The sequence below is a fragment of the Arvicanthis niloticus genome, chromosome 20 (genome assembly GCF_011762505.2).
Source record: "Arvicanthis niloticus isolate mArvNil1 chromosome 20, mArvNil1.pat.X, whole genome shotgun sequence".
Taxonomy (NCBI): Eukaryota; Metazoa; Chordata; class Mammalia; order Rodentia; family Muridae; genus Arvicanthis; species Arvicanthis niloticus.
The window spans coordinates 12,775,926-12,848,014 of record NC_047677.1 but is presented as its reverse complement, the minus strand read 5'-3'; the positions used below and the strand labels follow the sequence as shown (position 1 = coordinate 12,848,014).

The 72,089-nt window shown below is 43.3% G+C and overlaps 1 protein-coding gene and 1 non-coding gene across 2 annotated transcripts; one reads left to right on the top strand and one right to left on the bottom strand.

Moving 5' to 3' along the window:
- Positions 1-7,232: 7,232 nt before the first annotated feature.
- LOC117725026 (small nucleolar RNA SNORA17) lies at positions 7,233-7,361 on the bottom strand. The gene has a single exon (XR_004608892.1). It is a non-coding gene; the product is annotated as a small nucleolar RNA SNORA17 (small nucleolar RNA).
- Positions 7,362-25,236: 17,875 nt separating this feature from the next.
- On the top strand, positions 25,237-52,241 carry Popdc3 (popeye domain cAMP effector 3). The gene is made up of 5 exons (XM_034524552.2): positions 25,237-25,419; positions 47,022-47,106; positions 48,412-49,133; positions 50,256-50,364; positions 51,498-52,241. Exons 3-5 carry the CDS (start codon positions 48,649-48,651, stop codon positions 51,777-51,779), a joined length of 876 nt encoding a protein of 291 aa, XP_034380443.1. The 5' UTR covers positions 25,237-25,419; positions 47,022-47,106; positions 48,412-48,648; the 3' UTR covers positions 51,780-52,241.
- The last annotated feature ends 19,848 nt before the right edge of the window (positions 52,242-72,089 follow it).

Sequence of the window (72,089 nt, the reverse complement as noted above, 5' to 3'; positions counted from 1 at the left end):
GACAACGAGGATGGTGTTGGTGAGTTCGGTTGGCCCTCTTGTCACTGGGAGGCTCAGGCCACCACCTGCCCATCCTGCCCCACCAGACACAGTTCAAAGTACCTGAAATGACTCTTACAATGCTCTTGTCTATGGAAATGACAGGAGATACCATAGTCTCAAGGAAAAACAAAAGAAAACCAAACCAAAAGCCGACGGACAGCCTTCAAAAGCATGACATGGGGGAAAAAGCTCAGCAAGTCTTTCTTACTTTCTTTTAATCTACCAGGGACAGGGCTGCTTACCATGCACATTAATATAACCCAAAATGCAAAGGCCTATGAGGGCATATCAATGATAGTATTATGTAACTACACATATAGTTATATATATATATATGTGGTACATATATGTAACTAATATAATACATATATGTAACTAAGGCAATATAACTTCATTGTCAGACTGCTTATACAAGACATTAATAGTTCTTATCTTAACTCTAATGTAAAAGACATTTTATGGTTACTTTAGCAGTGATCATGTCTTCAGGGGATATATAAATATAGATTCATGATTTTTGTTTGTTTGCTTTTGTTTTTTGAGAGTGTCTTACCTCGTCACAGCTGGCTTCAAACTTGCTCTGTGGCTGAGGATAACCTTGAACCCCTGACCCTCTTTGTTCCATGTCCTGAGTTCTGGGATGACAAGCATGCATTACCATACTGAGATCTCAGAAAAGAATCACATTTTTAAAAACGAGTTTCTCTGGCCATCCTATCTTAAGAGCATGAAAGTTTTGTCCATTGATTTTTATTTGCTTTGCAAATAAATCTCCGTCTCTAACCTACCGCAGCAAATACCGCTAGGTTTATCTGTAGATTAGCAGATAAATGAAATCAGGTTGTCCGTGCCCCGAGCCACTCCAGAGCCACGTGATTTCATAAGAAGGCGGGCTTGAAGGAATGAGTTCGGGAGGTCACTGCTCTCCTTCGGGGTGAAGGAAAGATATGAAATACTCTGAGACACCCAAGGCGAACAGAAATGACAGTGTCTCTCAAATCCACGTAGTATGTGATATAAGTCTGGAGGGATGCCACGAGGAAAGCTACTGTTTTACTTTTGATTTTGAAAGGAACTAGAGAATAGAAGAAGGCTGTGCATCACGTGAGAGAGGAAGGAGCAGATGTGAACAGGCAACCTCATGGGCAGCCCGTCGAGGAGACCTAGATGATTAATACATTACAAACAGGTCGGGACAGCATGATTTATCTCCATCTCAGAATGGAAACCCATGAAGCAGAAAATGAAGTTAAAATGAAAAATGTGGGAATCTTGACAAACAGCAGAATAATGGATAATCTACCTTCAAAGTAAGGACATAAATTAAGAGAAAGAACCAAAATTCTTCTTATAAAGAACTCAAGAATCTTCTAAAAAAAAAAAAAAATCTCCATAAGCAAGTAAGTGGAGTTTGAACACCTTCTCAAAAAATGGAGTCTTTCTTAACACCACGGGCCTACAAGGAAATAATCAATCTCCCCACTGCTCAGCAAGATGACACTTTATTATAGACACAGCCAAGGCAGGAAATGGAAGCCACTAAGACTTTCTTTATGGGAGACAAGGGAAGTTTCAGCTTTCCAAGAAAATAGCTACACTTGGCTAGTGAATCGTGGCAGAAATTAAATAAAAGTAAACTATAACCAAATTTGCAATGTATCAGTATTCTGATATCAATATCAACGATCATAATAAAAGATTGCTTACCCAGAGCCAATGTGGTAATGTATGCATCTGCTAAGATCTGTGACTATTTGATGTCACAAGAAGCAAACGCAGTTAGCAAAAGCTACTTTGCAAATACAAAGCAACCAAACTTTGATCTTTCCCGAGACCAGGAAGGTGTGTCACAATTTTCATGATTCTGGACCACGGCAGCTTCTAACCATCCTGGTGAACATTGATCATCTGCAGCTCTAAGTGATGATGTCCTATAGATTAGGTTCTCAACTAACAATTTGGTCATGGGGAACTACCGCTGTTGTAAGGCAATAAATACCTTTATTCCTTTTCCACAGGAAGAAAGGGCTCAGAGTGGCCAGCTATGAGAACTGCTGACAAGAGAAAGATTAGCATGTGACCAAACTTCTGATGGCCTTACTGAAAGAAAACAATGTTTCATGTGCTACAGTGTAACAGGAAGTACTGTTTTCTATAGTGGGATGAGGATAGATATCTCCAACTTCCTATTCCAATTTCCCAAGTCAAAGTCCCACACTTCTGGGAAAAAAAAAAAACTAAAGAGTTAAATTTCACTATGTTAATTCTATTTGCTAACTCAAACCTTTCCGTAAACTCCAAGAGCAGTGTTGTATCCATGTTTTATTTCCTTATGGGAAATGAGTATCTTTTAGATATAATTTTGTAATGTAAAACTTCACTGACAGTATACAGTTAAAAAAAAGTCTGCAACAGAATGAATTTTCACAGGTAAATGTATATATATATATATATATATATATATATATATATATATATAAAATTTCCTTTCCTGCAGACAGGTTCTTGCTCTCTATTGTCCCCAAATTTCTAGGCTCAAATTTTTGGTGGGGGACAGAGATGAAGGGTTGTGGAGGGTGTCTCTGTAAATACCATGGTCAGCAGAGTTTTAAGACAAGAAGGAGCCGGGCAGTGGTGGCACACGCCTTTAATCCCAGCACTTGGGAGGCAGAGGCAGGCGGATTTCTGAGTTCGAGGCCAGCCTGGTTTACAGAGTGAGTTCCAGGACAACAGGGCTATACAGAGAAACCCTGTCTTGAAAAACAAAAAAAACAAAAACAAACAAACAAACAAAAAGACAAGAAGGAAATCTGGTTCAACACCACTCAGTAGCCAGTGTTGGTTCAAACTTTTAGTCGGACACTGGGCAGTTTATTGTAGTCATATTTAAACACAGCACGATTTTGGAAAAAAGATTCCCGATGATAATTTAGTCAACCCCATGTGAACAACAAAGCTTTAGATATGCTTATGTTGAAACTCTTTACAGAGTACATATGGCCTCTTCCATAATGATGGGTTCTTTTTGACTCAGAAGCAACACTCAAGATAAGGGACTAGGGAGAATGACTGAGACAGACATAGAAGTCTGGAGGAGACAAGAGTGGCCTGGCCCTACAGATAGCACTAGATTCTTGGACTTCCAATTCACAGCTGCCCATTGTTGGGTTAGTTGGACTGCAGACTGTAAGTCATTCTAATACATTCCCTTAATATGTAGAGACATTCCATCAGTTCTGTGACTCTACGGAACCCTAACTAATACACCTAATCTTGTTACATTTCCTTTGTCTAAGAACCTGTTACAGGCTGGGGTTGTAACTCAGAGGTATAGTATGTGCCTACCATGCCCAAGACCCTGCTGGCTTCAATCCCTCGGTATTGCAAACTAACAGACACTTGTCATAAGCCAGCTTTAGTGGCATACTATGGGAATAAAGGCTGCAAACAAGTTCTTGGGGCTGATGTGCAGGTGTGGAATGAGTTAGTTAAGAGGGCTGCTACCTGATGTTCAAGGAAGTAAGAATTAGCAGAAACATGGCTGTTACAGAACTCAATATGTAACTTGCTCTGACAAGAAGCCACTTTGTATGACAAGCTATAAAATGTCCTTGGCACCATGACTACATGCTCTTGCCCAGGATAAATTGTGTCCCCTCTGCTAGTGGTCCTGAATATCTTCCTTTGTCTTCATGTTTCTCTTCACGAGTTGTAGAGGGCACGAGGTCCTTGTGTTCACAGAGAAGCCCCAGGGAAGCTGGGACTATCAAGCGTGCAGTGATGTTAAACAGCAGAAGAGATGCTTAGTAATTTTCCACCTGGGAAGCTGGGAGTGGATGTAGTGAAAAAAAAAAACCCAAAGGGGGATTCTCACTCAAGTCTCAGGATGGCGCCCACCCAAAAACTCACGAGAGACCGGCTTGCTGCAAACACACGAGGCAGTTTAATATCAGAGCTCTGGGCCAGCCCATATCTCCATATCTCACATAGGAGATAGAGGGACTGACACGGAGGCTCAAAGCATCAGGACTTTTATAGGTAAGGGGTGGGGGAAGTGGGAAATTTTTACGTGGGTACACATGATTGGTTGTTTTACATTTTTGAACATCAGCAGGCTGTATAGGCCGAGCGGGCCCAAAAGGAGGAAGGGTGGAAGAACACCAGATGGCCCATTACTCATTTGGACACATCTCTGTTCTTCTAAGGGTGTCCTTGTATACTTTTTATCTTTCATGGCCAGCCAGTTCTTTGGGTGATTTAATAGGCCTTTGTCTTGTAACTCCACATCTTCTGTAACTAATTAACTGGGCCCAAACCTGCTGACAGGCATTTTTAACTATTTAGGTTAGGAAAAGGAATCACAGGGCCCTTTCTTTTTTATTAGTTTGGGCCTATTTAAAAATTTTCTCTCAGTGGTTAATATCCTGATGATCTGTGCTTTCTGTAGGGCCAGCCACACCCGAATCCCCCAGACTATTAAGCTTATCCCAGACTTTTCCTTCCTTCTACACCGTTATCTTGAGCACTGTTTCTCGGTTGGTAGAGTCCCTTCTTACAGGCAACGCCATGCATACTTTACAACAGTAAACCTCTGTGTAACCTCTGGATAATCTCTGTCATGATTCTGAACCATGGTAGCTTCTAATTATCCTAGTGAACATGGATCATCTGCGGCTCCAAGTGATGATGTCCTATAGGACCCCACAGCTTGTCCTTGGCCAGAGTTACTCTGTAGCTACTTCCTAGCACCAGGTAATCAAAGATTAGTCTGATTGTTTCAGATGTACTTTCAGACCATTCATGATTGTATACAGTCTTGCTTCAGAGCTCCCACCCGTCAGCTTACAATAGATGTCAGCATCAATTGGATGCTTGACAGGTTGGACACTCCCTCACTTGGTCCCATTTTCCTATAAAACCTTCTCCCATTGAAACTTCAGGGCTGCTTCACCAAACCATCCTGTGGGTCAGTGGTGGGTAAACCCGAACTTGAGTATATAATAAATAGACCCTAGTGTGACTACATTGGTGTTGGCTCCTCGGTGGTCTTTGGGGGTTCATGAACACTTCCAGGCACAACATCCCCTGGCTTATGCTACACTATCAATACTGGAACCTGGGGTCCTTTCAGATGTCCTGCTGTTGCCTTGTGTCATGGAGATCCTGTTGTTTTGGATCTGTAAGACAGGCCCCTTCACATACTCCAGCAGTTCATTGACATGTAAAGCCCTGGATCTGGGCTGGAGAGATATCTGAGCTGGTCAGCCTGTCAGCTCTCTCTCACATACACCACTGGGCAAGCTCTCCTCTCCTGCTCTGGCTGGCCTGATCAATGCTGCCACCAGCAAGGGGCAGAGTCAGCTCTGCTTTCATGCTCTCAGGGTTGGATCATTCACATCCATGCCAGCTCTATTGTACTGCCTAGGTGAGGCACAGGGCCTGATCTATTGAGTGCTAACACTTGTGTGAGCCAGGGCCACTTCTCTCATGACCTCAGAGCCAACTCCTCCATCTGCCATAGGTTGAGGGACAAGGAAGGGAAAGAGGGTTTCTTGCCTTGTCAGTGCCACTGCACAGCAAACAAAATTCAGGGTCAGCTTTCCCATGCCCATACCTTTGGGGCTAGCTCACCTGCAATCCCCACATCTGGGGTCAGCTCTTCTGTGATGCCCAGGTGAGGTGCAGTGACTGTGCAGCAGGTGAGGGACAGGGCCAGCCCTCCTGCTTTCGTGACCCTGGCAGGGCAAAAGGGAGGGGAGGGGAATCTCTCACTTGCAAACACCACCACACAGGAGACAAGAGGCAGAGCCAGCTCTCCTATGCTCGTGCTCTTGGAGCTGGCTTATCCACAATCCCTACACCCAAGGCCAGCTCTACTATGCAGCCCAGGCAAGGTACAAGGCCTACTGTCATGAGTGTTAGAGTAGATGAGGGGCAGGGATAGCTCTCCTGCTTGACGTAGGTGGCAAGGGGTCACCACACAGCAGCAAGTGGCAGGGCCAGCTCTCCCATGTTCACACCCTCAGGGCTGGCTCACCTATGCCCCTGCCACCAGGGTCAGCTCTATTGTGCTGCTCAGGCAAGGTGCAGGGCCTGCTCTCCTGAGTGTTGCACCAGGTAAGGGGTAAGGCCAGCTCTATTGATCTCATAACTCCAAGGCCAGGTCTTCTGCCTAGTGCAGGTGGTGAGAAGGGAGGAGGGTATCTCTCCTTAGTTCATGCCATTGCACAGGAGACACGTGGCAGGGCTAATTCTCCCTTTGAGGATGGCTCACCCAACACCCCCACCACCAGGGCCAGCTCTACTGTGCTTCCTGGGCAATGTATGGGCCTCTCTCCTGAGTTCTGCAGCTGACTAGGGGCGAAGTGAGATCTCCTGCTTTCATGCCACAGGGCCAGCTCTTCCATGATGCCCAGGTGAGGGGTGGGGCCAGTTCTGTACAACACTCAGACATCAACATGTCCCTGGAGAGCAGCGCAGACCAGGGACATCCACCTGGCCTTTGAAGCTAACAGAACTCTGCTGCTGCAGGTCCGTGGCCTCCTGTGGTAGCATAGGGGAGGACCCAAATGGTGCCAGGTGGCATCACCTGCTACTCACATCAGGCTGTTCCTCACTACCCTCATGTCTCCAGTTCTGCCCCTCTTTGTTGTGCCTGTTTCTCTTTCTCTTCCATTTTTCCACCACTTACTTGCTTCTCTCGGTGGCACCCAGGGACTGTGAGTGTCTGAAGTCATCTCAGGAGTGCTATGCTCAACCTGTGCATTATGGCACTGGGCAGGGAGCATCTCAGGCATAGTCTTCTCCCCAGGCCTGTGCAGGGTTGGACTGGTGGTCACTGTACTCTAGCTTACTATCTGGGCTCCATGGCACCATGAACACATTGGGTGGTCATCTTGGGCTCTCTCCTCTCCCAAGCCTAACCACAAGGCCCCATGCAGGGGTCTTCTGTGTCAAACTCACTCCCACCGGGGCCCTAGGTCCCAGGCAGGTTTCTTGTCATCTCTGGCTTGCTCCTGCTGGACCTCACGGGCCCCAGGCAGAGTTTGACTCTTCTCCAGCTTGCTCCCAGCCCTGGGAACCCATGCAGGTCTATACAGAAGCAAATTGGTGGTTGTCTCAGGCTAGCTCCCTGTCCAGGCCCACTGATGCAGGACTGGTGGTTGTCTCAGGCTTGCTTTTTTTCAGGAAATGTTAGGCTACTAATCACTCAAATATTTACAGATTAGAACCCTGAGTGTAGACATTGACTCTCTGTTCTCTGTCACTTACTGACACACATGTGACACAACCACACCTGCAATGCCCTTAGGGTTAGGGTTGTTTTCAATTTTTGACAGGAAAAATGTAGCTCTATTTACTCTTTTGGTGATCATGTGGGAGTTATTTTATACTTATTCAGGTTTATTAGAAGTATTTTTGAGAACTCTGGAACTTAAAAGAATCTCTTTGGGAGAGTAGGTCCCTCATGTGGTCTATACTTTAACAATATATTCTTTTTTATTGGATATTTTATTTATTTACATTTCAGATGCCATCCCCTCTCCCCATTTCCCCTCCCTAGAAACCCCCTATCCCATCCCACCTCCTCTGTTTTGCTTTTATACATTTTAATTACATGCAAGTATTAAGGTCAGTTCTAGTCTGAGGAACTAGCAATACAATAGCTGCAAATAGTCAAGGAACAAGCAAGACAATAAACAAAATTCTGTGAACAGTCCCGTGATCACTGTTTCTAAGGGCTTATCAGAATGACCAAAATATCTGAGCCAACTTCTCTGTCCTAGCCCAAAGTCATTTTCATGTCTGAAGCCTACTTCCTTGTTCTAGCCTAAAATTTAGATTCCTGCCTGAAATTACTTCTTTGTTCTAGCCTAAGATTTATATTCCTACCTAAAATTACTTCTTTGTTCTAGCCTAATGTCAGATTCCTGCCTGAAGCCCACTTCCTTGTCCTTGGCCCATGTCAGATTCTTGCCAAGCAGCCCCGAAGGCTCTCTGCCTCTCCCCCTTTTTTATTTCACAAACAAGACTGAGCCTGTCATAGGTCATTCTGACAAGAATTCCTTCCTTACCTGTCATGGAATATGCATTATCAAAAGTAGTGTTCTTCTGTCTTAGGTTGGTAAGTCTCTGTGCAGAATCTAACCCTTCCTTGGCTTGCCAGCCTGTTAATTTAATAACTCTGTCTAGGGGTCCATTTTCAGGTTCAAGCCATGTACTTTGGCTACCAACATGTTGATGTTGTTAAAGACAAGCCTTAACTTGATGGGCAGGAATAAAAGTATTCCCAGGACAAAAAGGGCTAGCATGATCAAGCTATATATGCCATTCTTGAAGCTTGACCAAAATGTAAATACTGACCTCAGGCCATGGGTAATTTTGTCAGCAGTATTTACCACATCAACACTCAGCAGAGAAGCATTCTTTAAATTCATAAGCTCACTATGTAGCGCTAAACCATCTAGAGAGGTGTTAGAGTTATGTCAAATACATTGCAAGTGTCTTTAAACTTTTACCTAATTATAATGACTACCATTGTAAATTTTAGAACTAACATGAATCCAATGGTATTTTCCATGGCACTCAAGATGGACAATATATTCTTTACATGTTTTAAGTACACATTAGTATTATATCTAATGTATAAATCTAGAAATAGAACTATCAATAGATATTGATCAACAATTCAATGTTTTTGAACATTGTAGCACTAACAATTCATTCAATTTCTTTGAGACTTAATTAAATGCTTCAGTTCTTTCTGAATCAATTTTATTATCATATACACATTGTCAAGAGATCATAATTTATGGTTAAGAACTGACCACAATTGATGGAGCTGGGTGATGGATAGAGGGATTTGGTTTATGATTTGCTTTGTTGCTATGAGTATTTGCAATTCTTCCTAACAATTTTAAAACTACTAGAGTAAAAAACCATGACTTGCATATATAAATATATTTTTATCTACCCAATTATTTCTTAAGAAAATTAAAAAGTGAATGCATTACCACTGACATAAGTGAGTACAAGTTAAATCATATTTGCGTTTGAAGGGAAATGAATGTGCTCCAGTTTTATCTTTGAAAACACTTCCAATGCTCTTTTGAAGAAAAATACTTTACTAATTGCTCAAGCATATAACATTTTAAAAGTATAAAAAGTACCAGACTCGCCTTCTTTAAAATATCAAAGCTTTAAATTTCTTTTTAAAATCTTAGCCTGTTCCCAGAATAAATAGTAGCACTAACAATAATCTCACCCTCAGTCCCCATGAAACACACCACCAGAGTGCATGGTACTCCCATCAGATGTGGGTGCTTGGATTTACCTTGTGCTCAGGATGCTAGCCAAATGCTGGCACATGCACTGTGCTCAGGAAATAGAATAGCTACACACTGCATTACAGAGATTACTAGCTTCCTCACTAACTTATGGTGAGGGTTAAAGAGACAAAAGTCCAACCTGTAAATTGAATATCTACTTGGTTGACCCTCTGCCCCAGGCAGTAAGTCTATCTTGAGCGTAAGGAAGACACTGGAGTCAGAAAGGCACAGAAAAGCTATGTTTTGCTGCTACTCGTGGCATGGCTCTCTCTGTAGGGACACGTTGTTCAGGATATTCTGATTTAAATTTGGGCACTCAAGGGAAGGATGGTGGGACTTCATGATGGGGTGCACTGTGTTATAAGAACACAAAAGAATGGGGATTTTTTCTGGATTATTCTCTGTGACTTTCCTCAATCTAATGTATCTTCTTAAGTAGCTCACACCCTAATTAGAGATACTATGAATCCCAACCTCCTGACTCTCTCTGCTTTTGACAATATGAGAGGGCTTTTAGAAGTCACTTACTATTTGTGTGATTCCCCCCCCCCTTCCTGCCCTAGTGTTGTGGTTTGCAAGTGAAATGTCCTCCAGAGGTCCATGTGTTTGAATATATAGTTCCCAGTTGGTGGCGCTGTGTGGGAAGGTTCTGATGCAACCCTTAGGAGGGGGAGCCTTGTTGGAGGGTGGACCTCAAGGCTCTATAGGCTGACCCGACTCCTCGTTTCCTGACCATTGATGCATTGATGAGCCTGGTTCATGCTCAGGCTCTTCTTCTTTCCTGCCAGGATGAGTCATATCTGTTTGGAACTGTAAACAAGAGGAAACCCTTTCTTCTCTAAGTTGCTTGGATCAGGTATCTTGCTACAGCAGCATGTAACAAAGACAGAGAATGTGAGATAAAACATGAATATGTGAAATAATTAATAATAATACTAAATAATAAACAGCTTCCCTCCCTGTCACTGCCAATATGTGTATATATATATATATATATATATATATATATTAATTATATAATAATATAAATAATAATAAATATAAGTAATACAATTTGTAGAGGCACGGAAATATTTAAATTAAACTTAGGATTGGTATTTAATGTCAGTTTATCATTTAAGTTGCGTTTTCTGTGCAAGTCAAGAGAGTTTTTAGAATAAACCTCAATGGAACACAATAACTACCAATACATAGTGGCTTTCTAAATGCCGCTTAGGCAGTGTATGTATATACATTGCTCTAAGGTATGCTTGGTGAATTTTTATGATCTCTCCTTTGTCTGGTAGGTATCTGCCCTCCTATATGGTAGAAAATGAATGAATTTTGGAGTTTCATACCCAGAGCCAGCTGAGAACAATTTTATGCACGACTCTATTTAAGGTCCCACATCCACTTCTCTCCCTGTCACCACAGTGACTCCACTTCTCACTCTTACTGTGTGACTCTGATCAAGTTTCCCCATCCTGCCAGAACACAAGGGTAGATATCAGTCAACCCTAGTGCAGAGGCAATAATCAATTCACCCCCTACAGCTCGAAACCGGATTCTAACTGCTGGAGAGAGCCTTTCTCCCCGTTACTGCCAAAATCAATTTACTGTTTGAGTCAAGGATCCCAAGTCCTCGGGAGAGTCCTGCAGCAGACACACATCATATCACTTTCCTCGCCATCAAGATGTTTTGTAGGGAGTGTGTGTTGTGTTGCTGTACATATGTGTTTAGGTAATTTAGAAAAGCATACTGTCCTGGAAAGATGGGCCAGTAAGTACCCGGGAGAGATGTCTCATATTTCTGTTTCCTGTTCTGCTGAGCATCTACTCCAATCATGTGCTTGTTAGTGGCCAACTGAGTTCAGAAACCAAGCATGCAAAGAAGAGGCTGGTGGAGCCCTTTCCAGACCCAGGAAGAGCTGGGGGTGCCTGTTTCATCAAAGGAAGCCTGGCTCCTGCCAAAGCCTGGTTTGCTCATTCTCCTGATGAATTAGTTGTATTAGCATGCCGGAAACAAAATAGCAATCTGGGAATGATTTCTATAAAACTTGATATGCCATCCAAATATGGTTAACCCAGCCAAGGACTTCTGCCCTTGCTGCTGTGAAATAACTCGGAGCCACAGGCTGAGTTAATCAGAGCTAATCTTCTGTTCCCTTTGCTGTGCACTGTCCGACGATTTCCCTTCCTTTCTGGATGTCAGTGTTTGAGAGAGTCATAAATAAGCCTCTTGCTTTTCCAATAGGAAGGTTTGTTTTTGGTTTTTTTTTTTTTTTTTTTTTTTTTTTAAACTGAGACTCAGAATAAGGAATCTGCCAGGACAGAAGTTCATCTGGGTATGCACAGTACTCAGGAGAACTATTCACACTTGGTAATGAAATACAGACTAGATACTGGCTTTGCAGGTGCCAAGTGGCAAGCCAGGAATGACAGACACAAGCTTGTCTTCAAACCTTGCGAATGATGGAGAAGTGTGGACATGCACAGGGCCATCAGAATGAGTCTGGCTCAGCACTGTTCCTGTTGCTTTAGGTTATGCTGGGGTCAAGAACCAATCTCTAGAGACTGTTTATACCTCATTGTCCCAGGGAATGTCCCTGTAACACAAAGTAACTGCTGGATAAATGATGGCGTTGCTACCAGCTACTTAACTCTCCAATGGAGATAATGATGAAGACCACGCACCCAACTGGAAGAAGTGAGAATTTGTCTCACTTCAATTAGTGTTCATTTCAAGTGTTAGTACACTGGTCAGTTCTCTTCATAATTCACACTGCCTTATTCATGCATAGTTAGACTGGAATTTTTAAAATACCATTTATGGACCGGTGAAGTAGTGCAGGGAATAAAGGTGCTTGCCACTAAGCCTGACAACCCACATGGTGGAAGAGAACTAACTCTTACAACTTGTCTTCTGGTATAGAAATATATGCTATGGCACACACACACACACATACACAGAGACACTCACAGACACACACACATACACATATACACAGGCACACAGATATATGCATGCATACATACATACATATATATATAATATATATTCATACATACATACATGCATACATACATAAATACATACATACACACAAAGGCAGTAAGTATTTTTATAAATTCTTGAAAAAATAATGCCACATATTGCATTTGGGACAGCTGGTCTACAGGAAGATTTCTGAATGTACAAGGATACAGTGAGTCAGAAGGTGGCAAACAACTCAGTGTTTGGATACAGAGTACGTTTCTATTTTAGACTTCCTAGGCTTTCAAACCCCGCTTTCTTTACCAGACATGGTTTAAGATGTAAGGAACAGGCAAAGTACCTGATCTCTCCTCACAGAGTCTCCGTTATTAGTTAATATTAGAAGGTGACTTTAGAAGACAGAGTGGAGGCGGGAGAGGGAGGAAAGAATCATGGTGTGTGTGTGTATGATTAAAGACCACTGCTCATATATGGAAATATTAGGATGATATCACTTAGATATCAAAGTATGTGCTTTCAGCCAACTATATTATACAGCTTCCCAGGTTAGAGGTAAAGACAGGGCTGCTCTAGAAACTTCCAATCAGCAGTACCAAAAAGAAGTGATCTAGCACAGCGGTTACAGATGTAGCCTGCGCGCACATCCTGCTGACAGGAGTGGTATAAAACCTCAGGAATCAATGCCTCCACACCTGGGCTTCTTTCTGTGGGAAATGGACAGGGAAGCAATCACTGCTTACAACTTCACAGGAAGACAAAATGTCCTTATAGCAGAGACCTGCTGACCGTGCTGCCCAGGCTGTTAGAAGCAGTGGCCACGGTTCTTGCTCTGATGGGTGGGAAGCAGCCTAAGGTTTTGTTTGTTTGTGTGTTTTGTTTTATCATCAGGTCTCTTGTTTGTAATGCCTTTATTTTGTAAATTTGGCCCTAATAAATCTAAGTGTGCACCTTTTATCTTTTGTTTTGTTTTTTCTTAAACCTTCTACTTCACAGGGATTTCTAGAGATTGAAAAAGATATTTCTAAATCAAGAGTATAGGGCTGGAGAGATGGCTCAGTGGTTAAGAGCACTGACCGCTCTTCCAGAGGTCCTGAGTTCAATTCCCAGCAACTACATTGTGGCTCACAACCATCTGTAATGGGGTCTGATGCCCTCTTCTGGCGTGTCTGAAGAGAGCAACGATGTACTCATAAACATTAAATAAATAAATAAATAAATAAATAAATAAATAAATCATTAAAAAAGAAATTAAAATAGTCTAAAACATATAGAATTTAAATTATTTATCTTTGGGGGGTAATGTTTCTAAAATTTCTAAGCTTTTTTTTTCCATTAATTAATTTATTCATTTTACATCCCAATTGGTGATCCCCAACTCCACCCAAGACCCCTCTCTCATCCCTCTCTCCCCTTCATCTCTGAGAAGGATGAAGTCCCCCCTGGGTAGCAACCCACCTTGGTACTTTAAGTCACTTCAGGACTAGCCACACCCTCTCCCAGTGAGGCCAGCCAAGACAGCCCCATTAGGGACAGGATCCACATGCAGGCAACAGTGTCAGGGTAAGCCCTGGATCTAGTTGTTGGGGGACCCACACGTAGACCAAGCTGCATATGTGTGGGCAGAGGGTGGGGGAGTAGGTCCAGCCTCTGTATACTCTTTGGTTGGTGGTTTAGTCTCTAGGAGCTTCTGTGGGTGCAGGTAAGTTGACTGTTGGTCTTCCTGTGGTGTTCCTATCCTTTTCAGAATCCCTCAATCCTTCCCCCAACTCTTCCCCAAGACTTCCAGAGCTCCATCTAATGTTTGGCTGTGGGGCTCTATATCTGTTTTGGTCAGCTGCTAGGTGGAGCCTCTCAGGGGACAGTTAAGCTAGGTTCCTGTCCGCAAGCATAACAGAGTATCATTAATAGCGTCAGGGATTGGTTCTTGCCCATGGGGTGGAGCTCAGGTTGGGTCAGTTGTTGGCTAGCCATTCCCTCAGTCTCTATGCCATCTTTGTCCCTGCACTTCTGGTAGGCAGGACAAATTTAGGATCAAAGGTTTTATGGGTGGGTTGGTGTCCTTATCCGTCCACTGGCACTTCTGCCTGGCTACAGGACATGGCCACTTTAGACTCCATGTCTCCCAATGCTAGAACCCTAAGCCTTTTTTTTTAAAAAATGAGTTCTAGAAAAGGTTTCATAAACTGCTGGGGTTTCAAAACTTAAGCTACGGGCCGGGCGTGGTGGTGCACGCCTTTAATCCCAGCACTTGGGAGGCAGAGGCAGGCGGATTTCTGAGTTCGAGGCCAGCCTGGTCTACAGAGTGAGTTCCAGGACAGCCAAGGCTACACAGAGAAACCCTGTCTCGAAAAACCAAAAAAAAAAAAAAAAAAAAAAAAAAAAAAAAAAAAAACTTAAGCTACACTCCCTGGAGAAATTGCTTCAGATCACAAAGTTAACTCAGCATCTATGAGAAAGATTAAAGATAGTTAAATCACCTCATAAAATTCTCTACAGTCCAGAAGAGTTGTTTTATATAAAATCTGCTAAAACCATTTTCTCTCCAGCTTGAACATCCTATCTCTTTTACTATAAAGCCACAGGTTTGCATTGGAGAACCTTTGTAAAAATAAATAAATAAATAAATAAATAAATACAGTATAGAAAAACAAAAGATTAAAACCCGGCCTTTCACGTACTCCCAATGGCGGCCTTGTAACAGCTATGGCTCCTCTTTTGTTTCTCACCCATGAGTGCTGGGATCAGAGCAAAGAGCACAGTTTGCCAGGGGTCACCGGCAGGGGAACTCTGCGAGAGAGGGCTGACCTTGGTTTTCTTAAATGCCAAAGCCCTCCTTTTCCCTCCACGTGCTTTCTCCAGCTCCTCCTAGATTCAGTAAATGACATAGCATAGAGAAACCCAGACCGCCTTCTGCTCAAGACTCCTTAGTGTCTATCAGAAGAAAGTGAATTTAGAGTACCTTACCTTCAAATAAATATGAAGACATTGGAGACTGTCCAGAGAAGACCAAGACACCAGCTGAAGAAGCCCCAAGGGATTTGGCTTAAGAGTGGGAAGATTTAGAGAGGGAGAGGAAGGGCATTCTTGCTTCTGCTGAGTTTTAAAGCCATGAATTAGTGATGTTGAAAAGCCTGAAAGAATCTGTCATCCTTAAGATGGGGCTGGGCGGTGCCCCTGGTCCTTTCTATCTTACAATTCTAGAAATCCACCCTTCCATCACCAATGTAGCAAAGAGAGACCTGAATTCTCAGAATGCCTCAGTAAGGGAAACAGACGTGACTGCCTGACTCTAAGATAAGGAAAAGAAACCCAGAGAGATGATTCCCCAGGAAGTGACTGTCGGTGGGCAAGCAGCTCTAGAGCACCCGCCTGCAGTTCAGTTTCCCATGACATCACTCAGAGAGGACACTGCCTACTGGATGTAAAACACTCGTCTATCCCCGGGCCAGAGGAGATGCACGGTGGGTACTTAGTGACTCCTGATTGGTGAGTTGGTGTGATCAGAGGGAGAGGGTGTCCAGTATGCTGGCCTGGGATTACCTACCTGTGGCAGTCTGAGTCCATCTCTTCTCTATACAAAAGCTTCTGGGAGTACCTGGTCCACAGTAAAGGCAAGGTTCTCCTCCTTGAACTTTTGTTATTGTTAGAGTTCTTTGGGTTTTAATTGCTTTTAAAATAGCACATGTACAATTTATAAAAAGGGAAAATGTAAAGACAAACAACATCATGTCTACTAACTATATATATATATATATATTTCTTTTTAAAAGTTTTTTAAAGACTTTGTATGACTTTTGGAGGGTGTCGGGGGGAGTGGGTGCCACCAACCAGGCAGCATACAGCGGCTGATACAAGGCCCCTGACACATATACAGCAGAGGGCTGCCTGGTCTGGCCTCAGTGAGAGAAGACATACCTAACCCTTGAGAAACTTGAAGCCCCAGGGAGTGAGGAGGCCTGATGGGGTGAGGGGGTGAGGACATTGTCTTGGAGACAGGAAGGAGGAGTGGAATGAAGAACTATCTGTGGGTGAACGAGGAGGGGTATAGTGACTGGACTGTAAAAAAAAAAGTAATAATAAAAAAGAATGACAATAAGCATTTTCTCTTCTTTTTAATTTTCTGTAAATGTCTGACAACATGATATTATTTAGTAAAAGTTTGATAGCATTCAGAAACAAAAAAAAATCTAAAAACCATTAAAATGTGTTTAAGTATGCGCATGTGAACCATTTTTCCGCCACAGTTTAAATATGCAACGTGGTAAGTGAACTTGTAAATAAATTTCTTTATGCTTACGCTGCATTCATAGCATACTTCATATTGACAGTTGAAACTTTCTCCATTTTAATTTACTTTACAATCAATTTTGTATTTGCTCTGGTCATCCTAATAGACCAATCTTCAGCTGCCATTCGTTGGCTCCACAATGATATTACCTAACACTAGCTATTTATAGCAATCCATTTTATCATTTTGAGAAAGAACTGTTGTTCAGTTGCATACTGAATTTCCTAAATTTATTTAGCTCATATTTTATATAAAAGGAATAAGTGATTGGGGTGTGTGGCTGGAGAAATGGCTCAGTGGTTAAGAGCACTGACTGTTATTCTGGGAGACACTGGTTCAATTTCCAGAACCCACATGGCAGCTCACAACCTTCTGTAACTCCAGTTCCAGGGTATCTGACACCCTTATAATGATATATGTGCAAGCAAAACAACAGTGCACATTAAAAAATGAAAAGGAATCATTAAAATTGTTTTAGAAGAATGATTGTATAGTTTTGATGTAAAAATGTAGGTATTTGTGCTTTAGAGAGCCAATGTTCTCTCCTAACTTAAATCTGTTTTTCTTCTTGTATTAGGTAGCAGAAGGACATTGTCTTAGTCAGGGTTTCTACTCATGCACAAAACATCATGACCAAGAAGCAAGTTGGGGAGGAAAGGGTTTATTCCGCTTACACTTCCACATGCTGTTCATCACCAAAGGAAGTCAGGACTGGAACTCAAGCAGGTCAGGAGGCAGGAGCTGACACAGAGGCCATGGAGGGATGTTATTTACTGGCTGGCTTCCCCTGGCTTGCTCAGCTTGCTTTCTTATAGAACCTAAGACTATAAGCCCAGGGACGGCACCACCCACAATAGACTCTCCCACCCTTGATCATTAATTGAGAAAATGCCTTACAGCTGGATCTCATGGAGGCATTTCCTCAAGGGAGGCTCTTTTCTCTGTGATAACTCCAGCTTGTGTCAAGTTGACACACAGAACCAGCCAGTACAAACATAACGTGGGATAAAGACTGAATGAACATCTGCTGGGCCCCACTCCAAAGTCCGGGTTCTTCTTTCGGCAAATATCTTGAGATGGATGTTGAAAAGCAATAAAATCCCAAACCAAACAGAGGCACATAAAATCCCCTAACATCCTGAATACTTTAATCCGCTGTACATTTTAAATGCCTCCGTGATCCCCAGCCCACTCCCAGCACTATGCTTATAGTGAAAGGAGAAGGCCAAGGACTTCCAGAGGGAGAGGAGTGAGTCTTCATTGTGTGTGACTGGGAGTTCTCAGGCCTCTTGAAGGACAGGATCAGATAGGACAGTCTCACAAAGCAGTGGGAGGGGCTGGAGAGATGCTCCACCATCAAGGGCACTGGCTGCTCTTCCAGAGGACCCCAGTTCATTTCCAACATCCACAGGTGGCTCACAACCATCTTCAACTCCAGTTCCAGGGAATCTGATGCCTTCTCGGAGCTCTGCCTGCACAAGGAACAAATGCAGTGCACAGATATACATTCAGGCATAACATCCAAAACCATAAAAATTAGAGGGCTTTTAAAGGCAGTGGAAAACCAGAGAGAGAGAGAGAGAGAGACAGAGACAGAGACAGAGACAGAGACAGAGACAGAGACAGAGACCAACCAATGAATAGCCTAGAAACACAACACAAGGGCTGGAGAAATGGCTCAGTGGTTAAGAGCACTGGCTGCTCTTCCCAGTTGCTGCTGGAGACAGGCAGGTTGGTGCCTGTCCTGTCCTGCAGTCCTGAGACTTCTTCATGGTGATGTAACACTTGGTTGTGGACTTCGTATTTACACTGGAAAATGTTCAACTTCTAAAACGAAATTTAAAAAAATGAAGAAAAGGACGAAGGGTAGCTGGGGAGTGACCAAAAGCAAACCCCAGGAGTGACTCTGCCCAAGAACACTGAAAACCACAGAATAATGCAGAAGGAAATTACAAATGACCCTGTGTTTGTGTACTGGGAGACTTCCTGTCATGGAGGTGCTAACCCTGGGTGGGTGGGTGGGTCTGAGCTGTGTAAGACAGCACAGCACTAGCCTGGGAGTGGACATGAAGCAATGCTCCTACACAGTGCCTGCCGTGGCTTCCTCTGACGTTAGACTGTAACCTCTATGTAAAGTAACCACCGCCCGAAAGATGACGATACAACAGAATCATAATCCGCATGGAAATCCCAACAGCCATTCGGCAGAGGTGAAAACCAAGAGACACGGCGGCAAGACTCACAGTCACTGATTAAAAATGTTACAAGAAATAAAACAAAACCCAAAGCACCAGTTACCAAACCAGTGTGGTGCAGACAAAGATCTGCGTATGCATTCATGTGTGTAATAAGACTGGAGTCCTAATTGGTCAATGGATTTCAATAACAGCGACTGACCAACCACTCAATGGGAAACACAGACTATTCCAACACAACACGGGGCCAACTGGATGTCTACCTTAAAGAAAGAAAGTAGCTCGTTCCCTCACAAAACCTAAGGAAAGAATGGAGACATTGCTCACTAGTGAAGCACTTTCTGGTATGTGCATGGCTCTGAGTTCAGTCCTTAGCACCCCCACCCCTGCAAACTAAATCATTATAGATCAAAGCCCCAAACCCCTCAAAACAGCAACAAAAAAATATAGATCAAAACCTAAGCAAAAGGGTTGAAACTACCAACTCTTAAAATTCTTAAAAGAAAACATATGGATAAATCTTCATTACATGAGACGTGACAATAAATTCTTGGATACAACTCAAAAGAATAAAATAAAAAGGCATGAAAGAAAATTAGATAAATTAGATTTCAGTAAAATTTAAAACTTTCATGTATCTAACATCACTATCAAGAAAACGAAACACGACACAGAATGGAGAAAATAGTTAAAAGATAAAAGTAATCTGGTATCCAAACTATGTAAAGGTATCTCACAAGCCAACAATAACAAGCAACCCAACTTAAAAAAAAAAATTGAACAGACATTTCTGCAGAAGAAACACACAAAGCCCAATTAGCATATGAAAAGATATAACATAATGATTAATTACAGAGATGCAAATCAGACTATCACATGTTCATAGCCCCTAGAACAGCTTTCATGCTTTAAAAACAGACTATAATAGTAAAACAGACTAAACAGTCAGGGATGTGGACAGAGTAGAATCCTGGGGTACTACAGGCTGACAGATAGTGAGCTGCATAGAAAAGAAGCCGTGCGTCCGGAACAGTCAAACATAGCTCTCCAGTGGATGCAGCCATCCCTTTCCTATGTATCAACCCAACAGAATTGGAGGCTGGTATTCAAACATAAGTAGATGTGTTCAAATGTCCACTAACTATGTGGATTAACAGATTTTGAGCCATCAATAAAAGAATGTTACTCAGCTATAATAAGTGAGTGACGTTCTAGAGGTTCGTGTCAGTGATCCCCGGTGTCACACACTGTGTGAGCATGTCTAGGAAGTGTTCAGAGTAGGTAAATTATAGACATAAAAAGACTAGTGGTTGCCAGGATCTGGGAGACAGGGAAAAGGAGGAATGAAGGCTTTAGGATCCATTTCCTTCTGTGGGGACTGAAAGTCTTACAACTACACAGTGATAATGTTTGCACTGGTGATTGTACTAGCTAACTGTCAGTCCGTTGTACACTGTAAGATGACTGTTTTGTTATAGGCATTTGCCTCAACTATACATATTCGTTTTAAAAAGTTTGAAAAAGTGAGAATTACAAACAGGAGAGGATGAAAAAGCAAAAGAGCGGGAGAAAAGGTGGTGGGAGAGAAAGAGGTAAGGAGGGAGGCAACAAGGGGGAAGAAGAAAATGATAAAAGGAACACAGCTACAGCACAAGGCTTTAACTGGGATCTCAAGGGCAAGTGGGCTTTATAAAGAAACGGTACAAAAGGTGTGCTCTCCCGTGCAGCTGGCTCCGGGATAAGCTGTCTACTTTGGGGAACAGTTTGTCAACAGCTGATAAAATTCACGTAGACATAACTCAAAGCTGCAGTCTGGATGAACACCACCGGGAATCATCATATACGTGCCCACTGAGTCATGGGCACAGCACTGGACTGTTATGTTTAAATGATGGGAAGAAATGAGTGAAGAAGAAGACAGCCATGTTATGGTGCCTTACTGTCTTTTCCTGTTTCTGTGACAAAATACGGTGACAAAAGCGGAAAGGGTTCGGCGGCTCACATCTCAAAGGTACAGCTCATCATGACAGGGCAATCGAAGCAGCTGGTCACACCATATCCTCAACCAGAAAGCAGAGGGCAGTGGACACACACCTGCTCTTCAGCTCTCCAGACAATCCAGGACCCCAGCCAGGGAAAGAACACCCACAGTAGGTAAGTCTTCCCACATCAATGAAATCAAGACGAACCTGCACACCTGCACATGCATGCTCAGAGGTATATATATATATATGTATATGTATATGTGTGTGTGTGTGTGTGTGTGTGTGTGTGTGTGTGTGTATCTCACTAGAGTATGGTGATATAGTATCATAGTAAAATTATGTTATAATAGAAAGAAATGAAAGATATAAACAGAAATAGAAGTAGGAAGAATTATTGCAGGCTTAAAAAATGAAAGAGATCAAGAAAGAAAGGGAGGGTGTTTTAGTTAGAACTTCTATTGTTACGATGAGACACCATGATCAAAAAACAAGTTGGGGAGAAAAGGGTTTATTTACCTTATAGTTCCAAATCACTGTTCATCATTGAAGAAAGTCAGGACAGGAACTCACACAGGGCGGGAACCTAGAGGCAGGACCTGATGCAAAGGCTATGGAGGAGGGTGGCTTTCTGACCATGGCTTGCTTAGCCTGCTTTCTTATAAGACCTAGGACCACAGCTCAGGGATGGCCCCACCCACAGTGGGCTGGGCTGTCTCCCATCAATCACTAAGAAAATACCCTACATGTTGGAGATTGGCTCTAATGCTTTACTTCAATCAGGAATCTGTGTCCAAACGCTAAGGATCTTGTCCCCAGTTGGTTTTTGATCAATCGATACAGATACCAGCCGCCAATGGTTGGGCAAAGGGAGACAGAGCAGGACCCTTAGAGATGCATGGGCTAGGACACAGGGAGAAGGAGACGCAGAATTGTCAGGACTCGGGGAAGAAGGACGGGATGCAGAAGCGGCAGGAGATAAAGCCAATCAGTCATGTGAGATTTCTGGTAAGTAGCCAGTGGCCACTTCCCCGACTGGTCCTAGAGTAGCAGGGGAAGGTTTAGGAGTGCCCAGCCTTTGAGGTAGCCACAGCATTTAAAAATAAACTAATGTGTGTGTGTGTGCCTTTCATCCCAGAATCCAAAAATAGCTCCTGGGCAGGTGCATGTGTCCAATCCGCCAGGAGTCAGAGCAGTGTAGCTAAAAACTCACCCCCACACACCCACCTGGATCTTATGGAGGCATTTCCTCACGTAGGGATCCCTCTTTTCAGATAACTCAGTTTGTGTGTCAAGTTGGCATAAGGCCAGCTGGCGTAGACAGAGAGAGGATGAGTCCGGCTGGATCTCATCTGGAAGCCAGGGCATTTAGTGAGCTAATGCATACGCCTCAAGTGTTGAGGCCAGAGAAGGAACACGCTGATGAGAACAGGAAGTCAAGCCTCAAATTAAAGCGTCACCAAGACTTGTGGACTGGGGTATGATGTCGTGTTTTACCTGGCACGTATTCTTTACCATAAATATTTCTCCCACCACAGGGCAACCAGTCAGCATGGCTGTCTTCCTGCTTAGCACCAGTTCAGGGCAAAGCCCACGGGACAAGACAGGAAGAAGGCTGCTCTTCTTATGCAGCTAGAAGACTCAGGAGGTCCTACACCTTTGAGGCTCCATTCCACCAGGTATTTAATCTCAAGGAGACCCTGCTGTAGTCAAGGTAACCAAGTGCATGTGGGGAAGAGAGACAAGGTTGCTACTAAGTAGCAATGCTTACACAACACTGACAGTAGAAGGAATTGTAGCCCAGGGATGAGTCGGGAGCCTGGCATGGACTTCTTTGGTCCTAGGTCTTCTTTGGGTTTTACAAAGCTGCAATTGAGACATTGCACAGTTGATGTTCTCAGCCGGATACTTGGTGGGGGAAAAATCGACTTCCAAGATCACTTAACCTTACCAATAGAATCCATGTCACTGCTTTATGGACAAGAGTCTGTTGGCTGGAGGTTGCTTCTGGACTCTTAGAGGCCTCCATGCCTGCTCACTACAGGACGTCATAGCCATTTACGTCACCAAGCCAGAAGGGATAGTCTCTACAGAAAGTCTGATAGGAAAGGGAGCCTTTTATGACAGATCGTGGTCACAGCAGTGGCATCCATAAATCAGGTCTGCCACAGTTACTGTTTAGAAGCAAGCCGCAGGTGTTAGTGTGGGGTACATCCGTGGGCAGCCAGAAGCTCTTCACGACCAGCTCCGGGACCCAGAGACGAGACACATCATCTGTAGGTGATAGCACCACTCCTCCGTCCATCGCCATGGCACCCGCTGCACATCCCTTTGCGCATGTGCCAACATTCGTCATGGCCCGGATAAGCTCCTCCTCTTCTTCCCTTTCACCCCTCCAAGGCTGCCTTTACCAATAAAACCTCCCAAGTGAGATGGGCAGCTTGGTGCGGGCCGCTTGGTGCGGTCTGTCTGCAAGTGTGCTGCTTATTCTAACAGCAGGTCCCACCTGCACTCCCGAAGAAGGGCTCCCAAAAGACATCAGACACTATGGAACACAATGGCCACCCGAGAATCTGTCACACACCATGACTTTATTGCTTCTAAATTTTCAAAATTAAAATTACAAATATAAGCGTTAGCAGTTTCAAACACAGGATGCTCATACAGTCAAACACAAACCCAGAATGCATCTGACATACAATTTCATGTCTCTCTTACTTCTCTATCCAGCTTCCTCTTCTCTAAATGAATTTGAACACTGGAGCAAATTTCAAAGTGAAGAGTGGGAGCAAAGGCCAGGAAGCCTAGTGGTTTCCTGCCGTGTTTCCAGCAGTCCATGTTACAGGAGCTGGAATGCTTGGCCTTTGTTCTTCTTACAGTTGTTATCTCCAGACTTGGTTTTGTGGTCATTCTGAGGCTTGAAATGGATTCTGATTACTCAATGAATAAATGTTTGTCGTTGGGGGCCAAAAAGATGGCCCAGCTTGTAAAACACTCCTCACCAAGCTTGATGACCCTGGTTCAATCCCTAGAACCCATGAGAAGGTGGAATAAGAGGATCGCTTACACAAAGTTGTCCTCTGTCCTCCAGCCGCTTTCTCCACAGCACACACATACACAATGATAATACTTTTTAAAAAAACGAAATAAACAACAACAACAAAACAGAAAACAGAAAAATGAACTGAGTGGGGTGGTGTACGCCTTGAATCCCAGCACTGAGGAGACAGAGGCAGCTGGATCCCTTTGAGTTTGAGGCCAGCCTGAACTACACAGTGAGTTCCAGGACAGCTTTGGCTATGTAGAGACCCAGTTCAAAATAAGCAAATGAGCAAACAAACAAACAAACAAATTAACTAACTAATAAGACAAACAAATTAACTAATAAAACAAATAAACAAAAAGCACAACAAAAAAAGTCCTTCTTGGAATCATCTCTACCAGAATGGTTATAGAAAATGAAAATTAGCAAAAAGGATGTCACTGAAATCTTGTGTGTCTCATTTTTTTTTTCTACCAACCTATCAGGTCCAAAAGAAAAGTATAGTTAACTGCGGTACCCATTAGCATATCAAAGCACTGTCTCAGCTTTGCAAGTTCCTGCCAGCATTCTGGCTAGCCTCAGCCCTTCTCATCCTGAGTTCTACCCCAGAGCTCTTTATTCCTGGCTTTCCTTCGCCAAGCTGCTTGTTCCTATAGAACCCCGGCATCTTGGTCATGCCTTCTCTTGGCTTTTGGCTCTTGGTGGTCTTTTCTATCTTGGCCCTCTCTGTTTTCTCGGCTTCTCTTCCTCACCCTCACCCCATGCGCCACCTTCCCATGGCCTGGTTCGGCCTGGTTCACTCTGCTGATCGAATTCAGTGTGTTATTTTCTCTCCCTGCTCTAGACTCTTCCAGATGCCTCTGGCTGTACTCCCCCTAGTATCTACCGTAAAAACCTCCTCAAACACACCTTGGAAAAGGTCATGTCCTCATTTATTCACAGTCACCACGTAGTTTGGTCTCCCGAACAAAATAAAAACTTCGTAGAGGCAAAAATGCATGTGGCACTTGCTTTAAATTACTCTTTTTGTCATATTATTTGCCTATTTAATTGTGATTTATTTTTCTTTTATGATTTTCTTTTTCTTTATCTTCCCTCCCCCCTTAACCTATTTACCCATGAATAAACATTGCCCCTTTTCTGTCCAGTACACCTATATATCCCACATCCCTCTGGTGATTTATCTTGTCTGTGGCCGGGTGAGAAGGCAAGACAGTTGCTTTCCGTGCTTTTCCATCACTCTCCACCAAGGGCAACTCAGGGTCTGGGCGTCTTAACCAACTTAGAGCCTTGTGAGTTCCGCACCCTGCTGGCGCCCGCTGGCTGCCCGCCTGCCTCGGAGCGCGCGCCCGAGCCCGTCCCCGCCGCTGGGAGCGGCTCCGATCGGCGGCGCCCTGGCTCCCGGCGGGCGCGGGAGGACGCGTTCGGGATCCCGGCGCGTGCAGGCGGGCAGCGGGGCGAGCGCGGTTCCCGCCGCGGGTTTCGGGCCACCAGAGCCGCCCGTCCTTGCGCACTCGGTCGGAAAGTTCTGCTGGCTCCAGCGGGAGCGGCGTGAGGGCCGGGAAGGTAAGCGGAGAGCCGCGCGCGGGAGTGGCAGCCCTGCAACTTCGCAGGGTTTCGGGGACCGGGACCGGGGGAAGAGGCTCAGATCCTCTGTGCGCGTCCCCTCTGCGCGCGCCCTGGAACCTGGTGCGCGCCGCCTGACTCGCAGCTCCCTCTGGGGATCGCGGGAGAGCGAGCGGTCCTCCCCCAACAACGAAGCTGCCAGACCAGCGCTCCAGAACCTTCGCAGCACCTTAGATACCTGGTGCCCCAAGGAAATATTCCGAGGGGAAAAGGCAATCCTGGGGCCCTAGGAGGTGTGGGTTTCACCAAGGGCGAGTCGTGCCCCGCAGCACTTTCCTTTCCCAAGACTAAGAAAGGACCCCAAGTGGGATCCGTGCAGTTAGGGTCTGGGGCAGCTGCTGTGGTCGGACAGCAGCCTGCTCTCTGTACTTGGGGATCCCCTTGCCAGAGAAAGAACGAAATTTATAAACCCCAGATGTCATAATCAAGATCGGTTTCAGCGGTTTAGTTTTGAGAGTCTGTACTGTAGAAAAAGATCAAAGACACCGTATCAAAATACAGTACAGGGATCCAAGGGGGGGGGGGGGGAGTTTTAACCAGGTAACAACTGGGAAAAGTTAAAAAAAAATATCTGTTAGTAAGTACTAAAAGAATAACATTTAATAAATTAATGGAAAGTAGATGTAGAATCCCACGTTTAAAAGAAAACTGAATCAAAAAATAACAAAATTACCCACCTTCCTGATGCTCGTCCTGTGTACTAAGTTATTTTGAATGTGTACGCTTGTAAAGTGCAATTAAACTTAGTGACAGCCTTGAAAAAGTATCATTGGTGTCTGTTGGTGTTGAGTTTAGTGACTATTTTGTTTCCCTGCTCATGTATTAATTCTAAAATCTATTGCATGAAATATTAATTCCGTGCTAGTACAGTAACTAGGTGTCCTTCATGGAAGAAAACAACATTAAACAGGGCGACAGAAACAAACTATCAAAAATGGATCTCACTTTCCCCATTTGCAAAAATAAAGGGATTAATTGGTCCCAAATAACCTGAGGTTCTTCTGTCCTGAAAAATCTGTGTGTGGTCTCTAAGAGCTTCAGATACTCAGCCAAAACCGAAATCCACATTAAAGTATTATCTGTTGTCAAAACTTTATAGTTAAATGGGAGGCATTCGCTAGTTAAACTTATTAATCCGATTAGTCTTTCAAAATAGCTGAATCATTGTGTAGCCTGTGCTTGAGAATTGTTTCATTCTGTGCTGTTGGATATAAACACGTCATAGGAAGCCAAGAACCTAGAGTGCAATCTTCAAGCCTCACGCGTGGGCAGCTACAGCACCTCTGTCTGCTCTTCCTGACCAGGAGAATCCGGAAGCTTTCGCTACGGTGCATGACAAAGCAGGAGACTTCAAAGCTGCTTTGGAAAATGTCTATGATGGATAAGCAAGCCTGCACACTGCAAATTGAGATTTTTTTTGTAATTATACCGTTCAGCTACAGTTGTGAGTGATACAGAATTCGTTTGAATTTACCTGTGGAATAGAGGAACATATTGAATTACTAATTACGTTTTTTAAAGGAAAGGGGGGAAATTCCCCTTTATCTAAGTATAGAGATTGTGTTAAATGTGTTAATGTAAAAGTTATTATTGGTATTAACCAAAATAAATAAGTAGAAGTTGATGGATTGAATCACCTGCAGTATAACCATGGAAAGTCCTTCTCCAGCCCAGGGAGTCCTCCTCTAGCCCTGAGAATCCAGGGCTAATTCACATAGACCTGCAATGACTTGTCACTTTGTGTTCTCTAACAGAAATAACCCCCAGGGGCTGTCACACTGAGACTGGCCAGGATAGGATTACCAAGAAAGAGAGTGTGGAGTACAGTCAGGAGAATGAGCACACTCCTGAGCTTATAGGGGAGCCTCTGGGATCTGAGAGCAGATACTCCATAATACAAACAGTTCTTAGAAGGGTTAATTTTTTTCAGGTTGACTGAATAAGAAGGGACAGGAAAAAGCCAACCTCTGAATGTGCCTGTGACATCATTCTCTGGAGACAGGTGGCTTTTAAGAGCTCTGACCTAATGAATTCCCAGATGGGTTTACTGGTGACATTATTGGGTGGTAGTAAATAATAGGAGATTGACCTGGTAGGACTACATCATGGGTGGTGTGTTCTTGTGTAGCTGTGTCTTGTGTGGCCTCTTCCTGCACTCCTCCTGTTTCCTTGTCTCCGGGACACAACCTACTTTGCCATGCCACGCCCATTGTAATGGTCTAGCACCTCTGAGAACTCTTAAGTTGTTCTCTTAGGTAATTTTGTTGTCACAGAGATACAGAAGGAACTCAGACAGCTCTGAAATTTGAAATGCTTGTAGTCCTGAGCGTTCCAGACAGGGGAACCGGAGCTGTGAGATTCTTAGATGGAGAGACTGTTGCTCTGTGAGGAAGTTGGTGTTTGTGAAGTCTGTTACACTCACACAGCAGGGGCATGGCTCCTCTGGAGGCCTGTCTTCCTCAGAAGGTATTTGTCTGTAGATCAAGGTGGGCTAAATAGTAAGTCCAGTTTTTTTTTTTTTTTTTTTTTTTTTTTTTTTTTTTTTTTTTTTTTTATGATTTGTACATGCTTGGCCCAGGGAGTGGCACTATTAGGAGGTATGACCTTGTTGGAGTAGATGTGTCACTGTGGGCGTGGGCTTAAGACCCTCACCCTAGCTGCCTGGGAATCAGTATTCTGCTAGCAGCCTTCAGATGAAGATGTAGAACCCTCAACTCCACCTGCATCATGCCTGCCTCTGTGTTGCCATGCTCCTACCTCGATGATAATGGACTGAACCTGTAAGCCAGCTCCAATTAAATGTTGTCTTTATAAGACTAGCCTTGGTCATGGTGTCTGTTCACAACAGTAAAACCCTAAGACAGTTTTGCTTTTAACTTCAGAACTTTGCTGTGAAAAACCTTGATACTTGTTGAATCTGGATAATGACTATGTGGGGTACTGGGTGTGTTACATCCCCTCCCCTCCCCTCCCCTCCCCTCCCCTCCCCTCCCCTCCCCTCCCCTCCCCTCCCCTCCCCTCCCCTCCCCTCCCCTCCCCTCCCCTCCTCTCCTCTCCTCTCTTCTCCTTTTCCCTTCTCTTTTCTTCCCCTGCCAGTGCTGGGAACCAAATCCAGGGATGCTCACATCCTAGGCAAACACCCTACCACCTCAGGCCCTATTTTGTCTGTTTTTATCTATGTATAAAATGATTAGGCCGGAGAGTTAACCAGCTTAGTCAGTACGAGGACCTTAGATCAGGTCCCCAGCCTGTGAGGGGCGCATGTGTAACCCCAATGCTGGGGACTAGTGGGGACAGGCTGGTCCTTGAGCTTGCTAGCCAATCAGTCTGGCCATTAGTAAGCTCCAGGTTTAGTGTCTGGCCATGTTTTAAAAACTAAGAGAACAATAAAGGAAGGCAACTGACACAGCACGCTAATCTCTATATGCATACACATGTGTGCACACTTAGACGCAAACATATACATACTTTAAACACATATACAAAATTTAACATTTATTCACCAGAAAAAAAATGAATTTGAAAAAATGAGGTATTTACTAATGTGGCATTTCATTTCAAATTATATAGGGATTTAAAAATACATGTCAAGCATTCGAACATAGGTTAGCATTCCTTAAATATAGGGAATCTATAAGCAGGGAAGGTTTCAGAATAAAAGCCTATAATATGACAGGCAATGTCCTGTGGACTTAATCATGGAAAGATCTAAAGAAAATCGATAGCATTGACTCTTTTTAAGTTCTGATTGTTGTGTTAATGCATTACTATCTTTGCAATTAAAATATTTTTATATTTATATTTTATATGTGTATGAGTATGTTGAGATTTGGCCTGTTGCTACGTGTTGTAATTCTAAACTCTATACCCAAAGGTCTAGGCCTATGAGTGACTTCTCATGTTTACAAGCTTTTGTTTTGCAAACCTTGTTACTTGATTTAAAACTATTGGTTAAATACAATTGGGTACAGCCAATGACTGGAAGGATTAGAGGTAGGTGGGTTTGGAGTGACCTGGTTGGAGGAGGGAGGAGAGAAGGAGGAGGGAGGAGGATAGGGAAGAGGAGGCCGCCATAAGGGGAGATGGACCATGAGCACATGACCAGGAGAAACAGCAACTGTCTGGGGTACACCACTGCAGAGGTAGCCAGGCCAGCAGTTAGAAGAGTAGATTAAGGGTTGCACCCCAGTGATTGTCAAAGACAAATAAAATAACCACAGTTCGAGTCCCATTTATTTGTAAGCTAACTGGGGATAGGCTTAAATTGGTTGTACTGTATGAGCGTTTTACCTGCATGTATGTATGCGCACCACATGCATGCTTGGTGCCCATGGAAGTCAGGAAAGGATGTTAGATCCTCTGGAAATTGTGAATCACCACGTGGGTGCTGGGAACTGAACCTGGGTCCTCTGCAAGAGCAACGAGTGCTCTTAACTGTGGAGCCATCTCTTCAGTTCCTGATTTTTTTTAAATGTAAAATTACATTATTGTTTTCTAAATTTTGTAAAGAATGGAAACTGAAAGCTGAAAAAAGTTGGATACCAGACATGGAGTTGCAGAGTTTAGAGTCGCCCAGCTGGTGGTTGGTCTTGCTTTAGTCCAGTATTTCCTCACTGTGATGTTTTGGAATGATGATATATATTCTGTCATGTTTAAGGTATGTGATCTGATTTTTTATTTATAGGGGATTATAGTTAAGAGATTACATGAATCTCAGGAGAGACTTTGAACTTCTGACTTTTAAACATTGTTGAGGCCCTGATGGACTAAGGAGACTATTGAAGTTGGACTAAATGCATTGTGCACTGTGTTATAGCTACAAGCCTATGGGTGCCAGGGAGTAAAATGTGGTAGTTTAAATAGGTTTGGCCTCCGTGGATTCATGTGTTTGAATGTTTGGCCCATGGGCAGTGGCACTATTCGGAGATGTGGCCTTGTGGAAGGAAGCGTGTCACTGTGGGGGTGGGCTTTGCTCTATGCTCAAGCTCCATCCAGTGTTGGAACTTCAGTCTACTGGCTGCCTTTAGATCAAGAAATAGAAGTTTGGCTCCTCCAAAACCAAGTCTGCCTGTAGGATGCCATGGTACCACCATGATGATAACAGCCTGAACATCTGAAACTGTAAGCCAGTCCCAATTAAATGTTTTCCTTTAGAAAAAGAAAAGGAAAAAAAAACAAAGAATGTGAAGTGAAGCTAGTGTATTATAAAAAGGAAAGGTTTCTGCACCTTTACAGCAGAGCAAACATTATCCTGTACATCTTTGTGTACATTTATACAAGTTTCATTCATAGAAGCCGGAAACTTTTTTTCTAATAAAAAATTGCATTTACTTAGATGCATTCAGAATGTCAATACATAGTGGTATTCCATTACCAGAACACCAATTATCTTCATATAAGCCACATCAGAGACAACTGAAGATGAAAACAGATCAATCAACCAATCAATCAAACACAGAACTACCATCCTCATATATAACTGACCTGTACTGTGCTCTCACAAGAACCTGCTTTAAATTTCCAGACCAATATACAACCCCCAGACTGTACCAGGCAGTTATTGGGTATTGCGATACCACCAGGACAGGGCTAGTTAAAGACACATTCAATAGTGTGTTAGCTGTTGGAGAAAAGACACTCTATAGTTTAAAAACGAATCCTACAAGGCCTTACATTTCAATTATTTTCTTTAAAAGGAGTGAGGTGTGTGTGGCGGGGGCGGGGATAAAGGCTTTATAGACAAGAAAAAACTGAACTAGAACCAACTTATCACCTTCCTCTTCCTTCTCATCTTCTTCCTCCTCCTCCTCATCTTCCTCTTCCTTCTCATCTTCTTCATCCTCCTCCTCTTCCTTTCTTTTGAGCCTTGACCCTTTTCTGCTGCAGCTGGTTTTCCTTTACCTCTGTAGACAGCACTGTCTTTTTTTTTCTTTTTTTTTTCTTTTTTTTGTATTTTTCTTTCATCTTGGCAGCCTTCTTGTCACAGGGCTACCTTGTCACCTGCAGCCCTGCTGTTCCACATCTCTCCGGGTTTCATTGCAGCATCACCAATGGACCAGCCAGGATAGTAGACTCCTTTGATTTGGGGGCTAAACAAAACAAGAAGGTGGAAGGAGGCCACTTGGGTGCATTGGGGTCCTTGAACTCTTTTTCAGTCCCTCATTTGGATGGTCTAGGTTTTCATGTCAGTCTTGGCCCTGTCTTCACATTTCCCCTCCCTTTAGCAGACACGGTCTCTGCCTCTCTGAGGACTTCTTGCAGAACTCTGAGGAGCTGTCAGGAGCATCCGTGCTCCCTCTTGTGCTCCTCCTGGCCGCTTTGCACATAGACGCACATGAGGACTTCTGCCTCTTCCACTCTCCTTTGCCCATGTTTAGTTGATTTTCCTCTTTGAGGCACAGAATCGCCCAATACCCATCTGTCTCTTGCTTGTCCCAGCACTGTCTCTATGGACCTCAGTGTACTGCAATGTCTATGTGAGCAGGAACCAGATCGAGAAACGCTTTTAATTAAAGGGAAAGGGGGTGGGGGCTAAACACGAGTGAAGCCATTGGTCTGAGTTTTACTGCCCTACTTCAGTTCCTTTATAACAAACCAAACCTAACTTCATACTCAATCAAATGGAAACCTAATTTACAAGAATCCTTTCTGTAACAAATGGCCGGGTTTCAGCCAGTCAGGAAGAGCTGAATTTCAGCCATCTATAGGCAGCCAACTCATAACTCCATGCAAATGCGGCAGATGCCTCGTAGCCAGTACAGAGATTTTTGGTTTTGTGTTCTCCTTTTAAGTGGTTTGTATGAGGCTGGTTCTGCTGGGTAGCTCCTCTGAGTCCCTTGTCTTTATGCCTGACTGATCCAGGCCCCCCCTTTGCCCCACCTCTGTCAATTTGTCTAAACTTTTTCTTCTCATAAGATAATAATAGAGGTGCTTTCTTAAGAATATATATATTTTTTTTTTTGGTTTTTGGTTTTTCGAGACAGGGTTTCTCCGTGTAGCCCTTGGCTGTCCTGGAACTCACTCTGTAGACCAGGCTGGCCTTGAACTCAGAAATCCTCCTGCCTCTGCCTCCCAAGTGCTGGGATTAAAGGCGTGCACCACCACTGCTCGGCCTTAAGAATATTTTTTAAAATGCTAAGAAAACCTGTAGTGAACGTGGCATCAGTATTGAGGTGGGCGTGGTTAAGTACCTAAGGAAGAGCGTGAATTTGAGGCTACCTTGAGCTGTATAGCAAAGCAAAGGGGGTGAGTGGGAGACAGAACAAGAAAGAGAAGAAGAAAGGGAAGAGGAGAAGAAAGTAGAGAAGGGGAAAATAATGTTTTAATATCCTAGGTGATAACAGGGCCTTCCCAATTAAAAAGGAAATGTGTCTCAAGAGCAGATTGTGTGGGTCCCTGCTATTAAAAAGCAAGCTATTTTTTGGTCTATTATGTGGCTGTGAAGTCCAACATCGGAATCACAATTTCCCCTCAATGCAGTGTACTTACTTCTTCTGCCAAGGGTACTGATGTTTACTTGGTTTTCTTGAAGTTCACTAATTCAGCAGGGCTGTGTCATGATTAATTTCTGTATCAATTTCTCACTGAACTTGCTGTGTTCTCTCTATTGGAATAATTTATTGTTCTTAATGTGGGGGTGATCTTTCCATTATTAATATATTTCCCTCTCTTTTGTAATTCTTTACTGTGGACATCAGTCATTCTTACAGTATCTTAACTTTGCCTCCCGTGTCAGTTTTGTACGAGGCTTTGTACTTTCGTCCTGTTCTCTTCTCAGGAGGTCTAGAGAGATGACTCAGTGGGTGAAGACACTTAATGCCAAGCATGATGATCTGAGTTCAGTCCCGGGTATCAGGCCAAGGTTGGAAATAGAGAACTGTCTGCCCAAAGTTTTCCTCTGACCCCACACGCATGTGCATCAAACCCTGAATAAATAAGTGTAATTTAAAAGGTACAGCAATAGGTTGGGAATGAGGGTGTGGGGATTCTGGTGTGGCCAAGTCATTTCCTTGTTTGAAACTAGGAACAATACCTACCCATCTCTCCTTCCCATGGCTTCTCCTTCTTACAGCTATGAAGATTCTGGCTTAGAGTTCTTCATGAGGGATGTTAGTTGTCACCATAGCTTCTCCTATTCAATGATGGGATGATATTAACAATCAAGGGTCAACTACATTGTGTTGTGTTGTGCTGTGCTCTATTATATTATATTGTGTTATAATTGTTCTGAAAAGGCAGTATGTGAATCATAGTGCCTTTCTTCTGTTACATAAGGAAACTGAGTTCCTACAGGAAAAAAAAAAAGAAATAAAACACTTTAAACCTTTTAGAGTTTTATCTTGTAGAATCTAGGCTTTGTTTTCTGTCCTTGCCTTCAGTTTAAAATCAAATGTAATCTTAGCAGCTAATGGCAGCATTAACTGGCCATCTGTCTTTGGCCAGTTCATGGTCAGATAAGCGAGGGGGAAGGTTAACATAAAAATTCTGATTTCTTGGTCAAAGTCATTCCTGCCAAAGAAATTCTTCTTGGGAAGCAAGAATGCTGTCCATAAAAAGATGCGAATGCAGCTATTCTGGTCTGGATTCTTTTGCCCAGGAGCAGCTTTGAGCTGTGAGGCTGTAGTCTGGCCAGGTCTGATTTTCAGTCTTTAAAACAATGTCTCTCGGCAGGATTGTGGAATCATCACTTAACTAGTCCTTTAACGTCAACAGAGTTCTCACAGAATTGGATTTCTGGCTGCTTCTCATCAACCAGCTGATCTGCTAGCAGCTCTAGATTCACTTACCACAGGCAGCTGGAGCTAACAAGGGTGGGCAGGCACCCTTGTGGGTGGACACGCTTGTGAGTGTGCCGTGTGCTGGTCAAAGACTGTCTTTACATACCCAGATTCATTCACATACATTGACTGAACAGTTGCTGAAGGAAGCACTCTTGTAGCTCTGATGAGTAGACATAGCAATCCTCATTTCTTTTTTTTTAAATCATTTTTTACTGAAAATAAATTTGTTTTCATACAATATATTCTGACCACTGTTTCCCCTCTCCCCGTTCCTCCCCACTTTCCCACCCACCCAAAGCCACACCCTTCTTTCTCTCTCTTATTAGGATACAAATAGTCATCTAAAATAATAATGATGATGATATAAGATAAAATAAAGACAAACTAGATAAAATAGGACAAAACAAACAGACAAACAGAAAAAAAAAAAAAAGAGCCAAAGAAAGGCACAAGAAACACGTAAAGACACTGAAACACATATCTGCACACAGAATACCCGTAAAAATAAAATTGGAAGCCATAATACATAAGCCAAAAGGGAAAGGAGCCCAAACAAGGCATCATGAGACAAAACAAAGCAAAAACACCTTCCAAAACTATCACTGAATTCATGTTGGCTGTCTACTGCTGGGCATGGGGTCTGCCCTTCAGTGCGGTTCCATTAGAGAACACTAATCAATCCTCAATCCCAGGAGCCAGCTGAGGCCCAGAGAACGTGACAGAGTCGGGACAGGTGCCCAGGTCTGTTTGTGTCTAGATCTCCTATGTCTTGCCACCCTCAGTTGATTTCAACTTCAGAATCACTCTCTTTTTTTAATCTTAAAGAATGTAATTTTTAATACAATGTATACAGTTCCCAATACCAGGGATTGATTTCTGTGTAACCGAAGAAGTCTAATAAAAGAAATAGTTGCGTCTTAAGGACTGCTCCTCATCGGAAACTTTGTGGAGGAGACATGGAGATGGTGCAGTCTGTAAACTGTTTGTGTCACAATGTGAGGACCAATTTTAGATATCTGGCACTCACATAAAAAAAAAAAAAAAAAAAAAAAAACCCGCAGTTAAGAGCACTGACTGCTAGTTCAATCTTGAGCTCAATTCCCAGCAACCATATGGTGGCTGACAACCATCTGTAATGGGCATCCGATGCCCTCTTCTGGTGTGTCTGAAGAGAGCGACAGTGTAGCCACATTCATGAAATAAATAAATCTTTAAAAACGACAACAACAACAGGCAGGCTTGGTGCTGTGTTCCTGTAATCCTGGTGCTGAGGAAATGAAGAAGGATGGATCCCTGAAGCCTCATGGCCAGCCAGTCAAGCGGAATCAGTGAGCTATAAGCTCAATAAGACCCCCCATCTCAAAAAATAATGTGGGCCAGTGCAGGTGTACACACCTTTAAGACCAGTACTTTGGAGGTAGAGGGAGGAAGATCTCTGAGTTTGAGGCCAACCTGGTCTATAAGGTGAGTTCCAGGCCAGCCAGAGCTACATAGTGAGACTCTATCTCAAACAAAACAAATAAAACAAAATAAAAGGGCTGGAGAGTCGGCTCTGCGATTATGAATACTTGCTCTTGCAGAGGACCCACAATGGGTCGCTAACTCACAATGTGGCTCACAAGCACCCGTAACTTCTGCTCTAGGGGATCCAGCACCCTCTTCTGACCTCCTCAGGCACAAGCACACACGTGCGACAGGCACATGTGTGGGACATAAACATACATGTAAGCAAAAACCTCATACATATAAAATAAACAAAGATAAGTTGGCAAGCAATTACAGAAGACTCCCAGTGTTGGTCTCTGGCCTCCACATGCACATATGTGCATACACAAACACACATGTGCGAACATAACATACACACACACACACACACACACGCACGCACGCACGCACGCACGCACGCATGCACGCACGCACCAAAAGAAAAAAGATGTAAAACAATTCATTTGCTGAGCCATTTTAGGTCAATACATAGATTTAAATTAATAGAAAATTTATATTTTATTTATTCTGGCTGATATTTAATTATCTAAGAAAAATACCCTTTCCAAGTAGGGTGAGATTCAGTAATAGTCACGTTCACTTGGCGCAGAGCGCAGCTCTTCTATAATTCTACTTTGAAGGTTAATCTCAGAAAATGTACAGAGTGTGGTTCTGTAGAATTGGGGGAAAGGTGCAGGGAAAACGTTCGTGGACTTCCTTTACCCCCCACTGTTCAGCTGTTGGCACTGATGAATTCTGGAGGTGGAGGAGGAGGAGGAGCAGGAGGAGGAGGAGGAGGAGGAGGAGGAGGAGGAGGAGGAGGAGGAGGAGGAGGAGCCGTCGAGTTCAGTCCTTTCTTAAGAACTTACCAGGCTCCAATGAGCGGTCCAAATAGAAGATCCTCGGTACACTCGATGGTCACAGAGCCAAACAGAAAGTCCTGAATGTTGGAAAGGGATGTGTGTGTGTGTGTGTGTGGGGGGGTATTCTATGGAGGAGAGGGAGGGGGTTTCTAGGGAGGAGAGGGAAATAAGGGTGTGGGCAAATGAGAAATCAGAATGTATTATACAGCCGGGCTGTGGTGGCGCACGCCTTTAATCCCAGCACTTGGGAGGCAGAGGCAGGCAGATTTCTGAGTTCAAGGCCAGCCTGGTCTACAGAGTGAGTTCCAGGACAGCCAGGGCTACACAGAGAAACCCTGTCTCGAACCGCCCCCCACCCAAAAGAATGTATTATACATTCATGGGTGAAGTTGTCACAGAAGAAACAATTTCAAAGTTTGTTTTTAAATATTAAACAAAAATTACTTGTGGAACTAGGGCCCTAATAAAACATTTGCTTAGTGCTACAGTTTTATCATAGTGAGTATTTTGAGTAAACATTAAATACTCATCATTAATGTGTGTAACGTTATCAACATGGCAAGGAAGGCAGGCAAGCTTCTAACATGCTTGCATAGACCAGCTTAATAAAAGGACGGATCATGCTGACTATCTGTTTCATGAACACGGTAGAGAAACAGTGACGTTTTGCTCAAGGTGCTTGTAAACGAGTCTGTGAGGAAGGGGAGTCTTTATGGCAGGCATAAGAATTTCCGTATTTCTCTTAGGCATGATTCGTTTGTTTTCTATGGGCTGGGGAGAGCACACACAGCATGGTATAGCCCTGCAAAGCTTTCCTGCCTGTTTGGTTCACTCTCTGCTTTCCTGAGACAGCAAGCGCTGTCTTTCTAAAGATCGTATTTATTTAAAAATCAGTTTGTTCCGATTTCCTCTAGCTGAGTCTCAAGTACACATCTAAACTCTTAGTTTAATTATGTAAATGGCCCTTGTAATTTGGAAACTAGCTCTTTATAGTGTCAACATTCCAGTATCAGTAAAATGCCAGCTCTGTGTGAGAAGGAATTTGAATTATTGCATATATCGGCTTACTGGTCCTTTGAGAGTCAATGCTATGAGCATGTTTTGAACACAAGCCTTGTTGAAACACAACTGACATATAGTAAAGAAGAGCTTGAGCATATGCAATTCCTCCACTTTCCTTCTGTACGATTTATTACACAAGAATGTGTTGGTGAAAGCTTTAGGCTGTAACCGGATGCCCTAAGCTATAGAGGAACACACAAAACACCAACACACACGCCTCAATACGAACCAGCTACCCTGCCTGCATCACACCTTGGCCTCTGATGTCAGCTTCTGCTGTTCTTTAACATGTATGACCTCTTCTATAACAAAGCATGTTCATTCCACATTGCTAACATGCCCAAACAGTTCAGTTGAGAAGTGCTAGCTAGCGTTTGCTAAGTCTTCGTATTGAAGAGAAATAGTGGAAGCATTTTGGAAGAATCTGGGTGTGTGGAGAGAACGAGAAGATCCTGGTGGTGCCTGAGAGGTGCAACATGGGAGCACAATGCACTCTGCCAGGTGTCAGAGCTGTGGAGAGAAAAGGCTATGGTTGGCAGAAAATCCAGGCCAGACAAGAGGCTTAAACACAAGTGGAAGGACGGGGGCAGGTGGGTGAGGAGTCAACGTAGCTATTCACAAAGACCTTGAAAGGAGGTTGTTGCTTGGTGTAGCAGGGCTCTTGGAGCCTTAGTCATGGCTGCTAGATGCTGTTGGGCTAAACCAAATTAACTTCCCAGCCAGAATCTAGAAGTCACTTGAGGGAAACTGCACATTGGATCAAAAATGAGTTTCTGATGAGACAGGTGCCTAAGTGCTTAATCTAAACGCATGCTTCTCTGGCCTGCATTTTGAAGTGAAAAAGATGTTCAAAGGACTTGAAAGACATGGAAGTTTTTTGTTCCTCCCACCTATCCACCTGCTGCTGCTGTTCCCGTGCACGTGTTCTCTCTCTCTCTCTCTCTCTCTCTCTCTCTCTCTCTCTCTCTCTCTCTCTCTCTCTCTCTCTCTTCTCTCTCTCTCTCTCACTCTCTCTCTGTCTCTCTCACACACACATACACACACACACAGAGTGGGGGTCAAAGACATATTTGTGTATTTTTGACCATTTTACATATATAAAATGATGCTGTTATTTTATCAAATTCCTATCCTTTTACAAAGGTGAAGGCTTAGGATGTTACATCACTAATCCACTTACCTCCCTGTGGGTCAGGTTGCAGTTCTGCACAGTGCAATGATGTTTAGGATCACATATGTTGTGTTGTAGCAGAATTGCCTCTTGATGGCTACACGTAGACTAGCACTGCCATGCCACTGGATAAGGGTGACGAGCCCTTCCTGTACGGAAGGAGTCCAGTTTTGATCAAGACCAAAGATGACTTCCTTGATGCAGCTGCTTTCAAGATGTTTTAACAACATGATTAATCAGATTTTTCTGACTTAAATATACAGAGTATTACGTGTCCCATGCTTCATAGACATGCATTTTAAATGTCATAAACAACAGTATTAGTTTAGTGAAAGGCCTCATGTTTAGTGACAATTCTAAACACTGTGTGACTAGCTTTCTGTTGATGTGTGTGTGTGTGTGTGTGTGTGTGTGTGTGTGTGTATGTGTACAAAACCAGAAGCTCGAGGTCTTAAACCAACATTTATTATCTTGTTTTCTGTGAGTCAGGAGTTCTGGATGCCCAGCTTACGGCCTCACAGATCTGCAATCCAGAGGTCAAACACATTTCATTTCTCATTTGGAGTTTGCAGTCTTCCAAACTCCAAATACCTGGAGGATTTTGGTTCTCGGTGACTACAGGACCAAGGTCTTGATTACCTTACAAGTTGTTTTGCTGGTTCAGGTCTTCTTTGATTTCAGAGAGATCACTTGTAGTTCCTGACCTTAGAGACTCCACAGGGAGACCGCAACCTGGATGCTTGCCTATCTTGGGGTCTGCAGGAGCACAGTTCTGACTCGCTCTTCCACCTAGTCCTCTGAGCCCCACATAATGTAATCAGAGGAGAAGCTGTTTTACCATTATTTCCCATAGGCTGTTGTCTAATTGGGGGAACATCTACAAATTCCACTCACAGCGTCTCACCCTCCACAAGTGGGAGCTAGATTGAGAGATTTGTATAGTGGGAGCCATTTAGAGCATATGCACAGAGACGGGGAGACTGAGTTCCGAGGAACGTCTTTGAAGTGTGTGTTAAAGTGTGAACACATTCGTGGTTCAAATAATCAGAGATGATGCCAATTAAGACATAGGGATTGGAGAAATGCAATATTTTCTAAAGGTCTCTGTGAGTCTCCACATTCTTTAGTAAGCCACAGACCAGCCTGCAGAATGACAAGACACAAAGAGTCGCCTCTATGCCCTGAGATCCATAGCTACTGTGAACCCTCTGGAACCCAGAAGATGGAATTGAAGGAGCAATTCAAGTAATATGATTACTTGGACAAGTGAAACTCTCCCAATGTAAAAGGAAAAATTATGTTTACCTTGATAGGACAAAGGGTTCTATACCTACAGGGTTGACCATGCCTGTAGGCAGAAACCAGATGGTGAAATCAATGCCTTAGGTAGCATTGACTGTGGTGCAAGAATATTGTAGCCAATGTCATTAACATTGGTGTTAACTCTGTTTTTGATCCTGGATACTTCTTGCATATCTGTATGTTAATGCATTATACATATGTGTCGTTTGCCAGCGTCTTGCAAAGCCTTTCCATCCCCTCTTGTTGCTGCTTGAGGGACTCTCCACCAACATTGTTTAACAGAAATACAACACAAGCCACACATGGTTTTTAGAAAGATGTTATTATTTTTATGTTTTGTATATGGGTGTTTTGCCTTCATGTATGTCTGCGCACCATGTGTGTCCAGTGCCCACAGAGGCCAGAAGAAGGCATCAGATCACCTGGGACTGCAGGTATACATGGTTGTAAGCCACCATGTGGATGCTGGGAACTGAACCTACAGGGTTCTCTAGAAGAGCCCCCAGTGCAATTAAAATGTAAGCCATTCCTACACACACACACACACACACACACACACACACACACACACACACACGAATTTTAACTTCCCCAGTGGTAACATTTTTAAAGTAAGGACAGATGAAAATAGCTTTAATTACAAATTTTTGTTTAACCTACTATCTCCAGAGTACTCCCATTTCAAAAAAAATCATGGAGCAGCATGCACTCACTTCTCTAAGTCTTCAGAACTCATTGTGAACAGTGCATCCCCCCACATGTGCCACACTCTGGGGGGCTCTACTGTGTGGCTCACATATGCCACTTTGCGCAGCACAGCTCCTAAACTCCCGATTCTGGTCAAGAACATTTGAGAACCATGGTTCAGTTCTCAGCACCCACATGAAGACTCACAGCTGTCTGCAATTCCAGTTCCAGGGGCTCTGATGGTCTTCTCTGACCTCCTCGGGAAGTGTCTGTCAGCTTACTTACTACACAGATGCACAAGTCTCCAGCCCTTTCAGAATGACTGATGTGAGAGAAAATACCTCTCCTAAGCAAGAAGAGAAATGGAGACACTTATGCTAACTTTCCTGTTACTGCGGCGTGTATCTTATAAAGAGGGAGAGTTCATTCACAGTGTTGGAGAGTTTAGTTTGAGGTTGTTTTTTTTTTCTTTTAGATTTGTCTTATTTACCTGGGTATGGCAGCTCGTGTCATTTAATCCCAGCACTCGAGAGGCAGAGGCAGGCAGAGCTCTGTGAGTTTGAGCCTAGCTTGGTTATACAGTCAGATCAGGTCTAGGTCAGCCAGGACTACAAAATAAAACCCTGTTTTAAAACAGAAAAGAAAGCCAGGCAGTGGTGGCGCATGCCTGTAATCCCAACACTTGGGAGGCAGAGGCAGGCAGATTTCTGAGTTCGAGGCTGGCCTGGTCTACAGAGTGAGTGCCAGGACTACACAGAGAAACCAAAAACAAAACAAAAAAACAAAACCATTTCATTTATGTCTGTGCTCACATGTCTGTGTGTGTGTATCTTTGAGTATATGAATAAACACATATATATTTGGAAGAGGTCCCAGTGAAGGTTGAAAAACTTTTCGAGATCTCTTGATCTGGAGATAGAGACATTTGCGTGCTACCCAGTAAGGGCTCCAGGATCCAAACTTTGGTTTGGTTTTGGGTTTTGTGGTGTTTTGGATGAGTGGCCCCTTAGGCTTTAATGTTTGAATACTAGGTCTCCAATTGGTGGAACGGTTTGGGAAGGATTAGGATGTGTGGCCTTGTTCAAGGAGATGTGTCATTCAGGGTAGGCTTTAAGGTTTCCAAATAATCTGTGCCTCTTGACGTAAATTCTCAGCTACTGTTCCAGCACCATACCTGGCTTCCTGCTGCCATGCTCCCCACCATGGTGAGCATGGGCTCCAACCTCTGGACCAATAAGCCCCAAATTAAACGTTTTCTATTATAAGTTGCCTTGACCATAGTGCGTTATCACGGCAACAGGAAAGTGACGTATACAGTCCTTATGATTGAGTAACAAGCACTCTAACTTGGCAGGCGTGTTAGCTGCCAAGTGATGCAGATGTGATTTGGGAAGACCTGTTAGGAAGTATTGGACCGAGGAAGGAAACTGTTGCTGGCTTTCAGAGAGAGGAAAGCAGAGGGGTGGCTAGTCATGGGCCCACGGGGTAAATGGGAGGTCAGAACACAGGAAAATGACAGCAAAGAAATCACCTTGGCAGGACTGTACCAGCTTTGCATCACTAAGTAAAGATAGAGAGTAGCCAATGTAACTGTCTATATTCCTGTCTTCAGCTGTAAACCTCTAGGGCAAGGTGGTGTCTAAAACTATGCTAGTCTCAGTGGTTTAGCTCTAACATATCCAAGCAACAAGTACAGTGGTGCTATTTTTATATTATTTTAAGTAATAGTATGAGGGGAAATATTTCTTCATTTGAGCCACGTGGTACTATTTATTTGTTTGCCATCTAAAACAGTATGCATTGACATGTATGTAATGTATTCTGACCAAATTTATCCCCCTCTACCCTTTCTCATGCTCTCATTGTGACGCCTCCTTCCCAACAAGCTCCCCTCTTAGTTTATGTGTGCATGCATGTGTGTCTGTGTCTATACATATGAATTTCTGTGTTGTGTGTGTTTATGTGTGTGCATGCTTGTGTGTGTGTGTCTCTATGTGTGTCCGTGAGTGTGTTTGTGGATATGTTTAGTTGGGGTTGGTTGTATATGGGTGGAGAGTTGTTTACCAGAGCATAGGCAACATACTAACGGCCACAGGCCATATCACTGATGAAAATGATCAGCTGCCAATAGCTTCTCAACTAAGAGTGAAGACTCAAGAATCCCCCTCAATCCATCATGGGATATTATGGGCCCAGTCTTGTTGCAGCTAACCACAGCTGCAGTGTTTTGCACACATGCAGTGCAAAGACCATGCCATGACCAGAAGATGGCGTTTCTCTGCACCTCACCCCCAGCCCCCACTCTCCAGCTCTTCCTTTTTTTTTGGGGGGGGGGGGCCAAGACAGGATTTCTCTGAGTAGCCCTGGCTATCCTGGAACTCACTCTGTAGACCAGGCTGGCCTCAAACTCAGAAATCCGCCTGCCTCTGCCTCCCAAGTGCTGGGATTAAAGGCGTGCGTCACCACTGCCCAGCCAGCTCTTCCATTTTTAACTGCCGTCTCTCACATGTTCCGTGAGCCTTGGAGGGTATGATAGAGATGCCCAACTTAGGGCAGAGTACTCAACAGTCACTGATTCTCAGCACTTGGACCAGTTATAAGTGTCCACTAACCACGGCCCACCGTGTGACAACAGGCTTTCCTGACCAAGGCTGAGAGCAGCACTGACCCACACATATAAACACAAGTGTTCAGAAGGCAGTTTGATAATATGTCCATCTAGAAAAGCAGCAGCAGTAGGTGTTCTTCTAGGTGTGTGTTTGCTGGAAGAGGGTGGAGCTTGGCTTGGGGGAGGGCAGAACCCATGCAACGGGAAGGTAGATGAGAAGAATACTAATTAATGGTGGGAAGGTGGAGAGAGGGAGAGAGAGAGGAGGACCAAGACCTGGATTTGTTCTCTGACTTCCACATGTGCAGTTGGGTGCATGTGTGTGGACACAGATTCACACACGTGCACAGTTTGAACAAACTACCCTGAATGGGTGGATAACGCTGTTCCTGAAACTGTAATTTTTTTTTTTAAAGGGAATATCGTAAAGCTAGGTGTGACAAACCTTTCTAAGTTGTTGACCAAGGAGACCCTAGAAGCCCCCAAAACAATACAGGCTATTGGTATTGCTCTTGGTAACACACCAGACCTAGATAGTAAGACCCTACTGCTGAAGGTGGCATGCACTCTGGCTTCAGGACATAGAAAAATTAAGTTGAAATTGAGCTAGGAGTTTCCTCCCTGCTGCTAGCTTTTATGATGCTGGAAGGGACTCTGCAGGCTGCTGGGGTCACTCATCGGTTGTCTTATCCAGTTGTGAACCCTTTAAGGGTTCAATACTGACCTCAATACTGACCTGCTGAGCAAAATGTCCACAGGTGCAAAAGTGGCATGACCGTTACAGGGGTGACCAACTGCTTTCTGATTAGTTCTGAGATCCGCTTAACAGGACAGAATTACCTAGTGCTACAAACCTAGTCAAAAGCCCATGGATAAAGAAGCCGTAAGAGACCCTGATTGGGGAACCTATTACTGGTTGGGTGTTTGTTATTTGCTTTTTAGACAAAGACCTACTATGTGGCCTAGGCTGACCTTGCCTCCACCTCCTGAGTGTTGGGATTTCCAGAGTTGCCACCTTACCTTGTTTCTGGTACCACTTAAAGTAGATAGAATGGGTGGCGTTTCCCTTGCTTTGTCGGCGAATAAATGTTTCTAGGCTCACGTAGAAAAAGAAGGCCGAGTGGGAGCTGTGGTTTCTAAGTCCCGGTGATGTGGAAAGGAAACAGGTTAGTAGAGAATATGTGTCACACTTAAACAGTTTGTCCTTGAACAACTTTTTTTTTTTTTACCTTCTCTGAAATTCAGAATTCTCCTAAGTAAAATTACCCACCTCAGGGAGTTGTTCAGTGAGATAGTTTTAATGTCTGCCTAGCCAAGTACTTGTTCAATAAATGTACCATCTCAAGGGTAAGCAGGAAAAACGACAGCTGAGGAAAACGAGAACTTAGCATATGGAGCGCATACCAAAGTTGGGATCTGGTTCCAATTAATGAGAAGAATATTGGCATTTTGAGCTTGTGGGTTGCTTGGCAACTCAAACTAACTCAATAGCACCGACTACCGCACTAGTCTTTGTCTTTAATCAAAGCAGTAATTAAGTGTTCTTAAGAAGCTCACGGTTGTAGGCAAAGGGTTCACCTTGAATTTGGAGTTGGTTCAGATGTTTTGGGAGGAAAAAGATTTCCCAACTCCCCAGAGTATTCGTGCTGATGCCTCTCAGAGGTTGGGCTCTTTCCTGCATCTGTATACTTAGGGCACCCAGAAGGTGTTTTTGACATCCCATGTTAGGGGCGAATATCTTAGTATATTCAACTAACATTCATTGGATGCAAAGGGTCAGGCATACAATAAATAACATCTGTCTCTGGCCCTACTGCCCCTTACAATTTCAGAGCCTACAGGAAGACTAGGTCAATGTTCAATAATACACCAAATGCTTTCACGAGTGGCTGTCTGTGTCTCCAGATGTAGACTGTTATGAACTAAACAGTCCATTTAGAGCTGTATTTAGATTCCTGGCAAACCTGCTTCCATACTATCTGACTCAAAGATTTGCCTTCTAGCCCTAAGGAAGCTGGGCATACAGGCCCTTAAGCTTCCATGCTGCAGGGTGTAACCAACGACCCTTTACCTGAAGCCAGGAACTTTGCCAGGCTGTGCCCAGTCCCCCCAGGGACTTTGCCAGGCTATCCTAGCTCCCCCATGCTTGGCATGATGTTTTAGATTCTGCCTCCCTCAGACAGTGAGATAAGAAACGTATTGGTAAGCAGATAAGCACAACTCTGGGCTAACCCTCCTCAGGGTGCCACCAGGGTTATGCCTTCTGCCCTGGGTATCTTTTTATCATCTTATTCCTTTACAGTTCACAGTCTCACAGATTTAAGAGAAAAACCGAATAAACTAGAAAAGCTAGCTGACTGTGGTAGTTTGCTAGATTTTGTCTTCTCCATTTGTAGCTCAGTGGACAAGATCAGTTGCTGCTTGGGGAAGGAATCCATTGTGTTGTTTTGGCATTTCAGCGGTTATTTACACACAGAAATGACAAAGCCTGAGGGTCTGTGAGGCAGGCAGCTGGTGGATGAATCATGTTCCGTCATCAGAGCGATGGTGGCACATGGCAGAGGCCTTTTCCTGCCCATCACCTGCTCCTGTCAGTTCCCCCTCTTCTAATAAAGTACATCTGTTGTGGTGACTGGATAAAAACACACCAAGCCGGGCATGCAGTAATTCAATCAGGGCAAGTCAGCATTCTGCAGCGGTACCATGCCCAGGGTGGCTGCTTAGTGTAACAGGAGTGGGCCAGAAGCACAGTTCCTCCTAGGACCCTCAGGATCACAATTCTAGAGTGTAGACCCGGCATGCCCTCTGAATCAAGCATTTTAAGGAGCTGGTTCCCACATGCTCCTTTCTGAATCACCATGAACATTTACATGGCCTTTCTCTTATTAGCACCATCTTAATGTTTCATTGGGGATTATAAATTTTTAAGGAAGTTCAACCCAAAGTTCACAGACCTACTAGCAGGTCTTTTCATATTGGTTTTCGAGGTTGTGCTGAGTATTCTGAAGAATTGATTGACTAAAATGCCCCAGTTTTAAAAGTAAAACCACAGGGGAGTGACATTTGCAGGCTGGTATTTGCAGTTCCTGCTCCTCCTTGGGTTTCCGGGAACCGCTCTCTGCTGTGACAGTCCAGCAGTATAGAATTTTGCGTGTTGTTTTTCCAGGAGGAGAAACTGAGCATGTTCAGAATGCTGGTCTGCTTGAATCCTGTGTGTCACAGATTGTTCGTAATCAGGGATCTGCAAGCTGCTTGAAGTCTTTTAAAACAAGTAAAAATAATATAATAGCTCTAAGTTGTGTATCTAAGCCATTGTCCCTTCCGTCCTGTCCCCTTTCCTCTTTCTCCTCCTCCTCCTCCTTTCTGACTCTCCTGTGGGGTCGCCATGACTTGAGAAAAGTTTCATGAGTGAAGGGTGCCAACAGCAGCAACACCTTTGTGTCTAGTTCTGTCAGTGATGGCCCGTTCCCTGCCACTCGTAAGACATGTTCACTTCTGCGTGTTTTTATATTTTCCACGGGCTGTGCTACACGACGCCTTAACGGATGTCCTGGGCAGCAGTAAACACAGCATCTACATTCCAGGTCTTTGCACGGGTAGTCGGTGTTCCTCACGACTCAGGCTGAGGGGAGCGTCACAGTGACACCGTTGGTGCTGAGGACAAATGTGGTAAGTGATGCATTGATGCAGGACCTTGTCATCATGCCCAGTTCTCTGCAGACACAGGTCCCACCCGTGTTTGCATCTTCACGTGGTTGGAAAAGTAGAGAATACATGAACAGAGGACCAGAGTCAATAGTATTGTTGACCAGATGGTAAATGTTTAAGTAACAGGAAATAATGAGTTCATTTATATGGCTGCATTAACCTGAACCACAAATACAGAAAATCATGCTGTACTATAAAAGTTTTCTTAAAGTCTCTGAATCTAATTAAAAGTTTTCACAGGCTATTATGTATTCTTAAAGATCTCCCTCCTGGTCATAATACATGACCTATGTTTACTGATTTATTTGGGGTCCTTATAGTGTCATGTTTAAGCCATCTTTCACGGATGGCCATTTGCTTGGACCCAGCATGTAGGCAGGGCCACTTATGTCCTGGTCTGCTTGGATGGCTGTGTAGCTTGGACACATTCATTCCTGGCTCCTCTGAGCCTCAAATATGTTTAAAGTATCAGTATCTGTCAAAAGGGGTGGATTTTGGAAGGTCCATGGATTCATTGTAATTACATAGAGAGCTTGTTCAAAATACACACTCCTGGGATTTACCTTGATTTAATGTGTGGGGAAAGCCTTACGGCTCTCCAATTTTTGTCATGTGTGTCAAGCGATTCTGACTTATGCTGTGCCACTGTTCTAGACTAGCTGACCCAAGGATCTAGTTACTGTGATAAAACACTGACTAAAAACATCTTGGGGAGGAAAGGGTTTACTGCCCCTTACAGATTAGAGTCCATCATTGAGGGATACCAGATCAAGGAGCTCAAAGCAGGAACCTAGAGGCAAGGACTGGAGCAGAGGCCATGGAGGAATGTGTGAACTGACTTGCTCCCCGTGACTTCCTGAGTTTGCTCTCTCATATACCTCAGGATTGTCTGCCTAGGGCTGGCACCGCCCACAATGGGTGGGGCCCTTTCACATCAATCATCAACCAAGAAAAAGCCCTACCAACTTCCCTTAAAAAGTCTGATGGAGGCGTTTCCTCAGTTCAGGTTCCTTCTCAGGTGACTCTAGCTGGTCAAGTTGATAAAAAAACTAACCTGCACACGCCGAAAAATGAATAGCTAGCCAGTTTCTAGTAAATATGCTTTTTATTAAGCATTTAATTAGTGTTTGTGCTTAAAACATCCCAATTTCCTAACATTGGGAAGACAATTTGCATAATTGATGCTGCAGATTCATTAACTAAAGTACCAGTCCATTCTTTTTGCTTAATTAGATCCTCTGTCCCCTTTTTTTTTCTTTCACACAGGAAATAGCAAAATCTTTGTGGACTTGGTCTGAATTAGGAGCCCAGACAAGCTTAAAAGAAACTGGGACTGAACCGTTAGCTTTTCGGATCCACGCCCCGCTGAACCCCTCCATGTCGGCTTTCATGTCTCCCCGCCTGGGGAGCGTTAGAACCTTTCTGTGATGGGAAAGCGAAGGACTCTGTCATTGGCCTTAGGGTCATCTCAAGCGAACTGACAGGGAAGCAGATAGTGCAGCCATGGAGAAGAATTCAAGCTTATGGAAAAGCCTGGTGACTGAACACCCACTCTGCACCACCTGGAAGCAAGAGGCCGAAGGCGCCACTTACCACCTTGCCAGTATCTTGTTTGTAGTAGGTTTTATGGGTGGCAGTGGATTCTTTGGGCTCCTTTATGTCTTCAGCTTGCTGGGGCTGGGCTTCCTCTGTTCTGCGGTCTGGGCGTGGGTGGACGTCTGTGCTGCTGACATATTTTCCTGGAATTTTGTGCTGTTTATCATCTGCTTCACTCAGTTCGTCCACATCGCGTATCAGGTCCACAGCATAACCTTCGCCCGAGAGTTCCACATGTTGTACAGCTCCCTCTTCAAGCCCCTCGGGATCCCTTTGCCCGTCTTCAGAACAATTGCTCTGAGCTCTGAAGTGGTTACTTTGGAAAAGGAGCACTGTTACGCCATGCAGGGGAAAACCTCCATTGATAGGCTCTCCGTGCTTGTCTCAGGAAGGTTCGTGGGTGTCTTACCTCTATAGCGGTTCTGTGTTTCCTTGTTCTGTATTCTTTGCTGGTGCAGCATAGTCCTGGGTGGCATTTAGCACCCTGCGACTTTGAGAAAATCTTTGAGACGTGACATAGGTGTGGGGTATTTAGAGGGGTATTCTTGTTTACCTGAATCAGGAAATAATCTCAAGTCTTACTCTTTCATCTTACAAATACAATTTGCAAGGCTTAAAGGCAAAGCAAGAATTTAGTCCTGAGGATTCAGTAGTTGTAGCTAACCACTGAAAGTCAAGGAGACTGAGGCAGGTTGAGCTGGTAGATCCTTCATCGGCACGCTAAGTATTTTAGGTGGACTCTTTTGACATTCTTCTCCATAACGGGGAATCTTTAATTTTATATAATCAAATTTACTCAGTAACATTTGCCACCTTGTGAGAGGTGAGAGTAAAGACTTCAGATATATATGTGTATAGAATCTAAACTTGGAAAAGTTTGAGGGGGGAAAAACAATAATGTGTTCTTCATATAATTGAAAACATGAATGGCTGGAGAGATGGCTCTGCAGTCAAGAGCACTGGCTCTTGTTCCAGAGGACCAGGGTTCAATTCCCAGCACCTGCATGGCAGCTCATAACTGCCTGTAACTCCAGTTTCACGGGATCCAACACCTTTACACAAACATACATGCAGGCAAAACACCGATGCACATGAAACAAAATTATGTAACAAAAAGAAAGGCTTAAACCTTTAACTCACAGAGGTGCTTGCAGGAGACCTCCAATATGCTCTTAAAGTCCCTCCTGTGTAATCAAAAAAAAATCTGACTAAGTGCGCTCCAGTCCTGTGCGAGGCACAGTATACATGTGGAATGGATTCATCTCATGCATGTACACCTTGAGCTGTTGGTGAATTTCACTTACTGTTCTAGACTCCTAGGTGACAAATATCATATACAAATCTTATAGGGTACTATGGTAGTATATTTATTTAATATTTTGCTCTTCAAAATTCAACAGGGAAGAAGTCACCAAAGGCTAGAAGTATACCTCACCCCAAAAAAAACCCAATATCCCCCAAATGTGCACACACTTTCTTCTCACCTCGTAACAGACGTTCTTGTGTCTTGCTAGGATCAGAGTGACAGTCGATGGTGAATTTCTGCATTATATTTCCCCCTTTCAGTTCCTGGATTCTCCTGAGTGGGATTCACTAAGACCCACAGAGGAAGGCATTTTTCAGGTAAGGACTAATTATTCCCCATGGTTCAGACCCCAACCTTCTAAATAGATGAATATTTGCTTAAAGCAAGCAAGTGTACAAATAGAACAACATGCAATACACACAGCTTTAATTTATATTCAACTTTGATTACAGTTTGCTTCATGCATGATTCCTAATCGTGAGCTCTGCTGACTGACGTCACAGAGGTGCAGCCACAGAGTGAATGAGTCCTCTCGAGGTTTCCCATGTTGAACCTCTTATATGGGAATTAATACGTAAAGACTTGACTTTAAACACTGCCGGAAAAATAGTTTAGAAAATACCAAGAGAAAAAAAAAATCATGCTTTCAAAATGAATGGTTTTTGAAAGTGGAAGATGCCAATGGACAGATGGACGTCAGCTATTTTAAAGTTGCTGTCATCTTTATGCTGTCATGTGCTGGTGGTACTAAAAGACAGTCACTTAAGTCAGTTCCATTGATCATGCTATACTGTTTCCTATAAACTAACACACACATGTGCATGCACTTTCAGATGTATGTATATATGCAAGCATGGTATTTGTGCATTCCATATTGTACTAGAGAAACCATGTTGGGATTAGAAGTCCACAATCTTCATAGCTGTATATTCCTCTCATGTTAGCCAGCTTTGCGCTCTCGTTTTCATATCAGGTAGGTCTACATAACGCAAAACACGATCGAGAGGAGCACATGTGTACAGCATCGTGATTAGATAGAAGAAATAAATTGCGTAGTTTATTTTAATATATACTATCTTTAAGTTTTTAACAAAGTTTTGTGTATTGGTTGAGATGGTTTTTAACCTAAAAGGACAGTAGGAAACCCATTTAAAATTTGGGGCAGAAAAATGTGATCAAAAGAACTGGAGAGATGTCTCAGTGGTTAAGAGCCCTGCCTGTTCTGGCAGAGGCCGTGGGTTCAGTTCCTAGCACCCATGGGGCTACTCACAACCATCTATGACGCCAGTTCCCAGGGATCTGATGCCCTCTTCTGGTCTCTGTGGGTACTGCATGCAAGTGGTGTACAGACATACATGGAGATTCAAACACATAAAAATAAACCTTTAATAACCGTGTTTTAATCTGTTGTTTTCTAGCTTTGTTTTACATGTGTCTCTATGTTTTCCAGGTAACCCTCACAGCAGACACTGATTGTCGCTATGTGTCATGGAGGAGAAAGAAACTGTATCTGCTCTTGGCTCAGCATCGTTACATCTCCCGCCTGTTTTCGGTTTTAATCGGCAGTGACATTGCAGATAAACTCTATGCCTTGAATGACAGGGTATACATAGGGAAGAAACATCACTATGATATTCGGATACCCAACTACTATCAGATGTCAAGTCCGGACTTGTCCAGATCACCCCTAACGGAACAGTTTCGGAATACCAGACAACATTGTAACAAATGACATCAAAACCTGAAGTTGTGCGATTGCTGCAGAAAAAGACTTCATCATTCCCCAGACAGTTTGGAATCAAGACGCCATCGCCAGCTGTTTATTAATTTATTTTAACTTCTGCATTGCAAATAAAAGTTACAAATTTTCATGTATTCCTTGCTGTTATAATGGGAGATGAATAAGGATGGGCAGTTTGCCCTTCTGCATCAGAACTGAGAGAATGAGATTTCGTATTCTCTGCTATTTCCTCCAACACCCTGTCTGGTGCTGTTGGCGCAGGAGGAGCAGTTAGCAAATGGCAGCATGAGAGCAGGTTGCTATGGTCCCCAGACCCATTTCTAGAATCTGCTTTTTAGCCACAATCTTTGATGAATGTAAGTTACACTGTTGTTGTGGGAAGCAATTATTTCTTTTATATGTGAATTTCTTTGACATGACTGAAAAGAATAAATGTAAAAGAATATTAACTTGCCAATTTGAACTTTCTTGCTACAAACAAGTCCTGACCTTACATTTTACGGTTACTATTAAAAGCAGCGACTCGTAGAAAGCAAAATTGCATAATAATTACTGAGTAAATAGCATACCCATAAACAGATAGTTCCAATGCACATGGCCTTTTGAGTTGCATGTTTATTGCGAGGCTTTGACAGAAGAGGGACGGCTTCACCGTGAGTTCTCAGTCCCGTTAAAAGGGCTTAGGAAAGAGATAACGAGCAGACCTGGTCTTAGGAAGACTGGTTTTTCTGGAACTCATGTGCAATGGACGTCTGTAGAACCATTTGACAAATGGATCTAATGCCCTGTGTGTGGTTCTGGGTTATAAACTGGGCCCTGATGATAGATAGATAGATAGATAGATAGATAGATAGATAGATAGATAGATGATAGGTAGGTAGGTAGATAGATAGATAGATAGATAGATAGATAGATGGATGGATGGATGGATAGATAGATGGATAGATAGATGGATGATAGAATAGATAGATAGATAGATAGATAGATAGATAGATAGATAGATAGATAGATCCAGTGCTAGACATGATTCATTTCTCTTGGGGCTTACATCCTGGGGGCATGAGAGAAGATAAACTAGAAAAGCTTATGGATACAAAGTGATGGGGTCAAGGAGAAGAAAATTAGAGGATGTGGCTTGGGGATGCTTGAGAGAGGTCTCAGCAAGAAGATGGTGCTTACTAAAGACCTGGGAGGCGAGGCGGTGGTCTGTGCAGACACTGGGCAGTCTGGGCTAGAGGTTGCACATGCAGGCTCCTAGGCAGAACATGGCGGGCCAGGTCAGGACCAGTGGGAAAGCAAGCATAGATTAGGACAGCCTTGGAGTGGGTGGGAGACCGGGACTTGGATTTAGCAGTCACTGCAAAATTTGAAATAGAATAGTTCTGCCTGTGACCCTTTGATGGCCTGCTGATGATGAGGTGTCTGGGTGAGGGTCAGTAGTAGATGAGGAGGATCAGGAGAGAGTTGTCCCTGAACGCCGAGTGTGAGTCAGGACTCGAGAGAAAGATCTGGGCTAGAGATGTAGCTGTGAGACATTTAGCAGTCAACAGTGTCCAAACTCCTTGGTCTAGAGGAGGTGCCAAGTGAGTGAGGGTAGATCAGAACAAAAATGGCTAGGGACCTTCTCTGTGGGGATGTCATAGTGACCAGAGAGATATGGTAGAGTCAGTAAAGGATATGAAGGAGCAGCCAGTGAGGCAGCAAGGACACCAAGGGAATGTGATGTTCCAGAAGCCAAGGAAAGAGACTTGTCCACAGACCCATTTCTAGAGTCTGCTTTTGTGTGTGTGTGTGTGTGTGTGTGTGTGTGTGTGTGTGTGTGTGTGTGTCTGACAAATGTATGTTCTATTATTGGTGTGGGAAACAATTCTTTCTTTTACATGTGAAGTTCTTTGACATGACTAAAAAGTAGACTAAATGTAAGAAATGATAATATGCCAATTTGAAGGCTATTTTTCTTGCTCCAAACAAGTTCTGAGCTTACCCTTTACAGTTACCATTAAAAGAGGCACCTCACAGAAAGCAAAATTGCAACCCTGCTAACTTATCACGGTGCTGAATCATGGCCTAGCATTAGCGTATTAAAGATACAAAGACCCAAATTTCTCCTGTAACCATTGAGAAAGGAACAGTGGAGTGTCTTTAGTGTCACCACTGGACTGAGCAATGCTGAGCTTCACCAGGGAAGTTTGTGTAGGGTGATATGAAAACAGACCGAAGGGGATGGGAGGTAAGATGTGGGCACAGCAAAACCAGGTATGCTTTTCAAGCCCTTCGGATCTGAAGAGAAACGGAAACAGTTAGTAGCCTGCGCATGAAGTGGGACAGAGAAAGAAATGGTCATTATTGATGAAGACCAGAAAAATGGTACCTAAGAGTGGTAAATGGCATAAGCTCCAAGTGGGGGTGTCTGCGTGCTGACCCCAAGCACGTTTGTGACGATGGGAGCCAGTGTCCTTAAACTGTGGTCATCACAGACAGACGGGCGGCAGAGCAGACCTCCAAAGTAAAGTCAGGAAGGGGCCGGGGAGAAGCACGTCGTGTGCATTGCCTTCTGATCCGTGGCAAATGGGGTAGCAAGGTAAGGTCTGTGTCACCATGAATGAGCTGTTGTGTGATTCGATTTTAGCATGAACTAAGTACAGCGTGGGTTGCTTCCCTTTCTGGCCACACATGGCCATCATGGTTCTTAATCCAAAAGATAGTCAGACACAATGGTCGTCACCCTCTGGTATAGCCAGACCTTCAGGAAGTGCCACAAGCTTTTTGGTGGGTTTCACTGTGGCTCTGGGAGAAACTTGGGTGTCTGTGTCTTTAAGACTTTAAGACTCTGTTGCAGCTAAGCAACCGATTCCCACCGTCCATTATTACCAGGTGACGATGCCACCAGGTGATTTAGCAGGAATTAATTGGCAGCTAGCTTTCTAAGGATGAAGGGAACTGAGGGCAAAGCCACAGTGAGATAGGCTCGGGCACACTGCGGGTGGAAAATGAGAAAAGTTGGTAGATGCATTTTTCAAGAAATCGTTTTTAAGATAGGATACACATGCAGGGGGATGAAGGGTATTGAGAGAGGGAAGGATGAATACAAGACCCTCGCCATCTCCACTGTCACGTAGGGCTGGTACCAACCCTTCTACTTACAAATGGACTGTGAGCCAACACATTGGTTTGTCTACAGGTTTTCTGACCTGGTAAAAAAGTAAAAGCAGAAGACCCTATAGTGACCTCCTTGTGAGGACACTGAGTGTCTAGTGGAAAATGTCTAGAAAACTATATTTTATTATCTCAAAATATTCTAATCAGCCCAAATGGAAAACACAAGTGGGTATTTCAGAAACTAGAGAAGCTCCCATGAACTGCCCTCCTGTGTCGCACTTAGAATTGAATTTCTGTTAAGACTGGGCTTATTTTCATCTCAGCCTAATCACTGCCACTTCTAAATTCCCTGCGCTCTCCCATTGCTAAGAGCACAGTGGGATGAGAAATACAGGCTATGTTCTTGTGTAAAAATGCTGTACAGTGGGCTGGAGAGATGGCTCAGCAGTTGAGAGCACTGACTCCAGAGGTCTTGGGTTCCATTCTCGGCCTCATGGTGGCTCACAACCATCTGTAATGGGATTCAATGCCCTCTTCTGGTGTGTCTGGAGACAGCTACAGTGTACTCATATAAATAAAATAAATACATCTTTAAAAAAAAAAAAAAAAAAAAAACTGCTGTACATCTTTGGGTCCAAAGCTGTATGTGTGTGCCTGCATATTTGCAGATAAATAAAAGGATTCTTCAAAAACCATTAAGAATTACAAAGAAATCTCAAACAAGTTGGGGGCACATGCAAGCTAGACCCTTAGTAATTACCCATGTCACATGCCCAGAAAGCTGGCACTTGCAGGTGCCCTGACTTTAAAGAATTAGTGATGGTGCCTTATGATTTTACTGACCTTAGTTGTGTGGTCAACAGGGACTCTGAGGAGTGGGGAGAGGGAGAAGGAGAGATGGAGGCACACAATGAGCCCATAAACACCCACACAGCACTCGCCAGTGGAGTTCCGGAGGCTGCAGATCCATCTTCCAGGCCTTCACTTCACCCCAATTTTGAAGCCATTCCCTCAGAGCCATTCCCTGGAACTGAGTTGACCCCTGTTTTCCAGGGACTCTACATCCTTAGGGGCTTGCACCAAAGAATTACTCTGCTGTGAAGAACAGCAGGAGTTCCTCTGAGTACTTGTGCATTGAAGCAGTACCCAACAGAGGAGCTGGGGGGGGGGAGGTCATAGGTCACATGCTGTCCTCAGGATGCGCACAGGCTGTCTGACTTACATTACAAACAGCCAGAAGGGCAGAAGCAATTAGAGTACTCAAAAGAAAGTGCCCCCCCCATCTGACCCTCCATTCCTTTTCATTTATATTGAACCTTTTCTTGACAGGTGTGGTGTCTCATTCCCATAATCCCAGCACTTGAGAGGTTGAGGTAGGTGAAGCACAAGCTTGAGGGCAGCCTGGGCTACATAGTGAGTTTCTTTCCTTTTTTTTTTTTTTTTTAATTATACTAAAATATAAGCACAAATAGATGTAATGTGATAGACTAAAGTCATACTGTTATGGAAGGATGTGGCAAGATTAAAACGTTTCCCAATCCCCAATCCTACCATACCACAAGCATGTTCATGACAGACTATATATCTGTACATATGCCATCACGGTCTCAGCATAATCTGAAGTTTTATTATTATGCTAACTTTGAGTACCTTTAAAACATTTTATTTATATTAAAGGTTGACAGAGAATGTCATCGAAAGCACATGTAATCCCGTTGGCTTGCTCCTCGGAAGAATCACATTTTATGAGTAGAGATCAGAGTCTGGCTCACAGCAAATGGAGGTGTGGAAACCTAATTCTTGAAGACCACAGTCCTTGCACTTTCCACGGGACTCTTCTCCTGACTTAGAGATCATTAAAGTGCCCCCAGTCTGAACTGAAGAAAAAGCCAATACCAAAACGCTAATTACACATCTGAATTCATCAGTGATTAGGAGAATCTGCCAAAGCATTCTGGATCATCTGGTAACAGCTCCAAGTGCCCTGCAAGGAAAAGTGCCATTGTGAAGAACCCCGTTAAATTGGCTATTAGTTTGTAGAATGAAAGAACAAAGCCAAGTTCTGTAGATTTTGGTGGTCCACATTGACTTCTGATCCTTCCACAGCTCACATGAAGTATGTTTTCTAAGAAACCGCCCTTGTCACACTCCATCTGCTGTGGGTTCTGCCCATCACACTCTTCATAGAGAAAAATTAATTCAGTGTTTCGTGTGGTTCTCACATTCTCGCCCCTCTCTGAAGCAACACGACATGCTCAATAGAATTATGTAAACTGAAGCTTTTTCAAACGGAAGTGGGTAAAGGTTCCAAGATGTGGCAGATAACTTCCAGTGTGGTACAGGAGGTGTCTGAGGAACCGGGTATAATGTGGATGTCAGCCAGTTCCCCTGAGATAAAAATTCAGCCAATGCTCAGACATCACATCTATGTTCCCGAGAAAGGAATCTCCATTAACCTCTTCCCTGAGCCTCTGCGGAGTGCTGCCTGGCACAGGGCAGCGGCTTTGCCAACAATCTGTCTCACAGAGGAAAGGACCATACCTGCTCTTGCATCAGATCCTGACCCGATCTGATTATGCCTCCCCAGGACCACTGACAGTTTTATCACAAGGTAAGATGGAAGGCCCGTGAAAACACCATTTACCCCTCTTGCTCCAGTTGGGAGTTTGAACACTTTTCATTCTGAGTGCAGAGCCCTGAGGCAGTTCTTGGGTTCCAAGATGACTGAGTTGAAAACCTGAATACCGATTTGTTTCGGGATGTTTTGTGTTGGAAATACTGAAAAATAAACTTAGGCACAATAAAAATTTGAGGAGTATTTGAGCAGACAGTATTTCATGAATGGAGCAACTGGAGACCCTAGACATCCTGAACGTGACAAACATGACTCTGGCAGTCCTTGCCCTTCCCCCAGTCCCTCTGCCTTGCTAAAAACCATTAGATTACATTCCTAAAGCTAACCACCAAGGTCTATTCCCTTATTTGGCCACTTCCTCCCTCCCTGAGCTGACTACCAAGGTCCAGCTATCAAAGTATTGAAGTCCAACAAGCAAAAGTCCCCTTTTGGCTGCCCTAAGTAACATGTCCAATTAAATGAAACACCTCATCCTAACATGGGGTTTCTCCCTTTACCTTTATAAACCACCCTTTGCTTATGTGCCTGGTCTGTCTCCTCTCCATCCAGAGATAGCCCTTTGTCACTCCTGAGTAAATACCCATCCCCCTCACCCTTGTTGCCTTCCTCTTCTCTATCTCCTGTCTTTGTCTCTTATTCCCTGCCCTTTGTCCCTCTGGGGCAAATAAATTTCCTTTGTCTTGGTCTTGGGGTGTCTTGTACAAATACAGGTCCCTTCAGCAACTGCAGGCCGTAAGCAGTTCAGCACTTTCTTGAGGGTGGCACTGAGAGAGGTGGATGTGGACGGGAGAGATGGAAAAGGTTCCCGCTTTCAGTGCTGGTGGCCTCTGGCTGATTATACACTTAGGCTTCATGAGTACATCGGCCTTTGATTTGCCACTAAAGACACTGGCCCACTCTGTCTAATGACCTCCCAATTAATGTTTTCAAACAGAAACAGGCAGTGCATTATTATGCAAATCTCCTGATTTAAATGATAATTAAATGGTGTGATTGCTTGTTTTATTTTTTTTCCCTCTAAAAAATGAATAGTTTTTTGGAGAGGTGCTCCTCTGACTTCATAATAAACTAGTTTTTATGTTATCTTATATATAAGTAAATTTTTCTGACAAAAGCTTGCCTGCAATTTAGTTTCTGATAGATGCCCATTAAATTCTTATTTTAAAAACTGAACTGAGAAGACACTGCTACAGCATATGCAAGGAGCCCTTTCTCTTACCCCTCCCCCATCCCATCCTGTGGTACACACCCTTTCCCCAGGGATGGCAGAAATATTTCATCCTGTTACTCGAAAGAAGTTTTCTCTTTTTTTGTTTTATTTATTTATTTTTTTATTGGATATTTGATTTATTTACAATACAGATGTCATCCCCTTTCCCCATTTCCCCTCCCTAGAAACCCCAATCCCATCCCCACTCCTCCTTTATGCTTTTATAGCATTTTAATTACATGCATGTATTAAGGTCAGTTCTAGGTTGAGGGTCTAGCAATACAATAGATGCAAATAGTTGAGGAACAAGCAAGACAATAAACACAAATAGTCAAAGAAAAAGCAAGGCACTAAACCCAGTTATGTGAACACTCCCGTGATCATTGTTTCTAAGGGTTTATCGGGATGACCAAAGTATCTGAGCCTACTTCCCTGTCCTAGCCCAAGGTCATTTTCATGTCTGAAGCCTACTTACGTGTTCTAGCCTAAAATTTAGATTCTTGTCTGAAATTACTTCTTTGTTCTAGCCTAATATTTAGGTTCCTGCCTGAGATTACTTCTTTGTTCTAGCCTAAGATTTAAATTCCTACCTGAAATTACTTCTTATATTCAGAATAATTTGAAGAATACCACATCATGTTCTCTGTCTATAGGGTTAATGTTTTATAATTTTGTTTCATTGAATAGAGAATATGTAACACAGATATTGGACAGTCCTTTGATACAAAATTGATTTAATACTTAGAAAAGGCAAAATGTGAATACATTTTTATAACAAACCTATGATTTAAGTTCAATTTTTCACAAGACATACGAACTACAGATACTTTGAAATTAGGAAATGAAGCAATTCCACTTTAGAGTTCATTAAGAAATTTGCATTTTAAAGCTATGTGATTTCATTTCTTTATGTGTCAATTTAAAATTTAGGTAGTGATTGTATTTATTTTATATTTTAGCCACTTTCCTTTGAACAAAATGCATTTTACAGATTGGTAGCTTTTACTTTTAACTTTTATTGCTTCAGTGTATTCTGAAATGAGTGTAGAAAATTCAACTATTTATGAATAAAGATATGAAAAAGCATAAAGAAAAGAAGTTTTCTCTGGGTGGTGGTGGTGGGTAGTGGTGCATGCCTTTAACCCCCAGCACTTGGAAGGCAGAAGCAGATGGATCTCTGAGTTTGAGGCCAGCTTGGTCTACAGAAGGTTATACAGAGAAACGCTGTCTCTGAAGAAAAAAAATTTACATTTCAACAATTTGTAATGAATTTGTAATGAATTTGTAACAAATCCCTGTTTTTGTTTCTCCTTTGATCAAGGGGTTCAGGACTTAAGATTATCTGTCCTCATCCCCCTTGGGTCAGGCCTCTGGTCATCTTGGCTGGAGACCCTGGGGTGTGGCGTGCGGCCCTGCCATTGGCTCTGACATGTAGAGACCTGTATTCTTCCTGACCCCTGCACAATGGCCTTAGGTATTTCCTACCAATAGGACCCTCAGGGGGAATAAATGAATATGTGAATAAATGAATGAACTCTGAAGGAAGCTCAGGTTAAGCATCTGTATCCCTTCATCGTTCCTTCCGTCCTCTACACCTTATTTTTATATTGTTCCTGTTCTGCTGTTAATCACTGAGGACCATCGGCTGGAGGAGAGGTAGGTAGGAGAACACTCAGGTGGCAGAGGGGTGAGTGTCACTGAAAGTGGGAAAGTGCCATAATTCTAATAAAATGACCCAACCTGGAAGGATATTAAAGACCATTAGTTATTTGTTCCTTGTATTAGAATAAAGTATGGCTTTTTTAGAAACGAGTTGAATGGACAAGCAAAAAATGGCAAGTCCACTATCATAAGCCACTTCTAGTGACTTTTTTTTCCTATTTGTCTCATTCCTAAGAATTTAAGTTGTAAAATACAATTTTAAAGAAACATGTACTATCTCCTCACTAGAAAACTATGTATTATTTCTTCTGTTGCAAATACACTTAAATTTTCAACCCTCTGATACTGTTCCAATTGTATATGAATCACATACTAGGTACACTAGAGATTAAAGGTAAGTTAGGGCTCCCAGCCTCCAGTCACTTAGAGGACAGAGAAGAAACCTACATATGTAAGAAATGTTAAATGATGGAGGCCGTGACAGACAGACAACGTGTCTGGGGAAACAAAACATCTGCAATGCCACCTGTTTAGTTGAGAAAACACATTAGGGTGTAAGCATAGACAAGAACTGTCTGAAAAAGAGTCCAATTGTTGAAGAAATAATGCCAAGAACTGACCAATGAGACTTTGTGGATTCAAAGGTTTCTGCTCAGTAGAATGAAAAAACGAAATATAGAATGGGGCAGTGGTGTGTGTGTTTCTCTGTGTGTGTGTGTCTGTGTGCCTTGTATGTCTGTATGTGTGTGCACATGTGTGTGTTTTTCTGTGTGTGTGCATGCATGTGTGTGTGCATGTGTGTGTGTTTCTCTCTGTGTGTGTGTGCATGCATGTGTGTGTGTGTTTGCCATCTATATATCTGATGGGATTAGTACCTAGAATCATAAAGAACTCCAAATATTAAACATAAAAAATATATCACTAAATGGGAAAACGAACAGTTCTGAAAGGAAAAGACAAAGGGCCAATAAACACTTGGAAAACATTCAGTGTCCTTAGCCACAAAGGAAAGGCACATGAAGCCAACATTGAGATGCCATGTTAGCACTGTCAAATGGCCATAGTCAAGAACGCAATGACAGCACATGCTGATGAGAGTGGCATTCGGAAACACAACCCTGACACATTGCTGGAGGGAGTGTCAACTGTGTACCCTCAATGGAGCCTTTGCCACAGGATCTGACTGCAGCACGTCTGGAATCTGAGTGATTGTGTCACAGAAATACTTACGCATCCATGTTCACGACAGCTGAGACATGGAACCAGTCTAGATGTCAATCAATGCAAGAACAGACAAAGACAATCGTGTGTGTGTGTGTGTGTGTGTGTGTGTGTGTGTGTGTGTGTGAGAGAGAGAGAGAGAGAGAGAGAGAGACCACCACACATAAGAATGGAATTATGTCATTTGCAGAGAAATGAGTAGAACTGTAGATCATTGTGTTAAGTGGATTACAGATATCACATAGTCTCACATTCTAGATTCAGATACATGTATATATGATATGCAGAAGCAGGAAGGAGAGAGAGTGTTTAGTTATTGCTGTGCAGAGGCACATGACCAAGGCAACACACAAGAAAGTGTTTAGTTGAGGACTTACAGTTTCAAAGGTTAGTCCATTGCCATTATCGGCACAGCAAGGGTGCATGGCCGCAGGCAGGCAGGCATGGGGCTGCAGTAACGGAGACCTTACATCTGATCTACAAGCAGGAGGCAAAAATATAGAGAGACAGAGACAAAGATGGAGAGAGGGAGGGAGGGAGAAATAGAAGGAGGGAAGGAGGGAGAGGAAGAGAGAGGGGAGGGGAAGGGGAGAGGAAGAGGGAGGGGAGGGGAAGGGGGAGAGTGAGAGGGAGGGGAGAAAGGGGAGGGAGGGGAGGGGGAGAGGGGGAGAGGGGGAGAGGGGGAGGGGGAGGGGGAGAGGGGGAAAGGGGGAGAGGGGGAGAGGGGGAGGGGGAGAGGGAGAGGGAGAGGGAGAGGGAGAGGGAGAGGGAGAGGGAGAGGGAGAGGGAGAGGGAGAGGGAGAGGGAGAGGGAGAGGGAGAGGGAGAGGGAGAGGGAGAGGGAGAGGGAGAGGGAGAGGGAGAGGGAGAGGGAGAGGGAGAGGGAGAGGGAGAGGGAGAGGGAGAGGGAGAGGGAGAGGGAGAGGGAGAGGGAGAGGGAGAGGGAGAGGGAGAGGGAGAGGGAGAGGGAGAGGGAGAGGGAGAGGGAGAGGGAGAGGGAGAGGGAGAGGGAGAGGGAGAGGGAGAGGGAGAGGGAGAGGGAGAGGGAGAGGGAGAGGGAGAGGGAGAGGGAGAGGGAGAGGGAGAGGGAGAGGGAGAGGGAGAGGGAGAGGGAGAGGGAGAGGGAGAGGGAGAGGGAGAGGGAGAGGGAGAGGGAGAGGGAGAGGGAGAGGGAGAGGGAGAGGGAGAGGGAGAGGGAGAGGGAGAGGGAGAGGGAGAGGGAGAGGGAGAGGGAGAGGGAGAGGGAGAGGGAGAGGGAGAGGGGAGAGGGAGAGGGAGAGGGAGAGGGAGAGGGAGAGGGAGAGGGAGAGGGAGAGGGAGAGGGAGGAGAGGGAGAGCCCAGCCCAGTGACACACTTCTTCTAATCCTAATTCTTCCTAAACAGTCCCACCAAGTGGGAATAAAACATTCAAATACATGAGCCTGTGGAGCCATTCTCATCCAGGTAACTACAAAGGGGGAGGAAGGACATAGAGAGAGGGCAGGGGAGAGAAAAAAGATGACATGGTTTTTTTTTCATGCATGTGTGTGTGTGTGTGTGTGTGTGTGTGTGTGCGCGCGCACGCGCGTGTGCGTGTGTGTATGACACGAAAGCAGAAGAGAGTCTACGTGGGAGAAAGAGGATCACCAAGAATGGGGGTGGGGGAGAGGCAAACGAGAATAACGAGAGTATGAATATTACCAAGATACAAATAATACATGTACACACACATATGGTAGATATATACACAAGGTATATATGCATATGTATATATGCATACATGTACATATGTATTTGTACATATATACATATATCCAAGGCATATATACATGCATATATATACATGTATATATGTATGTATATGTCCATATATATGTGTGTGTCTCTATATAGTTAAAATGTCATGATGAAACCCATTTTGTATGCTAACTAAAAATCCAAAAACATTAAAATATTAAAGAGAAAATGCCAGGTGGGAAACACAAGGCAACGTGCTAACTCATTAGTAGCATAACTGCTGATGCCGGATGATTAATAGCCGTGTTTGCTACTGAGTTTTGCCACTCGGTATCCATTTTCTAGGCATTAGAAGTGCTATTTATTCATTAAATAAGTCATCTGAGAACTTCAAAACATCTGTGGGATTTCCTGGCATATTTAAATGCTCTGTTGATTTCAGATGACAATTTCTCAGCTCATAATAAATGCATACACTTCTTGTCAGATAAAATAGTGTACTTGATATAAAAAAAAATAGCTTTTAAAAATTACAGTAGCAGCCAAAGTGCCTAAGAATACTTGGGGAGTAGATCAGAAACTTTCCCTGGAGTTGTCTTCCCACACTCTACATAGACTCAATTCCTCTCGAATCTCCCCTCCAAAGTGCAAACATGTTTATTCTTTCGTGGAAGCACATGCGGTTCTCCACAGTTTTCAAACAAAAATATCATCGGAGCCATTTTGAGCAGCTCTAAATTGGGCCAAATATGTTTGATCTGAGATTTTAAAAATGGTTCATTGTATTTGCCATTTTTAATGCTAAGTGATAAAGCTGCTGGTATGTGGCTCATCCATATTTTATTAGCCTTGATGTATGCAGTAAGCTTGAGAGGTGTCTTATTTTCATGAATTTATTACAACAATTTAAGTAGTAATAATAATAAACATTTGCATTTGAATAATTCATTTCCCCTGGGAATTCCAGTGCTCTGGCACAGTCAGCACTGGATGACAGCAGCGTTTCTCCCAGCATTATCCAACCTTCCAATGTGTTGCTCAGGTTTGTTTCTAGCCTTACGTCAATTACGTGGCTGGCTAGTATCAGGCTTCACATTTGCCTCCAAAATCATCTTTTGGGATAATTAATTTGTAAGGCAGGATGGTATTGTACAGTAGAAGTCGTATGTTTCCAAGTCCTGTCTTCCCCAGACTCAGATTAAAGTCAGATGTGGCTTCACTTCCAATTAAATACCCAGCAACACCATCAAATTAAGAATTGTTACAAAGAATTTCAAAGAACTATTTTTCTACAATGAGCCATACCCTGCCCTTTCTCTTTCTGTTTGTTTGCTTTTCAAGAAAGGATTTCTCTGTATGGCCCTGGAAATTGTTCTGTAGACCAGGCTGGCCTGGAACTCACAGAGATCCACCTGCCTCTGACTCTCCAGGGCTAGGGTTAAAGGCTTGCGTCTGTACTACCCATCTCAACAACAAAGTATCTCACGTTCCCCACAAACAAGTTGCTATTGTGTTGGGAAAAAAAACAGCACCCTTAAGAGTGTCCTTCTCGGGGATTAAGTTGTTGTTTAATCTCTCTGATCTGAAATCAAGTAATTGGAATTTATCAGATGGCTTAAGTTGGGGGGAGGGTGTCTGCAATTCTCTAGGACCCAAAGGTAAAGAAAGCACAGAGGTTGTCACAAGGTTGTCTAAACCTTTGCACCTGTCCTTCTGGGAGAGTGTATATGCCTGAGACTCATAGTAACTTTGTAAGATCCGACTTATCCTATCCCCCTGCCTCGGTGCCTGGAGTCTTCTTTGGGGGTCAGAACAATTAATTCACAACCACTTCTTTGATCTTGCTCTTAAAAACTTAACCTTTAAAAGAGAAGGACGCTCATGTGCCTGGTTACTCACGATGAACTGCTTCCTTCTAAAACCGTTTCCAAAGGGTTAAGAAGGCTTATTCAATGCATCATCAGTTGGTTTTGTTATTACTAATATTTTAAATGAGTAACTTGCAGCTATCACTTCTGTTTCAGAAGGAAGCTACGTGAGTGTAGCCATAGGGACGAACTTGACATTTTAATTACTCTTCTGCCACACACCCGCAAGATGGTGAATTACTGTAACTCAGCTCCGTCAGTGGCCCAGGTTCTAAAATCTGTGCTTTTGTATATTTTATGAGTTTGTCTTTGAAACCAATATCTAACTTCTAGGTAATCCAGGGAAATCCCAAAATACTGGAAATTTCAGAATGCAGTCTTATAAGTCTTGCAGCTTATAAGAAATCTTGTTTGCCATATCTTGTGCCTGCCTAAGATGGGCACATGAATGAAATATGTAATTGCCCAGTAGCTAGTTCATGTGTTCACTGTGCAGTTTAGCTGTCAGACTAGAGAATTCTGACCACTGTGATGGGGCAGGGGGTGGGGCAGGAGAGGGATTGGATATACTGCTCATCAAACAAAACTTAGATGTTAGGCATCTTAAAAAATAGTCTCTAAAGGTCAAATAACCTAGTTAATCATGTATCATTTTCCCCGGGTTTTACAGACAACTAAACTAAAGTTCAGAATTTTAAATCATATTTTATTGTTAAATATAAAACTATTGCTCAAACCCAGCTACTAATATCAAAGCCCCAGATTTCAATTGCCTTCATAATTCATCATCTGTTATGATTCTCAATTGTTTTTTTGTAGACAGAATATCTCGTGTGTTATATGAATGCATCACCTGTCAATTAAAAAACCTATGGCCAATAGGAAAGAATGGAAGGTGGGCCATCCGGGAGGCAGAAAGAATTCTGGGATAGAGCCAGGTGCTGGAGATTTTCTCAGGAAGATGTGATGAGACTACAATGGTACCTCAGCACAGGTAGGCAGCCATGTGGCAGAATATAGATTAGAGTATGTGTTATAATAAGTTATGATGTAATCAGAGAAGAGCCTAGCCATATAGCCAAGGTAGTTGTAAATATATTTTGAGTCTGAGTCTTATTTCTGGGAGCATAATAAATATATTTTAGTATGAGCATGGGACTGGGAGGAAGAACCAGACCTAACTTCCACAGATTTTTAAACTTTTAGTTGTGTACCACTTTTTTTTTTTCCAGAGGTGACAACTCCTTAGCAAAGCTATTGTCTGATATACCAACTGTAGTACAGCTTTTTAAATGGAAGTCCTTCATAAATTCAATATTGGAAGTTCTTGGACATTGTCTTGTCCATTTTAGGGTCTAGGAACTGGATCACAACAACACGAACGTTCACACCCTTTGCTTTAAGATGCTAGTTCTGTTTTCTAATCATATTAAATAACATATGTCTGGTGCATATACTGCTTTGTCATCTTGAACAAATTCCCCGAAAGAGTCCATTTAGAAAGCAAAAAAACCCACCTACATGAATGTCTAAAATCTAAACAACAAAATGAGAGTAAACACTAGCAAAGAGGTGGAGCAACAGAAACATCCGTCCCAAAGTGGTGCATGCCTTTAACCCAGAACTTGTGGGTCAGAGGCAGGAGGATCTCTGTGAGTTCAGGGCCAGCCTGGTCTACAAAGTGAGTTCCAGGACAGCCAGGGCTACAAAGAGATACTGAGAGACTGTCTTAAAGCCACACCTTAAATAAAAATTACACACAAATGCTTATCAAATTTTCTATATCACCAAATATAGGAAGAGCTCAAAACGTCTTTAAGATAGTGAATGGTAAATAAATGGTGGTGCAGTCTCATAATGGAATATTCTGTGATAAAAGGGAAGGCATTATCACATTCCCCAAATACAACCAGCATCACACAGCCATAGAGCATCAAAAGAGAAGACTATGAAAAAGCATATGATAGCATAGAAAAAAAATAAATTCCTAGAATTCCACAACCTCCTGAGACTGAAGTAACAGAAAATCTGAACTGACCAATGTGAGTCAGACAACAACAACCAGTGAACAACAACAACAAACACCCTTTCATTCTCTTGGTAAGAACTCCAATCCGAGGACCCAGTACTCTCTGTCCTTCCTATCTGATCCATTGGTACCATAACTTTGGTTTTGAATAACGCTTTCTTTGTCCACTTTGAAGAAAGAAACCTTCCAATACAGAAGAGTGGAAGGGCAGACAACCTCACTTGTGACATCCAACAAGTCCTTGAGGGGATTTTGCCAGTTCCTTTTGAGCATAGATGAAAAGCATTAATGAAGACCTCGCAAACAGAAGTCCTCTGCACATTAAAGTGACCATAGCCCATGACCAAGTGAGATTCAGTCTTAGAATGCCAGGATGGCGGACCATGAAAACTGGCTACTGTGATATCCCCACAGTGACAGAATGGACAGCAACAAACAAACAAAAAAACCCATCATGTTAACAGATGTGGGGAACAATTTGCTGAAATTTACCTTTCTTTCATGATGACATGATTCAGATGTACTGAATATAAAAGTCCATATACTGTAAGTGTATAGGGAATAATATAGACAATAGTAAAATGCTGGATAAGATCAATAATAGGGTAAGAGTTCCCATTTTCAACAATAGAGAACTGGAACCAACCAGAGGAATTAGACCTAAATAAATAAATCCAAGTTAGAAAGGAAAAAGTAAAAATGTGTCTGTAGAGGTCGTGATCTTAGAGAAAACTCTAAAGATGCCATTAAAATTATTAAAATTAATAAAAATATTCAAGACTGAACCACCAACCAAAGAACATACATGGGCTGGCCTCCCCACACATATGTAGCAGATGTGCAGCTTGGTTTTCATATGGGTCCTGAACAACTGGAGTGGGGGCTATCCCCAAAACTGTTGCCTATATTGGGAATATGTTCTCTTACCTGGGCTGCCTTGTCTGGCTTGTGGGAGAGGATGAGCTTAGCCTCACAGAGACTTGAAGTGCCAGGGTGAGGGGATACCCAGGGAGGCCTCGACTTGATCAGAGGAGAAGGGAAGAGGGGATGGAGGGAAGGACTGTGGGAGGGAGTGACCAGACGTGGGGCAGTGGACAGGATGTAAAGTGAATAAGGAATAAATGAATAAATGAATGAATAAATAAATAAAGTTGTATTTCAACAGAATAGGCCACCTGGAAACGTAATACAGCAAATCCATTTGCAATAACATCAAAATTAGTAAAAATACTTTGCAATCAATGGAATCGAGGAATTAAAAGAGAATGAGACCCAAACATTGCCGGTGCTAATGAAAGAAATGAAGGAAGAAACAAGAAACGGAAAGGTATTCCATGCTCACAGATTGCTGTCATCAGAGAAGCTTCCTCCCTTGGCAGATAGAGACCCAGACATGATGCAGAGAGAGAGGGACCTTAGGACACTTAGACCTGAATGGGAGGTCTCCACCAAGCCCCTCCCCTCATAGTTCACGGACCTCCGTAGAAGAGGAGCCTGAGGGGATGAAGGACACCGAGAGAATAAGACCTTCTAATTATCATGAGCAAAGCTCTTCTGAACTCACCAGGGCTGAAGCGCAGTGCACAGGGCCTGCAGGAGTCGGCACCAGGTCCTCTGCTTATTTTATGGCTTCCGGTTTAGTGTCTTTACGGGATTCCTGAGTGTGCCTCTGACTCTTGTGCCTTTTCCCCGGGCTCTTTTCCTTCTGTTGGCTTGTCTTGTCCAGCTTCAGTGTGATGGGTTTCTGTTTTATTATATTCTATTTTGTTATATTTTTTAAAAATGAATAAATGAGTGAATGAATGAGTGAATGAAAACCTAGCCACTAGGGTACAAACTGAACTGTCATTCATGCCTGCTGGGAGAGGGAAAGTCAATTTTCTCCGTTGGAATGACACTGGGTATATCAACCACACAGGACAGGCTTCATGTTCAGGAGTAGCTGACCTATACGCAATGGACTTCACATTTTTGTATGTCTCTCTGTGTGTGCTTTTATTTGGTTATAGTTTGGTGTTTTCTTTTTCTTTTGGGGGTAGTGGTTTTTTTTTGTTGGTTTGGTTTCTGATTACTTTTTATTTAAAAAGAACAGTTTTTTGAGGGGGAGAAGGTCTGGAAAGACTTGAGGGAAGATAAGAATATGATCAAAATATATTTAAAGTTAAAAGTTGTCTTAGGTAATTAAATATATATATATATATATATATATATATATATATATATATATATATATATATATATAAACAAAATGTCCACACTACCCCAAAGTATGGTATTGGTTTATAGGAATTTATATCAAAATTCTAGTTGAAGTCTTTATAGAAGTAGACAAAGAATTGAAAATGTGTAGGGAAGCACAAAAATCCCTCAGATAATCCTGAGAAAGAACAGAGCAAGGAGCATCATGTGCTGATTTCAAATTATGTTACAAAGTAACAGTTTTCACAATAGTATTTTTGTATATGCTTGGCCCAGGGAGTGGTATTAGTTAGAGGTGCAGCCTTGTTAGAGTAGGCATGTCACTGTGGGTGTGGGCTTTAATACTCTTGTCCTAGAAGGAAGCCAGTCTCCTCCTATCAGCCTTCCATGAAGATGTAGAACTCTCAGCTCCTCCTGCACCATGCCTGCCTGGATGCTGCCGTGCTCCTGCCTTGTTGATAATGGACTGAACCTCTGAACCTATAAGCCAGCCCCAATTCAATGTTGTCCTTAAGAGTTGCCTTGGTCATGGTGTCTGTTCACAGCAGTAAAAACCTAACTAAGACAGACATGTAGACTACTGAACACAGTAAAAAGCTTAGACGTAAACTCACATACATAAGGCCCATAATATCTAGGAAGGACATTGAAAAAGGTAGAGAGCTGTATAGTGGCTAAGAAGACTGCTTGTTCTTCCAGAGGACTCAGGTTTGATACCCAGCATTCATGTGGCAGCCCACATGAATGAACTGTGATTCTAGTTCCGTGGGTACCAGGCACATATGTGGTGCAGTGGCACACACACACACACACACACACACACACACACACACAGTAATAATAATGGTAAATAGCAAGAATGAAAATAACTTCTTATTTATGATGGCAGACTGCGGTCAAGTGCGCATGCCTATAGGTCTAGCACTGAGGGGCAGAGGCAGGAGGAGCAGGTGTTCAAGGTCATCCTCAGCTGCCTAATGACAACTTGGGCTACACAGGAGCACTTTTAAAAACATAAAACAGAAAAGAGATGTGAGAGCCAAAAATATTACCACAGCCAAGGTTTTACATCCAGAGTTCTTCCGTTGAGTCAGCATTTGTGGATCCTTGATAAGAAATTGAAATACAGTAAGATATGATAAATTCTGATTCAAATCCTTAGGTGAGTTGTGCCGAGGTTTTGTTATAACCATGTCTTTCTCAAAACTCAGAGTCAGAGCAGAGAGTCAAGCTGTCATGACTCTTCTTCATAAAATACCCCAACTACATGACCAGAACACTGTAGGAACCCTATCTGATGGTGGAAGCAAGTGTCCTGGGACAGGTGGGGTCTCCTAGAACTACAAAAGCTATGACGTGTATCTTTAAACAATTTGTAGTTGTGGGAAATTTGACAGAAGCAAATGCAGAATGCCGAGTAGTCAAGAAAAGAGAAGGGTCATAAGAAACGGGAGAGGAGGGGAGGAGAAAGAAAACTCTCCTTCAGCTCCTGCTGAGAAAGGGAAATGTCAGTGTGTGGTTGGCCAGACTGGGAGTCCTGACCACTGTTGCCCCCTGTCTCTTTCTGCTTTCTCTTTTGCACCTTTCTGCAGGAGACAGTGTAGCTGGAAGGAGGGATTGGTGGAAGTTTGTCCAATTGTACTGGCTCTGGAACCAGACTTCCTGGTTCACATCCTGACCGAGCTTCTCACTAAGCTGTGGAACTCTAAGGAGTTCGCTCAGCCTGTTATTAAAATTTCCTAATAGAAAATCATTTATTATAGTGACTGGCCCAAAGTATCATCCCTGTCAGGAGCCGGTAAACTTTGTCTGTGTCTGCTAACCACTGTCCTACAGTAGGCGTTATTATGATGTCTGTAATAGCTTTCTATACATTTTCACGTTTGTGTGCCTATGTGTGCACTTGTGTTGATCTCAGGACGATTCTTTCCTGAGGCTCTTCCATCTTACTTTTTGAGGCAGATTCTCTTAATCAAACCCCAGAGCTCCAAGCTAAAGTGATGGCTCTGCAGTTAAGAGTGTTTACTGCTCTTAAAGAAGACCCATGTTGGGTTCCCAGCCAGTCCGTGACAGCTCATAACTGCCTGTGATTCCAACTCTAGGTGTGGTGTTTTGAATATGCTTGGTCCATGGAAAGTGGCACTGTTGTTGGAACAAGTGTGGCTTTGCTGGATGAACCGTGTCACTGTGTGGGTGGGCTTTTGAGAACTCTGATGCTCAGGCTCTGCCCAGTGCAGAAGGGAGTTTCCTGTGGATCAAGATGTAGAACTCAAGTCTGCCTGCAAGCTGCCATGCTTCTGCCATGATGATAATGAACTGAACTTCTGAAACTATAAGTCAGCCCCAATGAAATGTTTGCCTTTATAAGAGTTGCCTTGGCCATGGTGTCTCTTCACAGCAGTGAAAACCCTAAGACACTAGGGGATCCGACACCCATTAATCTGACACCTCTGCATAATTTGTATAGACTCAAGCAAACATATACACATACACACAAATAAAAAGAAATACATCTTTTAAAATCAAAGGGTAAAACCCAGAGCTTCCCCATATGGCTAGTCTCAATGAAAAGCTTGCTCTGGAGATCCCCCCAATCTTGCCTTCTGACTGTGGAATTAGAAGGGGCACTCCCACCCCCCCCCAGGATTTGCCTGGGGTTAGA

Excerpts from the sequence above, each read along its gene's own strand:
- Popdc3 (XM_034524552.2), top strand. The coding sequence starts at position 48,649 with ATGGAGAAGAATTCAAGCTTATGGAAAAGCCTGGTGACTGAACACCCA. Across the intron at positions 49,134-50,255 it reads TCCGTGCTTGTCTCAGGAAG|GATCAGAGTGACAGTCGATG; the intron begins GTTCGTGGGTGT and ends GTGTCTTGCTAG. Across the intron at positions 50,365-51,497 it reads CAGAGGAAGGCATTTTTCAG|GTAACCCTCACAGCAGACAC; the intron begins GTAAGGACTAAT and ends TATGTTTTCCAG.